Source organism: Rattus norvegicus, chromosome 16 (assembly GCF_036323735.1).
Source record: "Rattus norvegicus strain BN/NHsdMcwi chromosome 16, GRCr8, whole genome shotgun sequence".
Classification (NCBI taxonomy): Eukaryota; Metazoa; Chordata; class Mammalia; order Rodentia; family Muridae; genus Rattus; species Rattus norvegicus.
The window spans coordinates 23,135,077-23,205,939 of NC_086034.1; the positions used below are offsets into that span (position 1 = coordinate 23,135,077).

The 70,863-nt window shown below is 41.2% G+C and overlaps 1 protein-coding gene across 1 annotated transcript; it reads right to left on the reverse strand.

The window, feature by feature from the left end:
- Nucleotides 1-13,210: 13,210 nt before the first annotated feature.
- LOC134482348 (uncharacterized) lies at nt 13,211-37,535 on the reverse strand. Its single transcript, XM_063275840.1, has 2 exons — nt 34,449-37,535; nt 13,211-23,566 (listed from the first exon to the last, which is right to left on the reverse strand). Exon 2 carries the CDS (start codon nt 23,276-23,278, stop codon nt 13,910-13,912), a length of 9,369 nt encoding a protein of 3,122 aa, XP_063131910.1. The 5' UTR covers nt 23,279-23,566; nt 34,449-37,535; the 3' UTR covers nt 13,211-13,909.
- Nucleotides 37,536-70,863: the final 33,328 nt, after the last annotated feature.

The window sequence follows — 70,863 nt, forward strand, 5'->3', positions numbered from 1 at the left end:
CAAAGAATGTATTATTACAAGTATAGAAGAATATTACGAATAATCAGACTCATTATTAATATCAATGTCTATAAGAGCAATCTAGAGAGTATTCTAGAGTAAATATTCATTTGTAGCCAATTACTTCACTTAGAACCAATCCATTCCCTATATATTTCAAATCAAGGATGACAGCAATTTATCAAACATTAATGTCTAGAAATAAATAGCCGTAAACAATTGCGATGATCCTAACTGAACTCTCTCAGAATGACAGGAAGCCCAATCCTTACCAGTATGAATATAATCAACTGTGATTCTTTTTACTCTGGGCTAATGATTCTGGAAAGAATAACAGATTGGGTCTGGTGGTGCATAACATGAATACCAACACTGAGGAAGCAAAAACACATTGATCACTGTGATTCCTTAGACAAACAGAACTACAATTTAGTGAGACAATGTCTCAACTTCACCCGTAAAAAGAGAAAAACCCAGAGCCCACCTCAGGACACTGCACCTGAAAAACACCCAGGGATAAACAGTTGGCTGAGGGCCAGCATGAGAATACATTCAACAAGAGCCAAATCAACATGACACATCCTGAGCCCAGATATCCTACTACAGCAAGACCTGGATATCCTAACACAATCAAAGCACAATGAAATTACTTTGAAACCAATCTTATTGATATGATAGAGGAATTTAAAGGAGAAATTAATAAATCCCTTAAAATGTACAGGAAAATATAATCAAACAGGTGAAAAATGAATAAAACATGTCAATACCTGCAAATGATAAAAAAAGAAATAAAGGAAACAAACTGATGGAACCTTGGAGATGGAAAATCTACAAAAGAGAACAAGAACAGAAGCACAGCCAACACAATAAAAGAATTGGAAGAGATGATCTCAGGCATAGAATATATACTTTAAGAAATTAATACATCATCCAAAGAAAAGGTTACCTAAAAAAATGACTGACCCAAAATGTTCAGGTAGTCTGAGACACTGTGAAATTTCCTACTAAGAATAATAGCCATGAGCAAAAGTGGAGAGTACGAGCTCCAAGGATGAGAACATATGTTCAGCAAAATCATAGAAGATAATTTATACAACGTAAAGAAAGAATGCTTATGAACATAAAAGAACCTCACAGAACACCAAATTGATTAGTGTTCCCAACACATAATAATCTCTTCACAAAACGAGAATGGTAGGAATTAACACTCATTGGCTATTAATATCTCTCAATATAAGTGAACTCATCTTCCCCACTAAAAAGACACAGCCTGACAAGCAGGATGTGAAATTAGGACCAAATCTATGAAAAATAGGAATGGAAGAAGTTTCCCAGATTAAAGGCACAGAAAATATCCTCAACAACATCATAGAAGAAAACATCCCAAACTTCAAGAAAAAGATGCCTATCTACACACAAGAAGCTTAAAGTACAAATAGTACTTTATTGTGCCAGAAAAGAAAATCCTCCAGCTACATAATAACCAAAACAGTAAATCCACCAAAAAAGAGAGAAAATTAAAAAGCGGCAAGGAGAAAGAGGCAAGTAACATATTACATATAAAGGCAAACCAATCAGAAATATACCGAACTTCTCAACAGAGAATTAAAAGCCAGAAGTGCCAATGAGATGTCTTCTAGAACCTAAGAGACTACAACTGTCAGCCCAGACTACAACACTTAACAAAATTTTCAAACAACATACATGGAGTAAAAAGATATTTTGTGACAAAACCAAATACAAACTATATCTTTCTACTAATCCATACCTACCAGGGATGCTACAAGCAAAACTCCAAGACAAGTAGAGTAACTGAACTCAACAAAACAGAAGAAATTAATAATCACACAGCAAAACCAATAGAAGAGAAAGACATGCAAACCAACATCAAAATAATAAGTAAAAGCAATCGTTAGTCATTAATACCTCTGAACAGGAACAGATTCACTTGCCAAACAAAAAGACAGGGTCTAAGAGAGCAGATGTATAAACAGAATCTATCGTTCTGTTGCATATCGAAACGGAACTCAGCCACAAAGATAAAAACTACCACAAAATAAAGGGCTGAACCAAAGGACTGAAAAGCAAATGGACCCAAGACACAAGCTGAAGCAGTCAATCTAATAACTGGTAAAATAGACCTTCGATCAGAAATAATCAAAAGAGATGGGAAAGGACACTGCATACAAATCAAAGGAAAATACACCAACATGATGTCTCAATTCTGAACAATGCCTGAGATGCAAGGGCATCCTGCTTCATAAAAGAAACATTTACTAATTTGGCTAAAGCTTAAACCACACCTCAAACCTCACAAATTAAGAGTAGGGGGCATCAACTACATATTATCACTATTATGACCAAAGGACATGTCACCAAAAGAGAAACTAAACTGAAAAATTATGCAACTCATAGATGGCATGTACCAAATGGACCTAACAGATATCTACAGAACCTTTCACACAAATAAAAAATATGTACCGTCTCAGCATCTCATGGAATGTTCTCCAAAATTGAACATATATAGATACAGATCTACATCAACAGATAAAAGAAAAGGGAAAAAAAGAACCAACAACAATCCCCCCAAAAAACTCTTGCATCTAATAAGGTCACCATGGACTAAAGCTGGACTACATCAACAAGAAAACAACAGAAAGCATACAATCTGATAGAAACTGAACAATGCTATGCTCAGTGACCACTGGTGCAAGAAGAAATCGAAGACTTTCTAGAATTCAATGAAAATGAAGGCACAAAACATCCCAACTTAGGGAACACAATAAAAGCAGTGCAAAAGGAAAGTTCATAGCACTATGTCCCTTCATAAAATGGAGCAATTTCATAAAAGCAGCTAAACATCAAATCTGAAATATTGAAAAAAAGAAGCAAACAGGCTCAAGAGAAGATGGTATGAAAATTAAACATAGAAACATGGCAAACAATACAGAGAACAAAACCAAGGGCTGCTTACTCAAACCCACTGACATGTGATTTGACACCCATCACAAAACAAGGTGACAAACTCAAGTGAGAGTAAATGCTGGCAGGATGTGGAGCAAAGGGAAGTCTACTCCATCACTGGTGGGTGTCAACAATAACTGGATATCAATTGGGTGGTTTCTCAGAAAACTGAGAATAGTTCTACCTCCAGGGCCAGCTATAACTCTCCTGGGTGTAGTCAGAAAGATGTCACACGATACCAAAGAACCACATCTTAAACTATGTTCTAGTAGCTTTGCTATGAATTTCATAAAGGCATTGTTTTTGATAGGTAAGTAATATTCCATTGTGTAGATGTACCACATTTTCTGTATCCATTCCTCTGTTGAAGGGCATCTGGGTTCTTTCCAGCTTCTGGCTATTATAAATAAGGCTGCTATGGGCTGGAGAGTTGGCTCAGCAGTTAAGAGCACTGTCTGCTCTTCCAGAGGTCCTGAGTTTGATTCCCAGCAACCACATTGTGGCTCATAACCATCTGAAATGGGATCCGATGCCCTCTTCTGTGTGTCTGAAGACAGCTACAGTGTACTCATATAAATAAAATAAATCTTAAAAAAATAAATTTTTAAAATGAAAAAAGACAATGTGGGATACCATTCACCTACTAAGGACAAAGATAATGAATTTTGCTGGTGAATGAATAGAACTTGAGAGTATCTTCCTGAGTGACATAACCCAGACCCAAAAGACATGGATGGTGTATACTCACTTCTAAGTGGATATTAGCAATAAAGTACAGGATATCACTACTATACTCAGGACCGAAAGAAGATGAGCAAGAAAGAACCAAGAGAGGATTTTGAATCTAACTTAGAACATACTGTAAAATAGTCAGAGGAGGCAGAGGAAGGAAGGAACTAGGTGGGAGTGGGTAAATTTGGGACAATTGAGTGTTTCAGGATCGGGTCTGGGGAGATACAGAGGAGATGGCTTGACAGCCATGAAAATGAATGGATAGCTGCAGCTGGTAGGGGTGGGGTTATGGAAAAATTTTACTTGATCATCACATTAGATGCTGATAAAGCCATATAAAAACAAACACCCCTTCATGTTAAAAGTCTTAGAGACCTCAGTGATCAAATTTGCATACCTAAACCAGCCAATAGACAATAACAACTTAAATGCAGAGAAACTTAAAACCAGAGAGTAAGCAAAGCTGCCCACATACAAAGGAGACCTCGCAAAATCTACCAAAGTACACCTACACCAAAGGTGATAAACCCTTACAGAAAAGTGTCTGGATACAAGATTAACTCTGAAAACCAGCAGCCCTCCCTCATACAATAGTTAAAAGAGATAAGAAAAAATTTAGCCAAGCAAAACCCTTCACAGTAACCACAGGGAACATTAAATAGCCCAGTACAACTCTAATCAAGCTACTTAAAGTCCTGTCTGTCAAAAACATTATGTCTCTGAAAAAGGAATTAACAGGACATCTGAAGATGGAAAGGTCTCCTATGCTACAGATGGATAGGATTAACAAGGGGAAAATGGCCATCTTATAAAAAGCATCATCACATTCACTGCACTTCCCATCAAAATTGCAAGACAGTTATTTACAGACCTTGAAAGAGCAATTCTTTCAAAAAAAAAAACCCAAGATCGCTAAGACATAGATAGATAGATAGATAGATAGATAGATAGAGTTAGATATCGATATAGATATAGATCTTGAATAATAAAATAATTCTTGGAGGTATCACCATCCCTGATCTCAAGACATATCACAAAGCAATCATAACAAAAGTTGTATAGAATTAGTACAGAAACAAAAAGTTGATAGGTGGAATCAAATCAAAGAAAAGACACACATATCTACCAACACATGATTATGACAAAGAAGGCAAAACCATACAATGGGGGAAAAATGAAAGTATCTTCAACAAATGATGCAGGTGTAACTGGATGTCTGCATGAAGAAGAATGCAAATAGATGAGTATTTATCACCCTGCACAAAACTCAAGTTCACATGGATGAAAGACCTCAGCATTGAAGCAGAAACATTAATATCCTTGGAACATTAGTACAGTAGACAATTTCCTAAACAGAACACCAATGTCCCAGCCTCTAAGACCAACAACTGATAAATGGGGACTCATGAAACTGAAAACCTTCTGTAAAGCAAAGGAAACCATTAAAGGACAAAACAGAAGCCTACGCATTGGGAAAAGATCTTCACCAGTCCTGCACTTGAAAGAGAAATAATGGTCAAATTATATATAAAAACCCAAGGAGTTAGACACCAATAAACCAATTGGAAAGTGAGGTAAAGTGGTAGATGGAGAATTCTCAACAGAGGAATCTCAGGAGGCAGAGAAATAGTAAATGTTCAGTCTTCAGTCATCACTGAATGCAAATAAAAAGAACTCTTAGATTCCATCCTACCCCAGTCAGAATGGCTAAAATAGAAAACACAAGTGACAGCACATGCTGGCAAGGATATTGAGCAAAGGAAACACTCCTCCATTGTTGGTGGGAGGACACATTTACAACCCCCTTTGAAAAGGAACTTGACAGTTTTTTTTTTCTAAAAATTAAGAATGGATGGGATTGGCAAACATCATAATGGATGAGGTAACTGAAACCGAGAAGGACAGGCATGGTATGTACTCACTTAAAGGTGAGGACCTTAGCAGCCATAAATTACAGAATAACCAGGCCACAGTGCACAGACCTAAAGAAGCTAAGTAATGAGGGCCCAAGGGAAGATGCGTGAATCTCACTCAGGAGAGAAAATGAAATAGATATCAGGATTCAATTGAGGGAGGGAAATTTGTGGGAGATGGGGAGGGGAACTAAGGTGCAGAGCAGGTGTGGTGTGGGAGCTGGGACAGAAGATACCAGTGGAGAGGCATCTCTATCGTGAAACAAAGACCAGGAACCATGGGGGCTCTTAGCAGTCTATCTATGGAGCTGAGACTCGCGGAGCCTACTAGCAGCAGGTGATATGCAGCTTTCAGTGGTCATCTTCTGTACACAGGGGAGACTTCCAGGAGAAGGAGGAGAACACCAAAGCACTTAGAAAAACATCAACCCAAAATTTATCCTACCAGCAAGATAGGCAGGTTAAAATGGAACGGACATTAAGGAGATACCAAACCAATAACTGGACCAACTTGAGACCCACCCTGTGGAAGAGAGCCAATCTTTGACTCCATTAATGATATTTTGCTATGCTTGCAGACAGAAACCTTGGCTAATTGTTCTGAGAGTCTTCATCAAGCCCTGGATAGAAACAGATGTGCACACCCACAGCCAAATAAATATCAGGTGGAGGTTGGGGCATCTTGTGAAAGAGTTGGGTGAAGGATATTGAATTCAAAGGAGGACAGTGCCATTGAAGGTTCAGAAACACAACAAGAAAACCTACAGATTAACCAACAGGGGACCATGAGGGCTCACAGGGACTGAACCACCAATCAAAGAGCACGCAAGGCTGCACATAGACCCCATATTCACAGGTAGCAGATGTGCAGCTTCATGTGCTCTTCATGTGGACTCCTGGTTTACTGAACTGAGGGCAGGTTCACATTCTGTTCACATTTGGATTCCTTTCTGCTAGCTGGGCTGCCTTGTGTGGTCACAGTAGGAGAGGAGCTAAAATGTCTGCACTATTTTATCTAGGGTGAATAAGACCAGCTACAATATAGTAAATTTATATATGATATAAAAATCTTACCTTTGTTAAATCTGACATGCTTCACTTTTTTTTTTATGTGCTGGTCTTCTTGCACTGTGGCATAGATTTTAAAGTTATGGTTATCGTACTATTCATAAGAAAAACATTTAGCGAGCATTTGAAGCCCTTTATATTTGAGTCCCCTGTGTCTTAGTTTAGATGTTTACAAACATTCTTTTTTGAAACCGGATCTCACTATGTAGCCATGCTGGTCTGAAACCCACCCCATAGACCATGTTGGACTTAACTCACAAAGGTCTGTGTGTCTCCTACCTCCCACAGTCTGGGATGTAATTCATGGAACTACAGGTCTAGGCAAATAATCTTTAATTCATTTTTCAGCAAATGATTATGATTATTGACTGGTATCCTCCCGAATTTCACAAGAGAAAACATGAGGCATGGTTAAGTTTTAAATAGAGCACAAACTAAAAGGCTCGAGAAAGCATACACACAATCTTTCCCTCTTTCCCTCCCTTCCTCCCTCCCTCCCTCCCTCCCTCCCTCCCTCCCTCCCTCCCTCCCTCCCTCCCTTCCTCCCACTTAAAAACTCTAATGACAAGATTTGCCTTGCTCAGGGATGTATGGCATTAGACTCTTAGGGAACACTAGGAGGAAAGATTCCAGGTCTGCAAGGAGATAAGAACTCCAGAGGACAAACAACAGAGTGAAATAACCTGGACACCTGGGGCTCTCAGAGACTGAACCACCAACCACAGAAAATACACGGGCTGGACTCACACCTTCCCACTCATATGTAGCAGAAGAGTAGCTGGATTTTCTTATAGGTCCCAGTCAACTGGGATGGGGCCTATCAAAAACTGTTCCTTATACATGGGATACCTCCTTCTAGCTGAGCTGCCTTGTCTGACCTTGGAGAGAGAGGAAGTGTCTACCCTTGCAGAGACTTGAAGTGCCTGGGTGTGGGGATATATAGGGGATCCATGACTGCTCAGAGGTGAAGGGGAAGGGGAACCGGAAAGGACTGTAGAATAGGGAGACTGAGACAGGGTCAGTGAGTTTGATGTAAAGTGAATAAGAAAAAATAAAATTAAATATTTCAAAGAGCATTAAAGTTTTGAAATGAGAGTGAGCTCTCTCTAGAAAGGCTCACCTTAAAGCACAGATCTGTTGTCTGGAAATAATGGCTCAACATAAACAATAGGTAAACATGTGTACTAAACAGGGAATTTCAGCATAAACAATTTTATTTCATATGGAAAGGAATATAGCTTTGTAAGATCATTTTGTAGAGCTAAACATTAACAAAGTCTAGGACAAGATTTATAATTCTACAATACCAGAATATGTGGAAGGAAATGAACTATTTATATATCCACATTGAAAGCTCCATCTGAAATATGACAAAAAAATGTCTTGGACTGCAGTATCAAGAACATTGCTGGTTCATTACAGGATGAAAGTTTACAGAAAAACCTCCTAGCAAAAGATAGTTTTCTGCTGCATTGGACATTTCAAAACTCAAACAGATCATTAGGAAACACTATTTATTACCTGTGATTATGTATGTATAATTCTAAACATGTGGCTTATGCTGTCATTTTTAGAGTCAGAAATTATAAAATTTCAGACTCAGGGACTGGGGGTGTTTATTCATGGTAGAACATTTGCCAATGACACACATGACCTTTAATTCAGTGGCAAACTGTGTCAAAATAAAAAATACTGAAGTGGACCAACAGCTGATCTAGCTTATTCTTTGTCTTGGTTCATGACTCACGAACTGAACTACTGAACTATGTAGTAATCCTGGTACTGCTGTTCTTTTGTTGTGTTGGAACAGTCTCCGTATTTCCTGTGTCATAAGCTTTCTAAATATTTGTCTCTGAGTTTTTCAAATCATTTAATATCATTTTAATATTCATACTTAAGTAATTGTCACCATCAAGAACAACACTAAGATTGTAGGGAAGGGAGAGGTAGCAATGAATATCCTAGTAAGAGCACCAGTGGAAGGGGAAGCCCTGGGTCCTGCTAAGACTGAACCCCCAGTGAACTAGACTGGTGGGGGGAGGGCGGCAATGGGGGGAAGGTTGGGAGGGGAACACCCATAAGGAAGGGGAATGGGGAGGGGGATGCTTGCCCGGATACCAGGAAAGGGAATAACACTCGAAATGTATATAAGAAATACTCAAGTTAATAAAAAAAAAAAAAAAAAAAAAAAAAAAAGAACCTATTCTGCATACAGGCAACATCCTTTAGGATAACCCATGCTGTAATTGTTTGGGACTCACACAAAGATCAAGCTGCACATCTCCTACCTATGTGTGTTGAGGCTTAGGACCAGCCTCTGTATGTTCTTTGGTTGGTGGTTCAGTCTCTAAGAGCCCTAAGAGTCCAGGTCAGTTGATTTCGTTAGTCTTCCTGTGGCGTTCTTATCGTCTGAGGGACTGCAATCCTTCCACTTATTTTTCCATGACAGTCTTCAAGATCCATCCAATTTTAGCTGGGAGTGTTCATCTAAGTCAGCTTCTGGGTGAACCCTCTCATGGGACAGCCTATGCTAGACTCTGTCTGCAAGCATAACAGGATATCATTAATAGTGTCAGGGACTGTTGCTTGACAATGTGATGGGTTTCAAGTTGGGTAGGCTAGTGGTTGGCTTTTCCCTCAGTCTCTCCTCCAGTGTCCCGCGCGAGCTCGCCAGCAAGAATACATGGGAACACACGAATTCTTACTGCAGCTAAACATTTTTTGAATCTTAAGGAGAGGCCCGGGACGCCGGCAGGGCGCGGCTTATATACACCCTAGCGCGGCACATCCACACCTGATTGGTCGCTTACCCAAGATCTCATTAGGCACACCCCGGAGTGGGCAAAGACCTGGCACGAAGGCACTCTTGCACATGCACACACAGTTAACTTCCTGAAAGGAAGTCGGCTGGCGCGGCGGAGGCCCGCGCCATCTTGTGGTGGCGAATGTTATTGCGGCCCTCTACACTCCAGCCCTGTTCCTTCATTGACTGTAGACAGGAAAAAAATTGGATGTAAAGTTTTGTGGTTGGGTCGATGTTCGAATTGCTCCAGTGGGCTTGCTGTGTAGCTAGAAGAGCCAGTCACCCCAGGTTCTGTATCCCCAAGGCTATGATTCATAACCTCCACTGATTCTTGTGTGCCTCCCCTATCCCATTCTCTGTCTCTCTCTCTGAGGTTGTACCCTCACTCAACACTCTTACAAGTTACAGATCTCCATGTAAGGTTTGTATGTAAGCTTGTGGACATGACCTGTGGATGATTAACAGACTATGGCTATTTTTTATGCGTGATTGACAGGCTGTGAAAATTTCTTCTGGATGACAGAGAGTTGAGAGTTGCTTGTAGATGACTGACAGGACAAGGAGGTTTCCAGTGGATGATTGACAGGACTTAGGCAATTCTTATTGATGATTGCCAGGCTGTGGGATTTCCCTATGGATAATTGACAGACTATGGAGGGTTTGCGGACAGATTTTTTGATAAGCTGTGTGTCTTGTGGATGAGTGACAGGCTGTGGGTCTTAGGCTGGATGATTGACACAATGTAGACATGACCCACTGATGCAGTTTTCAGACCACGTGTATCTATGTAAATTCTTACCAACAAATGAACAAGGAAACCCCCAGTCACTAGTACTTTGATTTTTTTTTCATTTCCAAATTTCATTTTTTATGCCCAGGAGTAATGTTTCTGTATTTGCTTCCATCAGGATCACAACATGCTTCTTAGGTAATAGATACAGTATCAATGGTAACACAGGGACTAAAAGGTAGCAAAGCAGGACTTCACGCTTTATGGTAAAATGGTCAGTGTGTGCCTGGACTTACACCAAAATTGGTAAATATCACTATGAGGTGAGAAACAATGGCACCCCAGCTCCTGGATTTTAGATTCAAAATGGTTTAAGCAAAATGAAATGAGGGTCCCAAAGACCAGGGTTCATTTCATAATATTTAAATTTATGAAGTGTAAGGATCTTGACTGGCTAAAGAAACAAAAAGGTGTAAGAATGGGACAATCTTGAGAAATAGTAGAATGGGGATTCTACACAGTACATGTGGGAAGTTACATGTGGGGAGTAAATGGACTGACAGAATGAAAAATTCCAGTTCATCAAGTCGGAGTATTTAAAGAATATGTTCAATAAACAGAGGAATATTTTGGAATTAGAATGCATAATTTATTATTTATATGAAACTGCAGCTTAAAGACTAATTAATTAAGCCTTTAGAACTACAAGATGATCAAGAAGCATGTGGACAATGGAATGTCTACTACTGTGCTACTGGTTCTCCTTCCTAAGCTAGTACAGCCTAAAAATAGGAAATAAGGGATAGAGACTGGGGTGCTTGGTAAAACTCAATTGGCAAAACACTTGTCCTGAAAACCTCATTGCAGATGTGGGTATAATGGGATCCCCAAAGCTTACTTTCCTGCAAGTATGAAGATAATTTTGCTCCAAGACAGAAAATCAAACACACTAGGGATTTGAGTGAGTGAACAGTCTCCAAAATGGAGGGACCAGGGGTGGAACGAAAATGAGGGTTGATGGTCTGTATTCAGTCCCTAGAACCCACAGTATAGCAGAACAGAACTGTCAAGTGGCATTGTCCTTTGGCCCAAACACAGTAATCCACGTGTGGGGGGTAAAGTGAGAGAAAGACAATATCAGTCTCTATCTTTCATATGTGGATCAATGCACAAACAAGATGTACACATGTACACAATGTGAGTACTGGGGTTCAGGGTCATAGATCCAATTCAAAATGTCTTTGACCCATCTGCAAACACAGGTCATATTAGAGTAAAATGTTCTTAGTGAATTTTTTTTTACATAAACTAGACAATGTATTGAAATTTCATAAGATTTTATGATAAAATTTACCATGTTGAGATATATATATATATATATACCTTTAGAGATGGATGGGCTGTTAAGAGTTCTAGTTTTGACTGTAGAGCTCTCAGTTTTAATTGCTAGCACATTGCTGGTCACTCACAACTATCTGTAACTCCAATTCCAGGGGAACCAGTACTGAATTCTATCACACATACTGCATAGAAAATGCACAGCAGCAAAATCTTCTACATATAAATCTAATCAATTTAATGATATAAAAAAATGTAATTTCTTTAACTTAAACATGTTAAAGTGCTGAATAGATGGGCTCTAAAAGAAACATTGGAAAAGTATTTATGACTTAATTCAATGATTATGTTTTCTTATAGAAGGCCTAGGATTGGCTCTCTTTAGTTATACAGGCCTCTTATGCCTAGGAGCCCTAAATAGGAATGCAATCCAGTGGGGCTCAGTGAAAAGGAAGGTAAGCATGACCCCTCCCTCTCAGGAGGCAGCCCATAAAATACAGGATGCCCATGATAGACTCTACAGACCCAAGAAGGTAGAAAAAGAAGGGCACAAGAAAGGATATTTGAGAATATAGAATGGTCATGGAAGGCATATGGATGGATGAAAGGAGCTGATTAAGAAAGGAGATAGAAAGGGATAGGGTCAGGCAGGGTTCAGTGTGGGAAGGAGGAGGGAACCATGATAATGAATGGAGATCTGTAACTTGTAAGGGTGTTGAGTGAGGGTACAACCTCAGAGAGAGAGACAGAGAATGGGATAGGGGAGGCACACAAGAATCAGTGGAGGTTGTGAATCATAGCCTTGGGGATACAGAGCCTGGGGTGACTGGCTCTTCTAGCTATGCAGCAAGCCCACTGGAGCAATTCGAACATCAACCCAACCACAAAACTTTAAATCCAATTTTTTTCCTGTCTACAGTCAATGAAGGAACAGGGCTGGAGGAGAGACTGAGGGAAAAGCCAACCACCAGCCTACCCAACTTGAAACCCATCACATTGTCAAGCAACAGTCCCTGACACTATTGATATCCTGTTATGCTTGCAGACAGAGTCTAGCATAGGCTGTCCCATGAGAGGGTTCACCCAGAAGCTGACTTAGATGAACACTCCCAGCTAAAATTGGATGGATCTTGAAGACTGTCATGGAAAAATAAGTGGAAGGATTGCAGTCCCTCAGACGATAAGAACGCCACAGGAAGACTAACCAAATCACCTGACCTGGACTCTTAGGGCTCTTAGAGACTGAACCACCAACCAAAGAACATACAGAGGCTGGTCCTAAGCCTCCACACACATAGGTAGGAGATGTGCAGCTTGATCTTTGTGTGAGTCCCAAACAATTACAGCATGGGTTATCCTAAAGGATGTTGCCTGTATGCAGAATAGGTTCTTCTAGCTAGATTGTGTCCTAGATTAGTCTCACAGAGACTTCATGTTCCAGGGTGGGAAGATAACCAAATGGCCCCTACCCACTGAGAGGAGAAGGAGAGTGGGGCACAAGGGAACAATTATGGGAGAGGCTGACAGGGAGGGGGCAGTGAGCAGGATGTAAAGTAAATAAGTAAATATTAAAATTGAAAATATTAAAATTGAAAATAATTGAAAAAAGTTTCCAGGAAGCATCACATGGCACAACTGAGACTCCAATGAAACAATCAATTTTTACTTCAGTCTACAATCAGACTGAACATTTTATTTTAAAATTTATATATATGATCAATTCTCCCACACAGACTGTGTTTTGATATTCCAATCGATCCTGGAGGAGCATCAAGGGTCTAGGGATCAGGAGCCGCAGCCACTAGAAGAAAAAGAAGAATTATTAACAGTATCATCAGGCACATCTCTGGTGATATTGTCATGCCCAGCATCAACAACATCAGTGTCATTATCATGTAGATATCAATGTAGACATATCAATGTAGAGAGAAACAGTGAGAAGGTGGATGCTTCTCTTGTTATTTTTAATCTCAGAAGTTGCTTCTTTTGGAATGTTGCGGTCAAAGGCTATGCTAACTTCAGAAGTCAGAGTTCAGAATGACAGCGATAAATAGACAATAACATTTAACAGGAAGTTTTCCCGGCTTAGTCATTCAGGAAACACATGTTTTCACTGGAAGTGACAATAATCTCCTCATTCTAGAATAGGAAACATCCAAGTAGGAAAAAATATTACCTGGTCAGTTGTATTTCTCTAAACTGGATTTGTTACATTATGAAAATTATTTTCTATAAATTGAGAAAAATAAAGTTTTCAGGTTCTAGGTTATGCGTAAATAGCCCTATAGAAGTATGAAATTTATTAACAAAAGAGACCTAGGTTTCTAGTAAAACAATCTTAATCTATTTTAAGCTACTATTTTAGTTTAACTTACCTGGTCCGACTCTCTTCTTAGTGGGAGCTCCTTGGCCATTTTCTTCATGCCATGCTTGTTGAATTTGGATTTTCATCCATGTTATGATGGATAAGAGTGAGGATATAAGCCATATGAAGAGCAAAAAAGGTATGCGTGGTATCTCTGTTGCCCGAAGATATCCACTCTCCCTGAGAAGGATCAAGCTGTGGTTTATTGGTTCAGCTCGTGCGGAAGCATGAAAAATATCCTCAGCACCCTGAGTAGCAGGCAGACCTTCTTCTACGTCAGGAGTAAAAGAAGATTCCTCATCTGAAGTAGCAGAATCAAATATTTCTTCTTCACTAAGGGATATCAAAAGAGTCAGGTTAGTCATTTGAATGGAGTCAAGGGAATAACAAGTGCAGGAACCAGGAGTGGGCTCTGGGTCAGCATGGGGTTTGTACCTTGTACTCTCCTTGTAAAGAGGTAAATCAACTACATAATCCAATCCAATGTGACTAGCTGGTCCTGAGTCATGACTCTCAACTAACACACTACTGTCAGCAGCACATGTAACAGACAGCCGAGGTTCAAGAGCAGCCAGACAGTCAGCAACAATGGCAGGATCTGTAGGCTCAGCATCAATAGCAGCCATACTGTCAGCAGGGTGGGTGGACATACTGGACTCAGGCTGAACAGCAGGCAGACAGTCAGCAGTACTGGAGCAATTAGTATGTTCAGGCTCAACAGCAGTCAGAATGTCAGCATGGTGGGTGGCCATAGTTGGCTCTGGCTCAGCAGAGTCCAGACAGTCAGCAGCTTTGGTGGAATTAGTCAGTTCAGGCTCAATAGCTACCAAACTGTCAGCAGGGTGTGGGGACATAGATGACTCAGGCTGAACGGAATCCAGACAGTCAGCAGGGTGGTTTGACCTAGTTAGCTCAGGCTGAACAGTAGCCAGACAATCAGCAGCTTTGGTGGAAAAAGTAGGCTCAGGCTCAACAGATGCCAAAGTGTCAGCAGGCTGGGTGGACATGGTTGGCTCAGCCTTGAGAGAAGCCAGACAGTCAGCAGCTTTATTGGCATGAGACAGCTCATGCTCAAGAGCAGCCAGACTGTCGGAACGGGGGGTGGGCATAGCTGGCTCTTGTTCAATAGAGTCCAGACCGTCAGCAGCATTGGTAGAATTATTATGTTCAGGCTCAACAGCTGCCAAACTGTCAGCAGGCTGGGTGGACATGGTTGTCTCAGTCCCAACAGAAGCCAGACAATCAGTAGCATTGGTGGAATTAATCAGCTCAGCCTTGAGAGAAGCCAGACAGCCAGCATCTTTGTTGGCATGAGACAGCTCATGCTCAAGAGCAGCCAGACTGTCGGCACGGTGGGTGGACATAGCTGGCTCTGGCTCAACATAGGCCAGGCAGTCAGCAGCACTGGAGGATTTAGTCGACTCAGGCTCAAGAGCCCCCAGACAGTAAGCAGCATTGGTGGAATGTGTAGGCTCAAGCTCATCAGTAGCCATATTGTCAGCAGGGTGGGTGGACATAGTTGTCTCAGTCCCAACAGAAGCCAAACAATCAGAAGCATTGGTAGAATCAATTGACTCAGCCTTCTGAGAAGCCAGACAGTCAGCAGTGTTGTTGGAATTAGTCAGCTCATGCTCAAGAGCAGCCAGACTGTCGGCACGGTGGGTGGGCTTAGCTGGCTCTTGTTCAACAGAGTCCAGACCGTCAGCAGCATTGGTGGAATTATGTTCAGGCTCAACAGCTGCCAAACTGTCAATAGGCTGGGTGGACATGGTTGTCTCAGTCCCAACAGAAGCCAGACAATCAGTAGCATTGATGGAATTAATCAGCTCAGCCTTGAGAGAAGCCAGACAGTCAGCATCTTTGTTGACATGAGACAGCTCATGCTCAAGAGCAGCCAGACTGTCGGCACGGTGGGTGGACATACCTGGCTCTGGCTCAACATAGGCCAGACAGTCAGCAGAATTGGAGGATTTAGTCGACTTAGGCTCAAGAGCAGCCAGACAGTAAGCAGCGTTGGTCGAATTTGTAGGCTCAAGCTCATCAGTAGCCATATTATCAGCAGGGTGTGTGGACATAGATGACTCAGGCTGAACAGAGTCCAGACAGTCAGCAGGGTGGTTTGACCTAGTTAGCTCTGGCAGAACAGTAGCCAGAAAATCAGCAGCTCTGGTGGAAATTGTAGGCTCAGGCTCAACAGCTGCCGAACTGTCAGCAGGCTGGGTGGACATGGTTGGCTCAGCCTTGAGAGAAGCCAGACAGTCAGCAGCTTTGTTGGCATGAGACAGCTCATGCTCAAGAGCAGCCAGACTGTCGGCATGGTGGGTGGACATAGCTGGCTCTGGCTCAACGGAGTCCAGACTGTCAGCAGCATTGGTAGAATCATTATAGTCAGGCTCATGAGCAATAGGAATATCAGCAAGGTGGGTAGACATGGTTGTCTCAGACCCAACAGAAGCCAGAATATCAGCAGTATTGGAGGAATTAGTCGACTGGGGCTCAAGAGCGGCCAGAAAGTAAGCAGCATTGGTGGAATGTGTAGGCTCAAGCTCATCCATAGCCATATTGTCAGCAGGGTGGGTGGACATAGTTGTCTCAGTCCCAACAGAAGCCAAACAATCAGTAGCATTGGTAGAATCAATTGACTCAGCCTTCTGAGAAGCCAGACAGTCAGCAGTGTTGTTGGAATTAGTCAGCTCATGCTCAAGAGCAGCCAGACTGTTGGAACGGTGGGTGGGATTAGCTGGCTCTTGTTCAACAGAGCCCAGACCATCAGCAGCATTGGTGGAACTATTATGTTCAGGCTCAACAGCTGCCACACTGTCAGTAGGCTGGGTGGACATGGTTGTCTCAGTCCCAACAGAAGCCAGACAATCAGTAGCATTGATGGAATTAATCAGCTCAGCCTTGAGAGAAGCCAGACAGTCAGCATCTTTGTTGACATGAGACAGCTCATGCTCAAGAGCAGCCAGACTGTCGGCACGGTGGGTGGACATACCTGGCTCTGGCTCAACATAGGCCAGACAGTCAGCAGAATTGGAGGATTTAGTCGACTTAGGCTCAAGAGCAGCCAGACAGTAAGCAGCGTTGGTCGAATTTGTAGGCTCAAGCTCATCAGTAGCCATATTATCAGCAGGGTGTGTGGACATAGATGACTCAGGCTGAACAGAGTCCAGACAGTCAGCAGGGTGGTTTGACCTAGTTAGCTCTGGCAGAACAGTAGCCAGAAAATCAGCAGCTCTGGTGGAAATTGTAGGCTCAGGCTCAACAGCTGCCGAACTGTCAGCAGGCTGGGTGGACATGGTTGGCTCAGCCTTGAGAGAAGCCAGACAGTCAGCAGCTTTGTTGGCATGAGACAGCTCATGCTCAAGAGCAGCCAGACTGTCGGCATGGTGGGTGGACATAGCTGGCTCTGGCTCAACGGAGTCCAGACTGTCAGCAGCATTGGTAGAATCATTATAGTCAGGCTCATGAGCAATAGGAATATCAGCAAGGTGGGTAGACATGGTTGTCTCAGACCCAACAGAAGCCAGAATATCAGCAGTATTGGAGGAATTAGTCGACTGGGGCTCAAGAGCGGCCAGAAAGTAAGCAGCATTGGTGGAATGTGTAGGCTCAAGCTCATCCATAGCCATATTGTCAGCAGGGTGGGTGGACATAGTTGTCTCAGTCCCAACAGAAGCCAAACAATCAGTAGCATTGGTAGAATCAATTGACTCAGCCTTCTGAGAAGCCAGACAGTCAGCAGTGTTGTTGGAATTAGTCAGCTCATGCTCAAGAGCAGCCAGACTGTTGGAACGGTGGGTGGGATTAGCTGGCTCTTGTTCAACAGAGCCCAGACCATCAGCAGCATTGGTGGAACTATTATGTTCAGGCTCAACAGCTGCCACACTGTCAGTAGGCTGGGTGGACATGGTTGTCTCAGTCCCAAAAGAAGCCAGACAATCAGTAGCATTGATGGAATTAATCAGCTCAGTCTTGAGAGAAGGCAGGCAGTCAGCATCTTTGTTGGCATGAGACAGCTCATGCTCAAGAGCAGCCAGACTGTCGGCACGGTGGGTGGACATACCTGGCTCTGGCTCAACATAGGCCAGACAGTCAGCAGCATTGGAGGATTTAGTCGACTCAGGCTCAAGAGCAGCCAGACAGTAAGCAGCGTTGGTCGAATTTGTAGGCTCAAGCTCATCAGTAGCCATATTATCAGCAGGGTGTGTGGACATAGATGACTCAGGCTGAACAGAGTCCAGACAGTCAGCAGGGTGGTTTGACCTAGTTAGCTCTGGCAGAACAGTAGCCAGAAAATCAGCAGCTCTGGTGGAAATTGTAGGCTCAGGCTCAACAGCTGCCGAACTGTCAGCAGGCTGGGTGGACATGGTTGGCTCAGCCTTGAGAGAAGCCAGACAGTCAGCAGCTTTGTTGGCATGAGACAGCTCATGCTCAAGAGCAGCCAGACTGTCGGCACGGTGGGTGGACATAGCTGGCTCTGGCTCAACGGAGTCCAGACTGTCAGCAGCATTGGTAGAATCATTATAGTCAGGCTCATGAGCAATAGGAATATCAGCAAGGTGGGTAGACATGGTTGTCTCAGACCCAACAGAAGCCAGAATATCAGCAGCATTGGAGGAATTAGTCGACTGGGGCTCAAGAGCCGCCAGAAAGTAAGCAGCATTGGTGGAATGTGTAGCCTCATGCTCATCAGTAGCCATATTGTCAGCCGGGTGGGTGGACATAGTTGTCTCAGTCCCAACAGAAGCCAAACAATCAGTAGCATTGGTAGAATCAATTGACTCAGCCTTCTGAGAAGCCAGACAGTCAGCAGTGTTGTTGGAATTAGTCAGCTCATGCTCAAGAGCAGCCAGGCTGTCGGCACGGTAGGTGGGCTTAGATGGCTCTTGTTCAACAGAGTCCTTACCTTCAGCAGTATTGGTGGAATTATGTTCAGGCTCAACAGCTGCCAAATTGTCAGTAGGCTGGGTGGACATGGTTGTCTCAGTCCCAACAGAAGCCAGACAATCAGTAGCATTGGTGGAATTAATCAGCTCAGCCTTGAGAGAAGCCAGACAGTCAGCATCTTTGTTGGCATGAGACAGCTCATGCTCAAGAGCAGCCAGACTGTCGGCATGGTGGGTGGACATAGCTGGCTCTGGCTCAACATAGGCCAGACAGTCAGCAGCATTGGAGGATTTAGTCGACTCAGGCTCAAGAGCAGCCAGTGTGTCAGCAGGGTGATTGGACATAGTTGGCTCTGGTTCCACATCAGGCAGACTGTCAGCAGGGTGGGTGGACATGTTTGGCTCAGGCTCAAGGTCAGCCAGACAGTCAGCACCTTTGGTAGAAGTATTATGTGCAGGCTCGTCAGCAGTCAGAATGTCAGCAGGGTGGGTGGACATAGTCGGCTCAGGCTCAACAGCTGCCATACTGTCAGCAGGGTTGGTGGACATAGCGGGCTCTGGTGCAACAGCAGCCCGACAGTCAGCGGCATTGGTAGAAATAGTCGGATCAGGCTCAAGGTCAGCCAGACAGTCAGCAGTGTTGTTGAAATTAGTCAGCTCAGGCTCAAGAGCAGCCAGAGTGTCAGCAGGGTGGGTGGACATAGTTGGCTCTGGTTCCACATCTGGCAGACAGTCAGCAGGGTAGGTGGACATAGTTGGCTCTGGTGCAACAGCAGCCTGAAAGTCAGCGGCATTGGTAGAAATAGTCGGATCAGGCTCAAGGTCAGCCAGACAGTCAGCAGTGTTGTTGAAATTGGTCAGCTCAGGCTCAAGAGCAGCCAGAGTGTCAGCAGGGTGGGTGGACATAGTTGGCTCTGGTTCCACGTCAGGCAGACTGTCAGCAGGGTGGGTGGACATGTTTGGCTCAGGCTCAAGGTCAGCCCGACAGTCAGCAGCTTTGGTAGAAGTATTATGTTCAGGCTCGTCAGCAGTCAGAATGTCAGCAGGGTGGGTGGACATAGTCGGCTCAGGCTCAACAGCTGCCATACTGTCAGCAGGGTTGGTGGACATAGCGGGCTCTGGTGCAACAGCAGCCCGACAGTCAGCGGCATTGGTAGAAATCGTCGGATCAGGCTCAAGGTCAGCCAGACAGTCAGCAGTGTTGTTGGAATTAGTCAGCTCAGGCTCAAGAGCAGCCAGAGTGTCAGCAGGGTGGGTGGACATAGTTGGCTCTGGTTCCACATCTGGCAGACAGTCAGCAGGGTAGGTGGACATAGCAGGCTCTGGTGCAACAGCAGCCTGAAAGTCAGCGGCATTGGTAGAAATCGTCGGATCAGGCTCAAGGTCAGCCAGACAGTCAGCAGTGTTGTTGGAATTAGTCAGCTCAGGCTCAAGAGCAGCCAGAGTGTCAGCAGGGTGGGTGGACATAGTTGGCTCTGGTTCCACATCAGGCAGACAGTCAGCAGGGTGGGTGGACATAGTTGGCTCTGGTGCAACAGCAGCCTGAAAGTCAGCGGCATTGGTAGAAATAGTCGGATCAGGCTCAAGGTCAGCCAGACAGTCAGCAGTGTTGTTGAAATTGGTCAGCTCAGGCTCAAGAGCAGCCAGAGTGTCAGCAGGGTGAGTGGACATAGTTGGCTCTGGTTCCACATCAGGCAGACTGTCAGCAGGGTGGGTGGACATGTTTGGCTCAGGCTCAAGGTCAGCCAGACAGTCAGCAGCTTTGGTAGAATTATTATGTTCAGGCTCATCAGCAGTCAGAATGTCAGCAGGGTGGGTGGACATAGTCGGCTCAGGCTCAACAGCTGCCATACTGTCAGCAGGGTTGGTGGACATAGCAGGCTCTGGTGCAACAGCAGCCTGAAAGTCAGCGGCATTGGTAGAAATCGTCGGATCAGGCTCAAAGTCAGCCAGACAGTCAGCAGTGTTGTTGGAATTAGTCAGCTCAGGCTCAAGAGCAGCCAGAGTGTCAGCAGGGTGGGTGGACATAGTTGGCTCTGGTTCCACATCTGGCAGACAGTCAGCAGGGTAGGTGGACATAGCAGGCTCTGGTGCAACAGCAGCCTGAAAGTCAGCGGCATTGGTAGAAATCGTCGGATCAGGCTCAAGGTCAGCCAGACAGTCAGCAGTGTTGTTGGAATTAGTCAGCTCAGGCTCAAGAGCAGCCAGAGTGTCAGCAGGGTGGGTGGACATAGTTGGCTCTGGTTCCACATCTGGCAGACAGTCAGCAGGGTAGGTGGACATAGTTGGCTCTGGTGCAACAGCAGCCTGAAAGTCAGCGGCATTGGTAGAAATAGTCGGATCAGGCTCAACGTCAGCCAGACAGTCAGCAGTGTTGTTGAAATTGGTCAGCTCAGGCTCAAGAGCAGCCAGAGTGTCAGCATGGTGGGTGGACATAGTTGGCTCTGGTTCCACATCAGGCAGACTGTCAGCAGGGTGGGTGGACATGTTTGGCTCAGGCTCAAGGTCAGCCCGACAGTCAGCAGCTTTGGTAGAAGTATTATGTTCAGGCTCGTCAGCAGTCAGAATGTCAGCAGGGTGGGTGGACATAGTCGGCTCAGGCTCAACAGCTGCCATACTGTCAGCAGGGTTGGTGGACATAGCGGGCTCTGGTGCAACAGCAGCCCGACAGTCAGCGGCATTGGTAGAAATAGTCGGATCAGGCTCAAGGTCAGCCAGACAGTCAGCAGTGTTGTTGGAATTAGTCAGCTCAGGCTCAAGAGCAGCCAGAGTGTCAGCAGGGTGGGTGGACATAGTTGGCTCTGGTTCCACATCAGGCAGACAGTCAGCAGGGTGGGTGGACATAGTTGGCTCTGGTGCAACAGCAGCCTGAAAGTCAGCGGCATTGGTAGAAATAGTCGGATCAGGCTCAAGGTCAGCCAGACAGTCAGCAGTGTTGTTGAAATTGGTCAGCTCAGGCTCAAGAGCAGCCAGAGTGTCAGCAGGGTGGGTGGACATAGTTGGCTCTGGTTCCACATCAGGCAGACTGTCAGCAGGGTGGGTGGACATGTTTGGCTCAGGCTCAAGGTCAGCCAGACAGTCAGCAGTGTTGTTGAAAGTAGTCAGCTCAGGCTCAAGAGCAGCCAGAGTGTCAGCAGGGTGGGTGGACATAGTTGGCTCTGGTTCCACATCAGGCAGACAGTCAGCAGGGTGGGTGGACATAGTTGGCTCTGGTGCAACAGCAGCCTGAAAGTCAGCGGCATTGGTAGAAATCGTCGGATCAGGCTCAAGGTCAGCCAGACAGTCAGCAGTGTTGTTGGAATTAGTCAGTTCAGGCTCAAGAGCAGCCAGAGTGTCTGCAGGGTGATTGGACATAGTTGGCTCTGGTTCCACATCAGGCAGACTGTCAGCAGGGTGGGTGGACATGTTTGGCTCAGGCTCAAGGTCAGCCAGACAGTCAGCAGTGTTGTTGAAAGTAGTCAGCTCAGGCTCAAGAGCAGCCAGAGTGTCAGCAGGGTGGGTGGACATAGTTGGCTCTGGTTCCACATCAGGCAGACAGTCAGCAGGGTGGGTGGACATAGTTGGCTCTGGTGCAACAGCAGCCTGAAAGTCAGCGGCATTGGTAGAAATCGTCGGATCAGGCTCAAGGTCAGCCAGACAGTCAGCAGTGTTGTTGGAATTAGTCAGCTCAGGCTCAAGAGCAGCCAGAGTGTCAGCAGGGTGGGTGGACATAGTTGGCTCTGGTTCCACATCAGGCAGACAGTCAGCAGGGTGGGTGGACATAGTTGGCTCTGGTGCAACAGCAGCCTGAAAGTCAGCGGCATTGGTAGAAATAGTCGGATCAGGCTCAAGGTCAGCCAGACAGTCAGCAGTGTTGTTGAAATTGGTCAGCTCAGGCTCAAGAGCAGCCAGAGTGTCAGCAGGGTGGGTGGACATAGTTGGCTCTGGTTCCACATCAGGCAGACTGTCAGCAGGGTGGGTGGACATGTTTGGCTCAGGCTCAAGGTCAGCCAGACAGTCAGCAGTGTTGTTGAAAGTAGTCAGCTCAGGCTCAAGAGCAGCCAGAGTGTCAGCAGGGTGGGTGGACATAGTTGGCTCTGGTTCCACATCAGGCAGACAGTCAGCAGGGTGGGTGGACATAGTTGGCTCTGGTGCAACAGCAGCCTGAAAGTCAGCGGCATTGGTAGAAATCGTCGGATCAGGCTCAAGGTCAGCCAGACAGTCAGCAGTGTTGTTGGAATTAGTCAGTTCAGGCTCAAGAGCAGCCAGAGTGTCTGCAGGGTGATTGGACATAGTTGGCTCTGGTTCCACATCAGGCAGACTGTCAGCAGGGTGGGTGGACATGTTTGGCTCAGGCTCAAGGTCAGCCAGACAGTCAGCAGTGTTGTTGAAAGTAGTCAGCTCAGGCTCAAGAGCAGCCAGAGTGTCAGCAGGGTGGGTGGACATAGTTGGCTCTGGTTCCACATCAGGCAGACAGTCAGCAGGGTGGGTGGACATAGTTGGCTCTGGTGCAACAGCAGCCTGAAAGTCAGCGGCATTGGTAGAAATCGTCGGATCAGGCTCAAGGTCAGCCAGACAGTCAGCAGTGTTGTTGGAATTAGTCAGCTCACGCTCAAGAGCAGCCAGACAGTCAGTAGCATTTGTAGAATTTGTTGGGTCAGGCTCGGCAGCATCCAGGCTGTCAGCAGTAGAGGTGGAAGCTTCACGATCAGCAGTAGCCTTAGGAATAGAATTTCTATGCTCAGAAGACACCGCATAGAAATTATCTGTTTTATATTTTTCATCCTAAAACGAAAATTAGCAGTGATACTTTTGATTGAAAATTTACTGATTTTATTCATTCTATCACCCTTCTGATAATGTCAGAACCTGGATTCATAGTCCCCAAACTATTTGTGTATTCTGTCGAAAGTTAGCACGACATTCAGTGACATTCAGTGAAGTCTGCTTCCTGTCTGCTTGAGTAATTGGCCCAGAGTTTTTCAAAGTCTTTACTGTGGATCTCTTTAGGTTTATACTTAGATTTCTTCTGCTCTTTGCTACCTGAAGTCATTTTTCCTTGTAAGATGGAAATATATAAATAGAAAGGACAAAATGTGACTCTTGGCCTCTGATGTTTTGCTCTACTCTTCCTCTAAATAGTGATTTTGTAATATTCTCTTTCCTTCATATTCTATGTTTCATTCTGCACTGTTTCTCTCTAAAACTCTCCAAGTAAAAAGGCCACCTCCCTCCCTCCGCCCCTCCCTCCCTCCTCCCTCTCTCTCTCTCTCTCTCTCCCCCCGTCTTTTTGTACTTTCTGCTGCACTACCCCTCAAGTAGCCACTTTTCTTATTCCTTCGTGAGAGAGATGGGAATATTCTTTATACCAAATCTTTCTCTGGATAATCACCTTCTCTTTCATGCAATTAAGCATCACTTTTAAACGAGGTGCTTCATTCTATAAACTAAGGTTACATTGATTACTTAGCATTAAGGGTGGGTACTAAGGAAATGTCTACATTCCAGTTTGAGAGATTAAAGGTCTGTGCAAAGGCTGAACCACAGCAATTAGTAGAAATTTGTTTATAAGTAAACAACGCAATCTGGGAGGAGGGCACAGTATCGTCAACTATTCTGTAACATCATGACTATTGCTACACTTACAGGATGTATATTAAGACCTCATCCAGCACCTCTGTGGTGGCTTGAATGTCAACAGCCCCATAGGCTCACATTATGCTTGCTGTGCAGAGCGCTGAATTATTTTCAAAAGGAGTAGGTGGTGGGGCTGTTTTGTAGTAAAACTGTTGCCAGGATGAGGTTTAAGATTTCAATAGAGAGACAGAGCTGGAAACAGAGTAGAACAACAGTGCTTTCTTTTGGCATCTGAGACACCGCCAGAACCTGAAGGGACTGACCATATAAACAGTTCTCTACACCCAAATCCTGTGGGAGGGAGAGCTAAACCTTCAGAGAGGCAGACATGCCTGGGAAACCAGAAGAGACTGCACTCTGCACACATTACTGACTCCAGAGGAAAACACCAAACGCCATCTGGAACCCTGGTGCACAGAAGCTCCCGGAAAGGGCGGTCAGAACTTCCTGGTGGCTGCCGCCGCGGAGAGCTCATAAGCAACACCCCATGAGCAACCTTGAGCCTCCGGATCACAGGTAAGACCAACTTTTCTGCTCCAAGTGACCTGCCTGGTGAATTCAGGGCACAGGCCCACAGGAACAGCTGAAGACCTGTAGATAGGAAAAACTACACGCCCCAAAGCAGAACACTCTGTTCCCATAACTGGCTGAAAGAAAACAGGAAAACAGGTCTACAGCACTCCTGAAAAACAGGCATATAGGACAGTCTAGCCACTGTCAGAAATAGCAGAACAAAGTAACACTAGAGATAATCTGATGGCGAGAGGCAAGCACAGGAACCCAAGCAACAGAAACCAAGACTACATGGCATCATCGGAGCCCAATTCTCCCACCAAAGCAAACACAAAATATCCAAACACACAAGAAAAGCAAGATCTAGTTTCAAAATCATATTTGATCATGATGCTGGAGAACTTCCAGAAAGACGTGAATAACTCCCTTAGAGAACAAGTAGAAGCTGACAGAGAGGAATCGCAAAAATCCCTGAAAGAATTCCAGGAAAACATAAATAAACAAGTAGAAGCCCATAGAGAGGAGTCACAAAAATCCCTGAAAGAATTCCAGGAAAACACAATCAAACAGTTGAAGGAATTGAAAATGGAAATAGAAGCAATCAAGAAAGAACACATGGAAACAACCCTGGAAATACAAAACCTAAAGAAGAGACAAGGAGCTGTAGATACGAGCTTCACCAACAGAATACAAGATATGGAAGAGAGAATCTCAGGAGCAGAAGATTCCATAGAAATCATCAACTCAACAGTCAAAGATAATGTAAAGCGGAAAAAGCTACTGGTCCAAAACATACAGGAAATCCAGGACTCAATGAGAAGATCAAACCTAAGGATAATAGGTATAGAAGAGAGTGAAGACTCCCAGCTCAAAGGACCAGTAAATATCTTCAACAAAATCATAGAAGAAATCTTCCCTAACCTAAAGAAAGAGATACCCATAAGCATACAAGAAGCCTACAGAACTCCAAATAGATTGGACCAGAAAAGAAACAGCTCCCGTCACATAATAGTCAAAACACCAAACGCACAAAATAAAGAAAGAATATTAAAAGCAGTAAGGGAAAAAGATCAAGTAACATAAAGGCAGACCTATCAGAATCATACAGACTTTTCGCCAGAAACTATAAAATCCAGAAGATCCTGGACAGATGTCATACAGACCCTAAGAGAACACAAATGCCAGCCCAGGTTACTGCATCCTGCAAAACTCTCAATTAACATAGATGAAGAAACCAAGATATTCCAGGACAAAACAAATTTACACAGTATCTTTCTACAAATCCAGCACTACAAAGGATAATAAATGGTAAAGCCCAACATAAGGAGGCAAGAGATACCCTAGACGAAGCAAGAAACTAATCGTCTTGGCAACAAAACAAAGAGAAGAAAAGCGCACAAACATAACCTCATATCCAAATATGAATATAACAGGAAGCAATAATCACTATTCCTTAATATCTCTCAACATCAATGGCCTCAACTCCCCAATGAAAAGACATAGATTAACAAACTGGATACGCAACGAGGACCCTGCATTCTGCTGCCTACAGGAAACACACCTCAGAGACAAAGACAGACACTACCTCAGAGTGAAATGCTGGAAAACAACTTTCCAAGCAAATGGTCAGAAGAAGCAAGCTGGAGTAGCCATTCTAATGTCAAATAAAATCAATTTTCAACCAAAAGTCATCAAAAAAGATAAGGAAGGACACTTTATATTCATCAAAGGAAAAATCCACCAAGATGAACTCTCAATCCTAAATATCTATGCCCCAAATACAAGGGCACCTACATACATAAAAGAAACCTTACTAAAGCTCAAAACACACATTGCACCTCACACAATGATGGTAGGAGATTTCAACACCCCACTCTCATCAATGGACAGATCATGGAAATAGAAATTAAACAGAGACCTAGACAGATTAAGAGAATTCATGAGCCAAATGGACTTAACGGATATTTATAGAACATTCTATCCTAAAGCAAAAGGATATACCTTCTTCTCAGCTCCTCATGGTACTTTCTCCAAAATTGACCATATAATTGGTCAAAAAACGGGCCTCAACAGGTACAGAAAGATAGAAATAATCCCATGCATCTTATCAGACCACCATGGCCTAAAGTTGGTCTTCAATAACAATAATGGAAGAACGTCCACATATACGTGGAAATAAAACAATGCTCTATTCAATGATAACCAGGTCAAGGAAGAAATAAAGAAAGAAATTAAAGATTGCTTAGAATTTAATGAAAACGAAGGTACAACATACCCAAACTTATGGGACACAATGAAAGCTGTGCTATGAGGAAACTCATAACGCTGAGTGCCTGCAGAAAGAAAGAGGAAAGAGCATATGTCAGCAGCTTGACAACACCCCTAAACGCTCTAGAACAAAAAGAAGCAAACACACCCAGGAGGAGTAGAATGCAGGAAATAATCAAACTCAGAGCTGAAATCAGCCAAGTAGAAACAAATGGACCATAGAAAGAATCAACAGAACCAAGAGATGGTTCTTTGAGACAATCATTAAGATAGATAAACCCTTAGCCAGACTAACTAGAGGACACAGAGAGTGTGTCCAAATTAACAAAATCAGAAATGAAAAGGGAGACATAACTACAGATTCAGACGAAATTCAAAAAATCATCAGATCTTAGTATAAAAGCCTGTATTCAACAAAACTTGAAAATCTGCAGGAAATGGACAATTTCCTAGACAGATACCAGGTACCAAAGTTAAATCAGGAACATATAAACCAGATAAACAACCCCATAACTCCTAAGGAAATGGAAGCAGTCATTAAAGGTCTCCCAACCAAAAAGGGCCCAGGTCCAGACGGATTCAGTGCAGAATTCTATCAGACCTTCATAGAAGACCTCATACCAATATTTTCCAAACTATTCCACAAAAATGAAACAAACGGAGCACTACCGAATTCCTTCTATGAAGCCACAATTACTCTTATACCTAAACCACACAAAGACCCAACAAAGAAAGAGAACCTCAGAACAATTTCCCTTATGAATATCGACACAAGAATACTCAATAAATATCTGGCAAACCAAATCCAAGAACACATCAAAACAATCATCCACCATGATCAAGTAGGCTTCATCCCAGGCATGCAGGGATAGTTTAATATACGGAAAACCATCAATGTGATCCATTATATAAACAAACTGAAAGAACAGAACCACATGATCATTTCATTAGATGCTGAGAAAGCATTTGACAAAATTCAACACCACTTCATGATAAAAGTCCTGGAAAGAATAGGAATTCAAGGCCCACACCTAAACATAGTAAAAGCCATATAGAGCAAACCAGTTGCTAACATTAAACAATATGGAGAGAAACTTGAAGCAATCCCACTAAAATCAGGGACTAGACAAGGCTGCCCACTCTCTCCCTACTTATTCAATATAGTTCTTGAAGTTCTAGCCAGAGCAATCAGACAACAAATGGAGGTCAAGGGGATACAGATGGGAAAAGAAGAAGTCAAAATATCACTATTTGCAGATGATATGATAGTACATTTAAGTGATCCCAAAAGTTCCACCAGAGAACTACAAAAGCTGATAAACAACTTCAGCAAAGTGGTTGGGTATAAAATTAACTCAAATAAATCAGTAGCCTTCCTCTACACAAAAGAGAAAAAGCTGAGAAAGAAATTAGGGAAATAACACCCTTCATAATAGATCCAAATAATATAAAGTACCTCGGTGTGACTTTATCCAAGCAAGTAAAAGATCTGTACAATAAGAACTTCAAGACTCTGAAGAAAGAAATTGAAGAAGACCTCAGAAGATGGAAAGATCTTCCATGCTCATGGATTGGCAGGATTAATATAGTAAAAATGGCCATCTTACCGAAAGCAATCTACAGATTCAATGCAATCCCCATCAAAATACCAATCCATTTCTTCAAAGAGTTAGAAAGAACAATTTGCAAATTCATCAACAAAAAGCCCAAGATAGCTAAAACTATCCTCAACAATAAAAGGACTTCAGGAGGAATCACTATCCCTGAACTCAAGCACTATTACAGAGCAATAATGATAAAAACTGCATGGTATTGGAACAGAGACAGACAGATAGACCAATGAAACAGAATTGAAGACCCAGAAATGAACCCACACACCTATGGGCACTTGATTTTTGACAAAGGAGCCAAAACCATCCAATGGAAAAAAGATAGCATTTTCAGCAAATGGTGCTGGTTCAACTGGAGGTCAACATGTAGAAGAATGCAGATCGATCCATGCTTATCACCCTGTACAAAGCTTAAGTCCAAGTGGATCAAGGACCTCCACATCAAACCAGATACACTCAAACTAATAGAAGAAAAACTAGGGAAGCATCTGGAACAAATGGGCACTGGAAAAAATTTCCTGAACAAAACACCAATGGCTTATGCTCTAAGATCAAGAATCGACAAATGGGATCTCATAAAACTGCAAAGCTTCTGTAAGGCAAAGGACACTGTGGGTAGGACAAAACGGCCACCAACAGATTGGGAAAAGATCTTTACCAATCCTACAACAGATAGAGGCCTTATATCCAAAATATACAAAGAACTCAAGAAGTTAGCCCGCAGCGAGACAAATAACCCTATTAAAAAATGGGGTTCAGAGCTAAACAAAGAATTCACAGCTGAGGAAGGCGAAATGGCTGAGAAACATCTAAAGTAATGTTCAACATCTTTAGTCATAATGGAAATGCAAATCAAAACAACCCTGAGATTTCACCTCACACCAGTGAGAATGGGTAAGATCAAAAACTCAGGTGACAGCAAATGCTGGCGAGGATGTGGAGAAAGGGGAACACTCCTCCATTGTTGGTGGGAAAGCAGACTGGTGCAACCATTCTGGAAATCAGTCTGGAGGTTCCTCAGAAAATTGGACATTGAACTGCCTGAGGATCCAGCTATACCTCTCTTGGGCACATACCCAAAGTTGCCCCGACATATAAAAAAGACACGTGCTCCACTATGTTCATAGCAGCCTTATTTATAATAGCCAGAAGCTGGAAAGAACCCAGATGCCCTTCAACAGAGGAATGGATACAGAAAATGTGGTACATCTACATAATGGAATATTACTCAGCTATCAAAAACAATGACTTTATGAAATTAATAGGCAAATGGTTGGAACTGGAAAATATCATCCTGAGTGAGGCAACCCAATCACAGAAAAACACACATGGTATGCACTCATTGATAAATGGCTATTAGCCCAAATGCTTGAATTACCCTAGATGCATAGAACAAATGAAACTCAAGACGGATGATCAAAATGTGAATGCTTCACTCCTTCTTTAAATGGGGAACAAGAATACCCTTGGCAGGGAATAGAGAGGCAAAGATTAAAACAGACACAGAAGGAACACCCATTCAGAGCCTGCCCCACATGTGGCCCATACATATACAGCCACCCAATTAGACAATATGGATAAAGCGATGAAGTGCATGCCGTCAGGATACGGATGTAGATCTCTCCTGAGAGACACAGCCAGAATACAGCAAATACATAGCCGAATGCCAGCAGCAAACCACTGAACTGAGAACGGGACCCCCGTTGAAGGAATCAGAGAAAGAACTCGAAGAGCTCGAAGGAGCTCGAGACCCCATATGAACAACAATGCCAAGCAACCAGAGCTTCCAGGGACTAAGCCACTACCTAAAGACTATACATGGACTGACCCTGGACTCTGGACTCTGACCTCATAGGTAGCAATAAATATTCTAGTAAGATCACCAGTGGAAGGGGAAGCCCTTGGTCCTGCTAAGACTGAACCCCCAGTGAACGTGATTGTTGGGGGGAGGGCAGCAATGGGGGGAGGATGGGGAGGGGAACACCCATAAAGAAGGGGAGGGGGAGGGATTAGGGTGATGTTGGCCTAGAAACCAGGAAAGGGAATAACACTCGAAATGTAAATAAGAAATACTCAAGTTAATAAAAAAAAAGATTTCAATAGACTGGTGTCATTTCCACTAAGTTCTCTCTTTCCTGTGTAGGTCAAGATGTGATCTCTCAGCTGCTGCTTCATCGTCATGCTTGTCTGCCTGAATCATGATGGTGATTTCTGTATCCAATTTAACCAAGAGACCCACTTCACACCATCTCTTTCTTCTAAACATTTTCTTTCCCATGATATTTTTTACAACTATAGAAAGTGACTAACATAAGCATCAGCTAGTTACAATAAGAGTGTATTTAACAGAGTCTGAAGGATTCATTCAAAGCTGTGAAGTGGTGTTACCCAGGGGATTTGGTCACAAAATGTGTTATCAAATTCCATAAAGCTAGCTTAGATAGGATGCCCGGAACACTCGTTGATTTAAATAGATAAATTCAGGAAGTTGGGCTTGTGAATGGGTTTGATGCTGCATTGTAAATGGGAAGCCTCATTGACTCATACTGCATAAGAAATAAGATCTTCACATGTTTGTTCTTCCTTACACCTCAGGGAAACCCATAACATGGCAGTCTACTTTTGACTTTCAGTGCCAGGTTTGAGGATGATTTACGTTTCTTACTTGCAAAACTGACACGTCAAACATTCTCTGCATCAACAAGCAATATATCACAGAGAAGATTCAACAGAACAGGTGAAGGAGGACTGTTGATCAAAGAATAATGTTGAAGAAGCATGCATTTCCTCTTAGTGTTCACACTATTAAAATGGATCATGAGAGAATTTAAGTTCCTTGGATTTCCTGAGAAAGACAGACTTGAATATAGCAAACCATGGGGTATGTTACACACATAGTCATGTTTTCATATGCAATGTGTTACCAGACTACTTATCACTACCCCATTGAACCATCTGGCTGGCAAATATGCATATACACATGTGTGTGCACTTATACGCATGTATGTATTTGTAACTACATATGTGTACGTGAGAAGATGTGTATACATGCATATATATGCAAGTATATGTATATATGTATATATGTATATATATCTACTGCTTTTAAAATAAAAGGAGAAAGATTGGTGTATAGCCGTTTAGAATAAAAATGAAATGTAGTAAGTGTGAATTTCTCATTCATGTGATCTTTTTCTTTCAGCCAAACTAGGCATCACCTTTGAAATGTGCCTGTGTCATTGTAAATCCTGCTGGCTGTACTTGTTTATAATGACTTATACCTGGTATTCCGCTAGCATGGGGTAGAGAACTGGTATTAACTAGCTAAGGTCTTTCATTTTTTTATTTTATACTCATTACACTGCATTTCCCATGTAGTCTTGTGGGAAGTCTTGTGTTCGTTTGGTTTTATTCAAATTTAACATCAGAAATGATGTTTAGTTTTACTTCAGTGACATTTATTCCTTGGAAGAATGGAAACTACCTTTGTCTTAGTTGTCTCTGTAAGATCCCACTGCTGTAATGATATTGTGGATTGTATTCTAATCATGGGCATATAAAATTTAGTTACTATATTCATCACCATTATTTGTACATTCCATAGCATCATAAAATTCTAGTTAGGATAAAATGTGTTTGCATTAGAAATTTTAGTTTAGAAAATTCTAATGACTTTTCACTGCAATAGAAGGTGATTGCCGAGTGAATTTCTGTTTATTAAAGTACCTGAGTTCTATGTCTTTGCTAAGTTCTTCCTAGAATAAAAATTACTCAGGTTCATCACCTGTAGTAGTTAATTGGAAACCAAATTTATCTAGGCATAAACGAAGAGCATTTGAGTTTGGTTTCTGTAAATTACAGTTTCTAATGATTCCATTATGTGTAATAATTATATCTGAACTTCCTCTTTCCTAATGATGAAATTAGAGGTCTAGAGGAAGGTAGTTAGCTACGTGTTGACAGTATGCAGTGGAGTAAGGAGTAAGTAGTGTGTGTAAGATTAGCAGACACACCCTTCTGCTTGCTTTGTAACTTCTGAAAGGGGATTTAAACAGGAAAGATGGCTGTTACTTTTGAATTTGTTTCTGTACTTTCTGTGACAAAATATCTGATGGGGAAAACCAGTCACTTATTTCAAGGAAGGAACAGGGAGGCCTGACTTTTGGCAGTACATTGTTGGTTCTCACATGCTGGTAGACCGGGAAGCAGATAACACAGTACTGGTACCACAAGTAGTCATAGCCATTAAAATCTACCACTGAAAACCTTCTGCTAGCAAGGCCAGACCCCGAAAGTTAAACAATCTCCCATCAGTGGCCAAGTGTTCAATCACATGAACTCCCATCTCTTTGTCTGATCCTCCCATGCACTGCTTAGCATTTGTGTTAATGTTAAATAACCCCCCACACACACACATGCAGAGTTTATCTACTGTTTGTCTGTTAATGCTAACCAAAGTGTAAATCATACTACCAATGTGATAAACCTACTTGGCAGCCTGACTGACAACTTGAATTTGATACCTGAGACTGGAAACAGAGGAAGGGAAAGATTGATTCCTACAAGTTATCTTTTGATACCTACAATTCAACTTACATTCTCCTACTCCCCAAATAAATTAAGTACAGAATGTCCTTGAACTGACAGAGACCATCCTGCCTGATTTATGAGTTCATGAATTAACTGTGTACACCAACATACCCAGCCTCCTGTTGTGGGCACCCCGCCTATAAGTACTTTGGACTTCAATGGGTAAAACCAGAATGCTGAGGTCCTGTCCAGGAAGTTAAGAAATATCAGAAGACTGACTTCTTATTTCCCCTGATGATAATTTTAATCTTTTTGCCTATCAAACATATTAAATCTGTGTGGTGGAAAAGGGGCTGAGGAGTTTAAAACATTCATTGCTCCTCCAGGACACCTGGCTTTGCTTTGTAAAACACATAATATTGGTTGACAAAATTCTGGAACAACAAGAACAAAGGATGAAATGACCTCTTCTGATTTCTGTGGGAAGCACACACACATGGTATACAGACAGAATACACGCAAAACATTCACACACATAAAGTCAGTCAATCCAAAGTAAATGAAGCACAACTATGGTGGTCGCTTTCATGTTGACTGTACCTATTTCCAGGAGCATGTACTATTTGGTTTCTGTATTTTTATGACTTCTCCTCAGTGAGTTAAAAACATGCTCATTTTCTGTTTTTTCTTCTGTTTCCATAGTCTAATTTACTATTATTACATTTTATGACAGTGATTCTCAACCTGTCTGTCATACCCTATTGGAGGAAGGCATAGAACAGTCTCACACAGGTTGGCAAAGACCTTCTGAAAATACCAATACGACATTACAGTTGATGATATTATCAATCTGACACTGATGCAGTAGCAACATAACAGTTGTATGGTTGGGAATCACCACAGCATGAGGAACTGTATTAAAGGTCACAGCGTTAGGAAGGTTGAGAAGCAATGCCTAATGCAGTGACTGGCAAGGAGTGAGGATATGGAGAGTGTGAAGGGAATGCTCAAGGCTCATCTTTCTCTACTCGTTCACTACTTGCACTAGGAAGGCATAGGCACAAACACCCATCACTCCCCTTCACAAAAGGAAATAGGTTACTTCTCACATCAGTGGGGATTACTGTTGCAGATGTATTTTCTTCCCATACTTCAAGAATTGGGTCTACCCGAGAAGACACATAAACTCCAGATTTTCTAAAAATATTTTGGATCTTCTTAGGTATTATATGGAATTTTCTTCCCGATTCTCCCTGCAATGCAGAGAAGAGAGTTTACTTTTTATTTGGTCTTGAAATTAACTCTATTCTTTTAGGATGCATGCTTTCACATCAACAATGTTCTTTAGGAATTACAGGATATTGACACATGAAAATCAAAATTATTAAATATAAAATATCTTCTTATATGCCTATTTACAACTTAATAGGATACCATCAAGAAGTTAAAATATTTATGCTAGCCTAGATTAAGAGAAAATCATTAACTGACAAACTTGACCTTGTTCTTGTTGAGACTAAGCTTAATTCATTATCAGTCAATTATTCTGCTTCTAGTTTAAGATGATTATTAATATTAATGAGGCCCCTTCTAACAGTCTTCCTCTTCCATTGTGGGGAATCACAAAATGCACAGTTTTCATTTACAAATAAATGGCAATTTAATTGCTAGCACTGTCCATACCATAGAACCGGTGAAACTGCTTTATAGAAACACAATTGTCCACTGAGTCACATTCAAAAATCATTAAATTGCCACTCTTCATTCACACAGCCCCTCACTATAGGGCTATAGGTTATATAGAAACAGGTTTCTTAACCTTGAGCAGCTCACAGTGATAAAGCAGCCTCAGACTGGATATGGAAATATCTAAGTAAAGCACTACAATATTTTAACTGTTTGAATGTGGCACAAAGAATATAAGTTTATATTATTTTAAAATCCATAAAGAAGAACTTAAATGGAAATATACAGTAATTGACTCCCTGCATCTAAAAATGCTGGATAATTGGGAAAAACACTTGTTGTTTTTCTAGATGAAGAGCTTTCAACATACCCTCATAGAATCAAATAGAAAATGCTCTATTCTCATAAGACAAACTTGATGAACATATTACAAACTGCTACATAGCCACAATTTCTCCTTAGTGTAAATACACATGAAATAGAGAAACCAAGGAGATGCTCTCATACAGGATCCTAAAATAGCAGTGTCCAAAGGTAGATAAAAATTGCATGCATTTTCCTGAGGGTAAAGTCACTTAGGAGATTCATGGATTATAGAAATGTCTGGACTTACTAAGAAGTACTTATTATATATAAGTATACAGTAGCTATCATCAGACACACCAGGAGAGATCATCATATCTCATTATAGATGGTCGTCAGTCAACATGTGGTTGCTGTGAATTGGATTCATCAAGACCTCTGGAAGAGCAATCAGTGCTCCTTTTTTTTTGGTTTTTTTTTTTTTTTTTTGGTTCTTTCAGTCAGTGCTCTTAACCACTGAGCCATCTCTCCAGCCCAGGAAAACCGATATGGGAGAGGGTGAGGGGGAAGGGATGGGGGCTCATGGACCGGAAACCAGGAAGGGGAAAAACATTGGAAAAGTAAGTAAAGAAATATATCTAATAAAAATTTTTTAAAAAAGAAATATTATGGTCTAGTAACAGTCACATTTTAAAATCAGTCGAACATGTACTCATTTCTGCAAACAATACTTGTCAAACATCAGACATCTTCTATTGTACGAGGACTGCGCTCAGTCTTCCACTCACTATGTCTTTTGAGTCCATTCTCTTATTGGCCACCACTACCCACAAGGACTTACTGCTCACTTGCAGTTTGTAGAAATCTCCACATCTACAATGTGGACTCCCTTGAGCAATCTTTCCATATAAAACTGGGATAGTTACACTATTGCTGAATTGTAACAAAATTCATAAGAAAATTAAATTCACAAAGAAGAATTTTACCTTCACAGAGGAGGTAGAGCTGACATTATCCACATTCACACACCTAGGAACAAGAAAGGAGGGCTTGTCAGGGAGCCTTTAGAATAACAGCATGCAACATTCTTCCAACCTTGGTTTTGTGGCTCAATCCCTTCTTCATGAATAAGAAACCCAGGCAAACTAGCCAGTAAACTTCAGGGGATTCTCTCTCACCACCTCCTGCCTCACCATAAGTGCCCCAGGATTCAGATGCACATGAGATCCTCAAGACCTCATGTGGATTCTGAGAATCCAAACTTCCATTCTCACAGACTCATGGCAAGCACTTTATCCACTGAATCATCTCCCTTCCTAAGGATGTTTGTCCATAACTCATGCTGTGTGGGAGATAATTGTTCAGCTTGTGATTATAGAAGAAATAAAGAAGCTGAAATCGGAGTACACAGAGGCAAAGAGAATGTCAGGTTCTGAACATTATACTTTTTACCTATTAATTGTAAAATGCACACATTCTTACCATGGTGATGTTCCTGTAAGTCTCTTACCAGCTTCTAAAGAGGGAAGCAAAATTTGTCACAAAACAACTATAGGAAACATGACAATAAGTACAAAGGCTAATATTTGTGACCCTATATCCTTTGGCACCATTTATGAAAAGCCTTTAAAGTGAATAATTATTGGTAAATAATAAATATATGCAAAAACCTTTCTTCCCATTTCCTAGTATATTTTAAAGACAAAGAGAAAATTTCATCAAAAGTTACTACTTATAAAAATTGTTGTGCAAATTACCTATGATCCTGATCACTATCAGACACAGAAATTATCATCTTAGCCTGAACTGTTGTCCCATAGTGAAGGGTTAAAAGGACAGCGTCATGTTGCCACTGCTGCTTTCTGCCTCTGGACTAGGGATGTTTGCAGCGCTCTAGGTGAGCATGCTCATCTCGTACAGCAGTGAAAGGGGCTGCTACAAAGGTCGACTTGAACTTCCTTCACTGTAGGGGAACATTCATTGCTACCACCGGGAAGCACAGTCTCTGGTGACTGTCGTTGCAGCATAGTCAAATATAGGAGACCCAAAGACCTTTACAAAGTGTTTCCAGCTGCAAGTGTGACAAAGCTCTTGAGAGATCAGTGTGTTACTGTAGTCGAGATCTTCTGAAGAAGATGTTAAGGGCCCTCAGATCTAGCATTGACCCCTAGCTCATTTCCAGCAAAAAGAAGTTCAACATCAACTTCCATTGCTGGCCATGGCAAGAGCAACTGGAAAGACTTCCTTAGTAGTTATGCAACATGAATTATTACTCCAGAGAGAGAAGCATGAAAGAAACTTGCAGATAGAGCAGCAATCTTACATAAAACATTTTAAAAATATATTTCCACATATAAACCATAGTGTGTCTCATGTTTCACTCTCTGGATAAAGCCTGCCCTCGAAACATGCTTCAGAGAATGAACAACCCTAGTTCATTTCCTTTACAGTATGTAAAACTCCACTGCACACCCCTTGGCATTGCCCATGACCAGAGCAAGTTTTTGTCCTATCAACAAATGGGCTGAGAAAATGTCTCTATGGTGGACCGTATGCTCAGCATGTGTGGGGCCTCTTTCAGTCCTCGACAACAGAAACAAAACTCCAGTGCTGAAATACATTTTAAAAAAAGACACCCACATTATGATAATTCTGTTTCTCTCAGGGTTATGTGAAGAGGGTCATTTAGGTTCCTCTACACTATTCTCTGGCTGGCTCTCTCCAAAGGCACAGTAGGTATGAGAGATGCTGTGGTGTAGGTTGCTGAAAGGATAAATTCTGTGGTGCTTCTCCCCCTGTTGGAATCTAATCTTATTCAGACTCAATCAAGGGATCATTCAGTGCTGTGTACTGGAGAATGATGTGGTTTTTCAACCTTCCATCTACTGTGTCAATGTTGTTTTTACTGGAAATTATGTCTTGCAGCATATAAATCAAGTATCACTATATCTTTTGCTAATTAATAGGACTACAGGGAAAAGGTGCTGTCAGAGTAGCCCATATGGAGGCTGCTTTCATTGAATGCTAAGAATATCAGTTTTCATTCCCCAGCACTACCTACAAATCTCACACACCATTCACTTCTCCAAAGGTTCCTGAGTGAGCCAGATATTTATAATATCAAGATATTCACATTAAATGGAAGACAACTAAAAATAACTATAAGATAATCTGTGAATTATAAAATAAGTATGATTGAAATATTATGGAGGGAAAAATTCCAGATTATGCTAATGATATTTAGTCTCCAAAACATAATGAAATTAATTGAATACTGTTTTTGGTTTGCTTTTTAATATGATCATATTTTCACACACTGACACCTATGACATGTAGCAATAATCATATATATAGTATATATGCTAAAACCTGAAATAAAAATGTATTTTATATCAAAGTCAACTTGCTGCTATGTGTCTAGAGAGGACACAAATCATGGAATAGTTTTTTTTTTTATCAAAGGTCACTACATGCATCAGTAGTTCGATTTGAATATAGTAGCATTGCAGATGATATAATTTGAATTTGAAATTTCTTAGAAGCTCTGGTTGGTTGGCATTGTTGTTCATATGGGGTCTCAAGCCCCTTCAAGCTCCTTCAGTCCTTTCTCTGATTCCTTCAACGGGGGTCCCGTCCTCAGTTCAGTGGTTTAATGATGGCATTTGCCTATGTATTTGCTGTAGTCTGGCTTTGCCTCTCAGGAGAGATCTACATCCGGTTCCTGTCGGCCTGCACTTCTTTGCTTCATCCATCTTATCTAGTTTGGTGGTTGTATAAATTTTTAAAAATCCCATAAAAGAAAAAAGGAAAAAAAAGAAAAAAAAAAAGAAATACAGGGTAAAAAATGGAGCAGAGAGGAAAGGAAAGGCTGTCCAGTGACCGGCCCAACTTGGGATCTATCCCATGCATAGGCACCAAACCCTGATACTATTACTGATGCCATGTTGTGCTGGCAAACAGGAGCCTAGCATGGCTGTCCGCTAAGAGGCTCTACCAGAAGCTGACTAAGACAGACGCAGAGACAGCCAACCACTGGATTGATGTCTAGAATGCCTATGGAAAAGTTGTGTAAAGAAATAAAATGTAATTCAATAAAAAGAATGCAAATACATAAAACAACTTTAAAAGAAAAAAAGAAATTTCTTAGAAACAATATCTTAAGTAAATCTGAATTCTAAAAATGGTTGCCAGGAAGTGAAGAATGGATATAAATATATTCATATTTGATTTCCTTACTTTCCTAGCACAAACAAAGTTCTTTCTATAGTTAGGGTAGAATCAGTAGAGGACTTACACTTAATCTTACCTGAATTATGCCGGTTAGAGTTTTTCAAAATGGATTTTAGCTGTCCTGGTGGTCTTACTCCACTGTGGTGTATTTTAAGAATGTTATGTTAATATTCATACTAAACATTAATCCAATGCATTGGATTACTTCTTGCTTGATTTTCTAACTTATATTACATTATAAATTGTTTTAAAAAGCTATTCATTTGTTCTTTAACCAGTTGAGTATGTCTGGGAATACTTTACTTCCAACTTTTCCCCATGTAGAAGAAAGGGAAGGAAATTAGGCCCAAAAATTAGCCCAATGAAACCATTATACAGATACATATATACACACAACCACCTCTCTAGCTTTTGCTCTCATAGCTATACCGAGTGATATTTTTAATCTATAGATGCAATGGAATTAGTCCCCTGACTACATTAATCATAACAGTCTTTGCCCCTGATGCAGTAAGGCACCTATTCCCATGATACTTTGTGAATATTTCACTATCTATGATGGTACCACCCAAGTGGTTTGCTTGTCGAACATCAAATAGATTTCTGTTGCTGCTAGAGCTCTTCAAAACCCACCACTGCATTTGTAATGTTCAAGCTGCTCCTTCTTAACACACGCATGAATGAATCCCGAAGTCACAATCTGCCTGTTTCTGTGCCATTTATCCATTTTTATGAACATAATAAGGTAATAACAGAAACAAAGAACAATAAGACTAATTGCATTGAGACTGTGAAACTGTTTGCACTTCCAAGTATAAGTTAACATGCGTATTTTGCAAGGAGTCTTTGAACAGTTTTAGTATGGAAAAGTTTGAATCTTGATTTTGACATTAGCTTGTATGATTTAGGGAATCTTAAACATGGAGGGAATAAGTCATGTGATAGTATTTATAAAATGATTTCCTGATGCAGAGCCCAAATAAAGAGAACAACATAATTGTCCTCTCTTGTGGAGGTAAGTAATCCTAATGAGCACAGAATGAGCTTGAAATACACCTTTTAATTTTCTACCAAACCAGTGTCTAACCTAGCATCCTGGACAGGAATGGATGGGCCTTCACCTGTATGTTCATGTCCAACTGATATGGAAGGCAAAAACCTCCTTTATAGAGAGATAAATAATAGTCACATGGTCACTTAGTTCTATACATTCAGCTAATCTATTGAGATTCAAAGGATCCATTCCTGTGGAAAACTGATCATATGAATGGATATTTGATGGGTGGAGCTTTCAGGAAGACATGGGTCTTGTGGAATAATTAAAAGGTGAATGACTGGTTCCCATGAGTTCCCATGCCAGGTGCAATCACATGCTCTAGATGTTTCTCTGTCATCCATTTTCACACACTGTCTCCATAGCAGGTTGTTCTGTGGGCCATGCTAGTGTGGCCACATGCCAAGCTAGCCCCAAGCATTCCATAGCCTAGCACCGCTTCCTGTCACAGACTCTTCTCACACTCCCAACAATCCAGTGAAGTCATGACTCAACAAACTGTAACCCAGCAACTGTAACCCAGAGTCATATGTTAATTACTTAATGAACAATACATTTGCACAATCAACTTACAACCAATTGATAAGGACATAAACCACCCACTTAGGTAAGATATAGTTAGTTCATCTAGACACACACAAACCAGTATATATCCATCCCTTAAGAATAGCCATAACAACCTATAAATGTAAAGTGAGAAATGTTAATATCCACCTTCATGGAATCTCAGCCTTTCATTGGATGGACTGCAACTCATGGGTTTCTTCTAAGATATATGATATATGCTACACCTGACAAAAAGTTCCTTTGCCTTCATAGCTGGTGTCAAAGGAGGAAAGAAATGGTTGCCATCTTGTAGTAATGACTGACAACTGAGAATCATCCCACATTATGTACCGTGTCAGAGAGATGAATGCCTGAAATGATAACTATGAGTGTGGGTCTTAGTCCACAAATACAATTTAGTAAGGCTTTGAAAAGCTGAAGAATCTTAAGTGGACATTAACTTGCAGAGTTAATCCTAGCAGGCTCTTTTTAAAAACTGCATAGTTTTTTCTTGGAAATGGCATACTTGTGAGCATACTTTTCACATTCATATAAAGTACACTGAACAAATTTTAGGCTAAAATTATATTCAGAATACTGTGGGACCTGTAAGACACAAGTCTCAAAGTATACCCAAAAAGAATTTGCTTTTTATCTTTGCACTCCTCTAGTACTAATGTACTGTTAAGCCTTACCAGGACAAAGGCCTTTCATCTTTAAAAAACAAGACTTCTGAAAATAAAAACAAAATGTGTATTATTACAAGTATAGAAGAATATTACAAATAAAATTATGAAACTCATTTTTAGTATCAATGTCTATGAGAACAATCTATTGAGTACTCTAGAGTAAATATTCATTTGTAGCCAATTACGTCACTTAGAACCAATCCATTCCCTGTATATTTCAAATCAAAGATGGCAGTAATTTATCAAACATCAATGTCTAGAAATAAATACCCGTGAACAATTGTGATGATCCTAACTGAACTCTCTCAGAATGACAGAAAACCCAATCCTTACCAGTATAAAAACAATCAACTGTGATTCCTTTTACTCTGGGCTAATGATTCTTGAAAGAATAACAGATTGGGTCTGGTGGCGCACAACATGAATCCCAACACTGAGGAAGCAAAAGCATATGGATCACTGTGATTCCTTAGACAAAGAAAGCTACAATTTAGTGAGACCATATCTTAACCTAACCCCTAAAAAGAGAAAAACCCAGAGCCCACTTCATGACTCTTGCACCAGTAAACACCCATGGATAAAGAGTTGGCTAAAGGCCAGCATGAGAATACACTCAACAAGAACAAAACAATATAACACACCTGGAGCCCAGCTATCCTACTACATCAAGACCTGGATATGCGAATAAAATCAAAACACAATAAAATGACATTGAATCCAATCTTATGAATATGATAGAGGAATTTAAAGGAGAAATTATCAAATCCCTTAAAATATACAGGAAAATACAATCAAACAGGTGAGCAAAATGAATAAAATATGTCAACACCTGCAAATGATTAAAGAAGCAATAAAGGCAACCCAAAATGATGGAACCTTGGAGACAGAAATACTCCAAAAGAGAACAAGAACAGAAGCACAGCCAACACAATAAAAGAATTGGAAGAGATGATCTCAGGCATACATGATATACTCAAAGAAATTAATACGTCAACCAAAGAAAATATCACCTAAAAAGTTACTGACTCAAAATATTCAGGTAGTCTGAGACACTGTGAAATTTTGTACTAAGGATAATAGGAATTGTTCAAAAGTGAAGAGAGTACCAGCTCCAAAGATGAGAACACATGTTCAACAAAATCATAGAAGGAAATTTATACAACATAAAGGAAGAATGCCTATGAACTTAGAGGAACCTTACAGAACACCAAATTGATTGGTGTTAACAAAAATAAATAATAATCACTCATTCACAAAATGAGAATGGCAGGAATTAACACTCATTTGTTGTTAATATCTCTCAATATCAGTGAACTCATCTTCCCCATTAAAAAGGCACAGCCTGATAGGCTGGATGTGGAATCAGGGCCAAACTTAAGAAAAATAGGAACAGGAGAAGAAGATTCCCAGATGAAAGGCCCAGAAAATATCTTCAACAACATCATAGAAGAAAACATCCCAAACCTCAAGAAAAAGATGCCTACATACACACAAGAAGCTTACAGTACAAATAAGAGTTTACTGTGTCAGAAAATAAATCCTCCAGCTACATAATAACCAAAACATTAAATCCCCAAAACAAAGAGAGAAAATTAAAAAGCCACAAGGAGAAAGAGGCAAGTAACATATTACATATAAAGACAGAACAATCAGAATTATACCAAACTTCTCAACAGAGAATTAAAAGCCAGAAGAGCCAGAGAGATGTCTTACAGACCCTAAGAGACTATAGCTGTCAGCCCAGACTACAATACTTAGCAAAATTTTCAATCAATTTTACTCAAGATGGAGTAAAAAGCTATTCTGTGACAAAACCAAACGCAAACTATATCTTTCTACTAACCCATCACTAATCAGGATGCTACAAGCAAAACTCCAAGACAAGGAGAGTAACTGAACTCAATGAAACACGAGAAACTAATAATCGCATAGTAAAACCAACCAAGAGAAACACATGCAAACCAAAATCAAAATACCAAGTAAAAGCAATCATTAATTATTAATATCTCTGAACAGGAACAGATTCACTTACCAAATAAAAAGACATAGTCTAAGAGAGTAGATGCATAAACAGAATCTATGCTTCTGTTGCATATAGAAATGCAACTCAGCCACAAAGATAATCACTGCCACAGAATAAAGGACTGGACAAAAGGTCTGTAAAGCAAATGGACCCAAGAGTCAAGCTGCAGCAGCCAATCTAATATCTGGTAAAATAGACTTTCAATGAGAAATAATTAAAAGAGATGGGAAAGGACACTGCATATAAATCAAAGGAAAATCCAACAAGATGGTGCTTCAATTCTAAACATCAATGCTTGCGATACAAGTGCATCCTCCTTTACAAAAGAAACATTTACTAATTTTGTTAAAGCTTAAACCACACCTCCAATTCCACACATTAATAGTAGGGGACATCACCTACATATTATCACGTTAATGACCAACAGGCATGTCACCAAAAGAGAAACTAAACTGAAATGTAATGCAACTAGTAGATGACATGAATCAAATGGACCTAACAGATATCTGTGGTGGTTTGCCCTGAAGTTTCTGTATTTTGATGCTAATTCCACTGCCCCAAGGACAGCTGCCTAGTCACATACTCAGAACTCAGATGACTTCACCAGAACCACCTCCCCATTGAATTTGTAAAATACAGGTGAGGGGCAGGTACAGGATAGTAGGAGACCTGATACTGGAGGAGAAGCAAGGATGGGCAGGAGAGAAGCTTGAAGGAAGAGAAGGGGATTAACACAGAGAAGAGGAGAGAGAGGGGGGAGGAGCCATGGCAGGTGATGTTAAGATTCTGCTCTGTGTATTTACAGGTTGTTATCAATCTTCCTAAGGGATGGATGGTACCAGGCCTTGTATGTTTAAGTGGCAACTATACCTTACCAATTGGATCAAAGATTATTGTGTTGTGTGTTCTTTTATGTGAGGGTTTGAGTGTAGGAAAATGTGCGGCTGGGCTGTGTTTCCGCCAAGATATCTAGCAGATATCTTGGGGCACCGAGGTGCGGACCTAGCGGGGTAAAAGACAACTTTTACTTTTTTATTTTAATATTTTTACAACAACATATATCTATAGAAGCTGTCACTCAAATAAAAAAATATGTATCTTCTCAGCACCTCATGGAACCTTCTCCAAAATTGAACATGTACAGATACAGATCTACAACAGATACAAGAAAATACAAAAACAACAACAACAAAAGAACACCAAAATGCTTTTGTGTCTGATAAGGTCACCATGGACTAAAGTTGGACTATGTCAACAACAAAAACAATGGAAAGCCTACAATCTCATGGAAACTGAACAACTCTATGCTAAGTGACCACTGTTGAAAGAAGAAAAGTCTTTCTAGAATTCAATGAAAGTGAAGGCACAAATCATACAAACTTAGGGAACACAATAAAAGCAGTGCAAAAGGAAAGTTCATAACACTATGTCCCTTCAAAAGAAATGGAGAGATTTCATAATAGCAGCTAATCAGCACATATGCAATATTAAAAATAAAAACAGAAGCATACACGCTCAAGAGAAGATGGTATGAAAATTAAACATAGAAACATGGGAAACAATACAAAGAATGAACAAAACCAAGAGCTGCTTACTCAAAACCACTCTGACATGTCATTTGACACCCATCACAAAAGCAAAGATGAAAAACTCAAGTGAGAGTGAATGCTGGCAGGTTGTGGAGCAAAGGGAACACTAATCCATCACTGATGGACGTGAAACTTTGAACAACAACTTTGGAAATCAATTGGGTGGTTTCTCACAAAACTGAGAGAAAAAAACTGTTCTACCTCAAGGGCCAGCTATAACGCTCCTGGGTGTGTAGTCATAAAGATGTCACACTGTACCAAAGAACCACTTGTCAAACTATGTTCATAGTAGCTTTGTTCATACTAACCAGAATCTGGAAACAACCTGGATGTGCCTCTACTGAACAATGAATAAAGAAAGTGATGTATGGCTCCCAAACCCCGTGGGAGGACCGGACACTTCCAGTTTTTAGCGGGAGTCCGAATCTCGTGCTCCCTGCCTCCAGCTCACTGCTCCCAAACCCCGTGGGAGACAGAGCTCACCGCCCGGACAGGTGGGCACTCCTGAGACTGCAGAGCAGAAGAGACCACCAACAGTGCCCACCCCTGCCCATATCCCTGGCCCAAGAGGAAACGGTCTCTGGGTTCCCGTAGATAAGGGCACAGGAGCAGCAGGTCCACTGCGTCTGAGACACCACAGGAACCTGAAGGGACCAGCCAGATAAACGGTTCTCTGCACCCAAATCCTGGGAGAGGGAGAGCTAAACCGTCAGAGAGGCAGACACGACTGGTAAACCAGAAGAGACTGCACTCTGCCCACATCTCTGACTCCAGAGGAAAACACCAAACGCCATCTGGGACTCTGGTGCACGGAGGGCTCCCGGAAAGGGCAGCGCAGGTCCGCCTGGTTGCTGCCCCTGAGGAGAGATCATTAGCAACACCCCACGAGCAATCTTGAGCCTTGGGACCACAGGTAAGACCAACTTTTCTGCTCCAGGTGACCTGCCTGGTGAATTCAGGGCACAGGCCCACAGGAACAGCTGAAGACCTGTAGATAGGAAAAACTACACGCCCCAAAGCAGAACACTCTGTTCCCATAACTGGCTGAAAGAAAACAGGAAAACAGGTCTACAGCACTCCTGACACACAGGCTTATAGGACAGTCTAGCCACTGTCAGAAATAGCAGAACAAAGAAACACTAGAGATAATCTGATGGCGAGAGGCAAGCACAGGAACCCTAGCAACAGAAACCAAGACTACATGACATCATCGGATCCCAATTCTCCAACCAAAGCAAACACGGAATATCCAAACACACCAGAAAAGCAAGATCTAGTTTCAAAATCATATTTGATCGATGCTGGAGGACTTCAAGAAAGACATGAAGAACTCCCTTAGAGAAACGCAGGAAAACATAAACAAGTAGAAGCCTACAGAGAGGAATCACAAAAATCCCTGAAAGGATTCCAGGAAAACACAAACACTTGAAGGAATTAAAAATGGAAATAGAATCAATCAAGAAAGAACACATGGAAACAACCCTGAATATAGAAAACCAAAAGAAGAGACAAGGAGCTGTAGATACGAGCTTCACCAACAGAATACAAGAGATAGAAGAGAGAATCTCAGGAGCAGAAGATTCTATAGAAAACTATCGACTCAACTGTGAAAGATAATGTAAAGCAGAAAAAGCTACTGGTCCAAAACATACAGGAAATCCAGGATTCAATGAGAAGATCAAACCTAAGGATATAGGTATAGAAGAGAGTGAAGACTCCCAGCTCAAAGGACCAGTAAATATCTTCAACAAAATCATAGAAGAAAACTTCCCTAACCTAAAGGAAGAGATACCCATAAGCATACACGAAGCCTAGAGAACTCCAAATAGATTGGACCAGAAAAGAAACAGCTCCCGTCACATAATAGTCAAAACACCAAACACACAAAATAAAGAATATTAAAAGCAGTAAGGGAAAAAGGTCAAGTAACATAAAGGCAGACCTATCAGAATCACACCAGAAACTGTGAAAGCCAAAAGGTCCTGGACAGATGGCCTACAGACCTTAAGAGAACACAAATGCCAGCCCAGGTTACTTTATCCTGCAAAACTCTCAATTAACATAGATGGAGAAACCAAGATATTCCAGGACAAAACCAAATTTACACAATATCTTTCTACAAATCCAGCACTACAAAGGATAATAAATGGTAAAGGCCAACATAAGAAGGCAAGCTACACCCTAGAAAAAGCAAGAAACAAATCGTCTTGGAAACAAAACAAAAAGAAGAAAAGCACACAAACATAACCTCACATCCAAATATGAACATAACAGGAAGCAATAATCACTATTCCTGAATATCTCTCAACATCAATGGCCTCAACTCCCCAATAAAAATACACAGATTAACACACTGGATATGCAATGAGGACCCTGCATTCCCTACAGGAAACACACCTCAGAGACAAAGACAGACTCTACCTCAGAGTGAAAGGCTGGAAATCAACTTTCCAAGCAAATGGTCTGAAGAAGCAAGCTGGAGTAGCCATTCTAATATCAAATAAAATCAATTTCCAACTAAACGTCATCAAAAAAGATAAGGAAGGACACTTCATATTCATCAAAGGAAAAATCCACCAAGATGAACTCTCAATCCTAAATATCTATGCCCCAAATACAAGGGCACCTACATACGTAAAGGAAACCTTACTAAAGCTCAAAACACACATTGCACCTCACACAATAATAGTAGGAGATTTCCACACCCCACTCTCATCAATGGACAGATCATGGAAACACTAATTAAACAGAGACGTAGACAGACTAAGAGAAATCATGAACCAAATAGACTTAACAGATATTTATAGAACATTCTATCCTAAAGCAAAAGGATATACATTCTTCTCAGGTCCTCATGGTACTTTCTCCAAAATTGACCATATATTTGGTCAAAAAACAGGCCTCAACAGGTACAGAAAGATAGAAATAATCCCATGGGTGCTATCAGACGACCACGGCCTAAATCTGGTCTTCAATAACAATAATGGAAGAATGCCCACATATACGTGGAAGTTGAACAATGCTCTACTCAATGATAACCTAGTTAAGGAAGAAATAAAGAAAGAAAATAGAGACTTCTTAGATTTAATGAAATCGAAGGTACAACATACCCAAACTTATGGGACACAATGAAAGCTGTGCTAAGAGGAAAACCCATAGCTCTGAGTGCCTGCAGAAAGAAACAGGAAACAGCATATGTCACCAGCTTGACAGCACACCTAAAAGCTCTAGAACAAAAAGAAGCAAATACACCCAGGAGGAGTAGAAGGCAGGAAATAATCAAACTCAGAGCTGAAATCAGCCAAGTAGAAACAAATGGACCATAGAAAGAATCAACAGAACCAAAAGATGGTTCTTTGAGACAATCATTAAGATAGATAAACCCTTAGCCAGACCAACTAGAGGACACAGAGAGTGTTTCCAAATTAACAAAATCAGAAATGAAAAGGGAGACATAACTACAGATTCAGACGAAATTCAAAAAATCATCAGATCTTACTATAAAAGCCTACGTTCAACAAAACTTGAAAATCTGCAGGAAATGGACAATTTGCTAGACAGATACCAGGTACCGAAGTTAAATCAGGAACAGATAAACCAGTTAAACAACCCCATAACTCCTAAGGAAATAGTAGCAGTCATTAAAGGTCTCCCAACAAAAAAGAGCCCAGGTCCAGACGGGTTCAGTGCAGAATTCTATCAGACCTTCATAGAAGGCCTCATACCAATACTATCCAAACTATTCCACAAAATTAAAACAGATGGAGCACTACCAAATTCCTTCTATGAAGCCACAATTACTCTTATACCCAAACCACACACAGACCCAACACAGAAAGAGAACTTAGACCAATTTCCCTTATGAATATAGACGCAAAAATACTCAATAAAATTCTGGCAAACCAAATCCAAGAGCACATCAAAACAATCATCCACCATGATCAAGTAGGCTTCATCCCAGGCATGCAGGGATGGTTTAATATACGGAAAACCATCAACGTGATCCATCATATAAACAAACTGAAAGAACAGAACCACATGATCATTTCATTAGATGCTGAGAAAGCATTTGACAAAATTCAACACCCCTTCATGATAAAAGTCCTGGAAAGAAAGGTATTCAAGGCCCATACCTAAACATAGTAAAAGCCATATACAGCAAACCAATTGCTAACATTAAAATAAGTGGAGAGAAACTTGAAGCAATCCCACTAAAATCAGGGACTAGACAAGGCTGCCCACTCTCTCCCTACTTATTCAATACAGTTCTTGAAGTTCTAGCCAGAGCAATCAGACAACAAAAGGAGGTCAAGGGGATACAGATTGGAATAGAAGAAGTCAAAATATCACTATTTGCAGATGATATGATAGTACATTTAAGTGATCCCAAAAGTTCCACCAGAGAACTACTAAAGCTAATAAACAACTTCAGTAAAGTGGCTGGACATAAAATTAACTCAAATAAATCAGTAGCCTTCCTCTACACAAAAGAGAAACAACTGAGAAAGAAATTAGGGAAACAACACCCTTCATAATAGACCCAAATAATATAAAGTACCTCGGCGTGACTTTAACCAAGCAAGTAAAAGATCTGTACAATAAGAACTTCAAGACTCTGAAGAAAGAAATTGAAGAAGACCTCAGAAGATGGAAAGATCTCCCATGCTCATGGATTGGCAGGATTAATATAGTAAAAATGGTCATCTTACCAAAAGCGATCTACAGATTCAATGCAATCCCCATCAAAATAACAATCCAATTCTTCAAAGAGTTAGACAGAACAATTTGCAAATTCATCTGGAATAACCAAAAACCCAGGATAGCTAAAGCTATCCTCAACAATAAAAGGACTTCAGGGGGAATCACTATCCCTGAACTCAAGCAGTATTACAGAGCAATACTGATAAAAACTGCATGGTATTGGTACACAGACAGACAGATAGACCAAAGGAATAGAATTGAAGACCCAGAAATGAACCCACACACCTATGGTCACTTGATTTTTGACAAAGGAGCCAAAACCATCCAATGGAAAAAAGATAGCATTTTCAGCAAATGGTGCTGGTTGAACTGGAGGTCAACATGTAGAAGAATGCAGATTGATCCATGCTTATCACCCTGTACAAAGTTTAAGTCCAAGTGGATCAAGGACCTCCACATCAAACCAGACACACTCAAACTAATAGAAGAAAAACTAGGGAAGCATCTGGAACACATGGGCACTGGAAAAAATTTCCTGAACAAAACACCAATGGCTTATGCTCTAAGATCAAGAATCGACAAATGGGATCTCATAAAACTGCAAAGCTTCTGTAAGGCAAAGGACACTGTGGTTCGACAAATCGGCAACCAACAGATTGGGAAAAGATCTTTACCAATCCTACAACAGATAGAGGCCTTATATCCAAAATAAACAAAGAACTCAAGAAGTTAGACCGAAGGGAGACAAATAACCCTATTAAAAAATGGGGTTCAGAGCTAAACAAAGAATTCACAGCTGAGGAATGCCGAATGGCTGAGAAACACCTAAAGAAATGCTCAACATCTTTAGTCATAATGGAAATGCAAATCAAAACAACCCTGAGATTTCACCTCACACCAGTGAGAATGGCTAAGATCAAAAAGTCAGGTGACAGCAGATGCTGGCAAGGATGCAGAGAAAGAGGAACACTCCTCCATTGTTGGTGGGATTGCCGACTGGTACAACCAATCTGGAAATCAGTCTGGAGGATCCTCAGAAAATTGGACATTGAACTGCCTGAGGATCCAGCTATACCTCTCTTGGGCATATACCCAAAAGATGCCCCAACATATAAAAAAGACACGTGCTCCACTACGTTCATAGCAGCCTTATTTATAATAGCCAGAAGCTGGAAAGAACCCAGATGCCCTTCAACAGAGGAATGGATACAGAAAATGTGGTACATCTACACAATGGAATATTACTCAGCTATCAAAAACAATGCCTTTGTGAAATTCATAGGGAAATGGTTGGAACTGGAAAATATCATCCTGAGTGAGCTAACCCATCACAGAAAAACACATATGGTATCCACTCATTGATAAGTGGATATTAGCCCAAATGCTTGAATTACCCTAGATGCATAGAACACATGAAACTCAAGATGGATGATCAAAATGTGAATACTTCACTCCTTCTTTGAAAGGGGAACAAGAATGCCCATGGCAGGGAATAGAGAGGCAAAGATTAAAACAGAGACTGAAGTAACACCCATTCAGAGCCTGCCCCACATGTGGCCCATACATATACAGCCACCCAATTAGACAATATGGATGAAGCAAAGAAGTGTAGGCAGACTGGAGCCGGATGTAGATCTCTCCTGAGAGACACAGCCAGAATACAACAAATACAGAGGTGAATGCCAGCAGCAAACCACTGAACTGAGAACAGGACCCCCGTTGAAGGAATCAGAGAAAGGACTGAAAGAGATTGAAGGGGATGAGATGCCATATGAACAACAATGCCAAGCAACCAGAGCTTCCAGGGACTAAGCCACTACCTAAAGACTATACATGGACTGACCCTGGACTCCGACCTCATAGGTAGCAATGAATGCCCTAGTAAGAGCACCAGTGGAAGGGGAAGCCCTGGGTCCTGCGAAGACTGAACCCCCAGTGAACGTGATTGTTGGGGGGAGGGCGGCAATAGGGGAGGAATGGGAGTGGAACACCCATAAAGAAGGGGAGTGGGAGGGGCTACGGAGATTTTGGCCTGGAAACTGGGAAAGGAATAACACTTGAAATGTAAATAAGAAATACATAAGTTAATAAAAAAAAGAAAGTGATGTATACTTTCAAAATGGCATATTATCCCACTATTACAAACAAAGGCAGAATGAATTTTGCAGGTAAATCAATGGAACTTGAGAATATCCTCCGGAGTTCAAACAGGACATGTGTGTTATGTACTCACTTATAGATGGTTATTGGCCAAAAATACAGACACCATGCTATTATCCACAGACTCAGAAAAGCTACACAAGAAGGAATGCACAAGTGAGGATGCCTGAATCTCACTTAAAGGAGTGCATAAAGCAGTCCTAAGAGGAAGACGGAGGGAGTGAACTGAATAGAGAAGAGATACGGAGGGCTATGGGATGGGTTTGGAATCAGGTGTGGGTAAGGAAGAGGAGAGATGGATGGATGGTCCTGAAAGTGAATGGAAATCTGCTACTGACAAGGGTGAAGTTTTTTTTTTTTTAATGAAAAAAGACAATGTGGGATACTATTCACCTACTAAAGACAAAGACATAATGACCTTTGCAGGTGAATGAATAGAACTTGAGAATATCTTCCTGAGTGACATAACCCAGACCCAAAAGACATGGATGGCGTATACTCACTTCTAAGTGGATATTAGCAATAAAGTACAGGATATCAATACTATACTCAGGACCAAAAGAAGATGAAGAAGAAAGGACCAAGAGAGGATTTTGAATCTAACTTAGAACATACCGGAAAATACTCAGAGGAGGCAGAGGAAGGAAGGAACTAGGTGGGAGTGGGTAAATTTGAGACAACTGAGTGTTTCAGGATCGGGTCTGGGGAGATACAGGGGAGATGGCTTGACAGCCATGAAAATGAATGGATAGCTGCAGCTGGCAAGGGTGGAGATGTCAAAAAAATTCACTTGGTCATCACATTAGATGCTGATAAAGCCGTTGATAAAATCAAGCACCCCTTCATGTTAAAAGTCTTAGAGACCTCAGTGATCAAATTTGCATACCTGAACCAGCCAATAAACACTAACAACTTATATGCAGAGAAACTTAAAACCAGAGAGTAAGCAAAGCTGCCCACATACAAAAGAGACCTCACAAAATCTACCAAAGAACTCCTACACCAAAGGTGATAAACCCTTACAGAAAAGTGTCTGAATGCAAGATTAACTCAAATAACCAGCAGCCCTTCCTCATGCAACAGTTAAAATGGATAAGAAAAATTTAGTCAAGCAAAACCCTTTACAGTAACCACAGATAACATTAAATAGCCCAGTACAACTCTAATCAAGCTACTTAAAGACCTGCCTGTCAAAAACTTTATGTCTCTGAAAAAGGAATTAACAGGACATCTGAAGATGGAAAGGTCTCCTATACTACAGATGGATAGGATTAACAAGGTGAAAATGGCCATCTTACAAAAAGCATCTTCACAGTCAATGCATTTCTCTTCAAAATTGCAAGACCATTATTTACAGACCTTGAAAGAGCAATTTTTTAAAAAACAAAAAACCCATGATAGCTGATAGATACATAGATGATAGATAGATAGATGATAGATACATAGATGATAGATACATAGATAGATAGATAGATAGATAGATATCTTGAATAATTAAATAATTTTTGGAGGTATCATCATCCCTGATATCAAGACATATCACAGAGCAATCATAACAAAAGCTGTATAGAATTAGTATAGAAACAAAAAGTTGACCGATGGAATCAAATCAAAGAAAAAACACACATACCTACCAACACATGATTTTGACAAAGGCAAAACCACACAATGGGGAAAATAGGAAAGTTTCTTCAACAAATGGTGCAGGTGTAACTGTATGTCTGCATGAAGAAGAATGCAAATAGATCTGTATTTCTCAACCTGCACAAAACTCAAGTTCATGTGGATGAAAGACCTTGACATTGAAGCAGAAACTTCAATATACTGAGGACATCGGTACAGTAGACAATTTCCTGAACAGCACACCACTGTCCCAGCCTCTGAGATCAATGATTGATAAATGGGGACTCACAAAACTTAAAAACCTCTGTAAAGCAAAGGACACCATCAAAAGGACAAAAGAGAAGCCTACATTTTGGGAAAAGATCGTCATCAGTCTTACACTTCACAGAGAAATAATGGTTAAAATATATAAAAAGCCCAAAAAGTTAGACAGCAATAAACCAATCTGAATATGGTGTACAGTGGTAAACGAAGCATTCCCAGCCGAGGATGCTCAGGAGGCCGAGAGACATCAAATGCTCATCTACAGTCATCACTGAATGCAGATCAGAAGGACCCTGAGTCCATCCTACACCAGTCAGAGCAGCCAGAATCAAAACCTCAAGGGACAGCCATGCTGACAAGGATATTGAGCAAAGGGAATATTCCTCCATTGTTGGTGGGAGAGACATTAAAATCCCTTTTCTTTTTTTTTTTCTTTTTTTCAGAGCTGGGGACCGAACCCAGGGCCTTGCGCTTGCTAGGCAAATGCTCTACCACTGAGCTAAATTCCCAACCCCTAAAATCCCTTTTGAAAAGCAATTTGGCGGGTTTTTTTTCCAAAAAATTTGAAATAGTTTTTACCTTAAGACACAACTATGTCAATCATGGGCATATACCCCAAACTTGCTCCACCATACCACCCAAGCACACTTGCTTAACTATGTTCATAAAACCTCTCCTTGTAATAACCATGGACAGGAGACAACTGAAAAACTGATTAAGGAAATGTGGTATATTTGCACAATGAAATAATACTCGGCTATGAAAAACATGGAATTTGAGAAAACTGCAGGCAAATGGATGGGATTGGCAAACATCATACTGGATGAGGTAACTGAAACCGAGAAGGACAGGCATGGAATGTACTCACTTAAAGGTGAGGACCTTAGCAGCCATAAATTACAGAATAACCAGGCCACAGTGCACAGACCTAAAGAAGCTAAGTAATGAGGGCCCAAGGGAAGATGCGTGAATCTCACTCAGGAGGGAAAATGAAATAGATATCAGGATTCGATTGAGGGAGGGAAATTTGTAGGATGGGGAGGGGAACTAAGGTGCAGAGCAGGTGTGGTGTGGGAGCTAGGACAGAAGATACCAGTGGAGAGGCATCTCTGTGGTGAAACAAAGACCAGGAACCATGGGGGCTCTTAGCAGTCTATCTATGGAGCTGAGACTTGCAGAGCCTACTAGCAGCAGGTGATATGCAGTTTTCAGTGGTCATCTTCTGTACCAGGGGAGACTTCCAGGAGAAGGAGGAGAACACCAAAGCACTCAGAAAAACATCAACCCAAAATTTATCCTACCACCAAGATATGCAGGTTAAAATGGAACGGACATTAAGGAGATACCAAACCAATAACTGGACCAACTTGAGACCCACCCTGTGGGAGAGAGCCAGTCTTTGACTCCATTAATGATATTTTGCTATGCTTGCAGACAGAAGCCTTGGATAATTCTTCTGAGAGTCTTCATCAAGCCCTGGATAGAAACAGATGTACACACCCACAGCCAAATAAATATCAGGTGGAGGTTGGGGCGTCTTGTGAAAGAATTGGGGGAAGGATATTGAATTCAAAGGAGGACAGTGCCATTGAAGGTTCAGAAACACAACAAGAAAACCTACAGATTAACCAACAGGGGCCCATGAGGGCTCACAGGGACTGAACCACCTATCAAAGAGCACGTCAGGGCTGCACATAGACCCCATATTCAGAGGTAGCAGACGTGCAGCTTCACGTGCTCTTCATGTGGACTCCTGGTTTACTGAAGTGAGGGCAGGTTCTCATTCTGTTGCCTGCATTTGGATTCCTTTCTGCTAGCTGGGCTGCCTTGTGTGGTCACAGTAGGAGAGGAGCTAAAATGTCCGCACTATTTTATCTAGGGTGAATAAGACCAGCTACAATATAGTAAATTTATATATGATATAAAAATCTTACCTTCCAAAAATCTTACATGCTTCACTTCTTTTTTATGTGCTGGTGTTCTTGCACTGTGGCATAGATTTATAAGTTATGGTTATTGCACTATTCATAAGAAAAACATTTAGCGAGCATTTGAAGCCCTTTATATTTCAGTCCCCTGTATCTTAGTTTAGATGTTCACAAACAATGTTTTTTGAAACCGGATCTCACTATGTAGCCATGCTGGTCTGAAACCCACCCCATAGACCATGTTGGACTTAACTCACAAAGGTCTGTGTGTCTCCTACCTCCCACAGTCTGGGATGTAATTCATGGAACTACAGGTCTAGTCAAACAATTTTGAATTTATTTTTCAGCAATTCACTATGACTGTTGACTGGTATCCTTGTGACTTTCTCAAGAGAAAACATGAGGCAAGGTTAGCTTTTAAATAGAACACAAACTAAAAGGCTCAAGCATGCATACACACAATCAGTCAATCAATCTCTCTCTCTCTCTCTCTCTCTCTCTCTGTCTGTCTCTCTCTCTCTCTCTCTCTGACTCTCTGTCTCTCTCTGTCTCTCTCTCTGTCTCTCTCTGTCTCTCTCTGTCTCTCTCTGTCTCTCTCTGTCTCTCTCTGTCTCTCTCTCTCTCTCTCTCTCTCTCTCTCTCTCTCTCTCTCTCTCTCTCTCTCTCTCTCCTCCCTCCCTCCCTCTTAAAAACTCTAAAGAGAATATTTGCCTTGCTCAGGGATGTATGGCAGTAGACTCTTAGGGAACACTAGGAGGAAAGATTCCAGGTCTGCAAGGAGATAAGAACTCCAGAGGACAAACAACAAAGTGAAATAACCTGGACGCCTGGGGCTCTCAGAGACTGAACCACCAACCACAGAACATACACGGGCTGGACTCACACCTTCCCACTCATATGTAGCAGAAGAGCAGCTAGGTTTTCATATGGGTCCCAGTCAACTGGGATGGGGCCTATCAAAAAGCTGTTGCTTATACATGGGATACCTCCTTCTAGCTGAGTTGCCTTGTCTGACCTTGGAGAGAGAGGAAGTGTCTACCCTTGCAGAGACTTGAAGTGCCAGGGTGTGGGGATACATAGGGGATCCATGACTGCTCGGAGGTGAAGGGGAAGGGGAACCGGAAAGGACTGTGGAATAGGGAGACTGAGACAGGGTCAGTGAGTTTGATGTAAAATGAATAAGAAAAAATAAAATTAAATATTTCAAAGAGCATTAAGTTTTGAAAGGAGAGTGAGCTCTCTCTAGAAAGGCTCACCTTAAAGCACAGATCTGTTGTCTGGAAATAATGGCTCAACATAAACATTAGGTAAACATGTGTACTAAACAGGGAATTTCAGCATAATAATTTTATTTCATATGGAAGGGAATATAGCTTTGTAAGATCAATTTTTTTAGAGCTAAACATTCACAAAATCTAGGAGAAGATTTATAATTCTACAATACCAGAATATGTGGAAGGAAATGAACTATTTATATATCCACATTAAAAGCTCCATCTGAAATGTGACACAAAAATGTCTTGGACTGCAATATCACCAACATTGCTAGTTAATTACGGGATGAAAGTTTACCGAACACCTCCTAGCAAAAGGTAGTTTTCTACTGCATTGGACATTTCAAACAGATCATTAGGAAACACTATTTATTACCTGTGATTATGTAACATATAATTCTAAAGATATGGCTTATACTGTCATTTTTAAGGTCAGAAATTATAAAAACTGTGTCAAAATAAAAAATACTGAAGTAGACCAACAGCTGATCTAGCTTATTCTTTGTCTTGGTTCATGACTCACGAACTGAACTACTGAGCTATGTAGCACTCCTGGTACTGCTGTTCTTTTGTTGTGTTGGAACAGTCTCTTTTCTAGCTCATATTTCGTGTGTAATAAGCTTTCTAAATATTTCTCTGAGTTTTTCAAATCATTTAATATCATATTAATATTCCTGACTTAAGCAATTCTCACCATCAAGAACAGCACTAAGATTGTAGAAGAGAAGAAACTGTACCTGTTTGACACTTGCACGGCCTGTGCATCTGCACTCATTGATTCTAAGAAGTTTATCATTTCAGTCTGATTTTCATATGTTGCAAGTTGCAGTGGTGTCAAGCCATACTGTAAAGAAAACAATATTACATTTTATGAAACAACTTGTTTCTCAACTGAAAGTTCATCACAGATTTTGTGAACATAAACACACACTGTACTGAGTCACAAGGCATCATTTTTCCTACAACACCTGCTGTGCTTTCCACACACAGCTCTCTTCTTCCCTTTGACACATCTTTTGTCTACACAACACTGCATATGAACACCAATCCCTTCCAGAATTTTCCCCAAACACTCAATGGTTCCAATCTTCTTAGCTCCAAAGACTAGGACCTCCATGGACACAACCCCAAAATATAAAGTTTGGTATGCCCCTGTTGAAGGAGTGTGCTCAAGAGGTATCTGGAGCAGAGTTTCTCAATCTGCACTCCAAATATATTTCTTTTCTAAACTAAAAATTATCTCCCAAGGGCAATAGCATCTTCTATGAATACCAAAACTTTTGAAAATCATAAAAATGTTTTGTATATTTTCTCAATGATCAGATTTTCTAATTTGCCTGACACCTCTCTCCTTTCCCAGTCTGCCCTCATCCCTGAGCCAAACACACATCAATACCTTCTTAGCAGCAACCCAGTTCTATATATTCTATAATCATTAAACTTGAAATGTATTTCTTTTTCTTGTTGGTGTAGATGTGATGTGATGTGTGTGTGTATGTGTGTGTGTGTCTGTGTGTGTCTGTGTGTGTCTGTGTGTGTCTGTGTGTAATCCTAAAGCCTATAATCTTGAATTTCAAACTTAAAGTCAACGCTGAGACAAAATATGCTATTCTGTGGGTTTTTTGGCACTAATTATAAATACACACACACACACACACACACACATATTTAAAGAGAAAAAGCGTTCCTCTGAACACATTCAGTGAGAATGCTTGAGGTTCTGCATGTAGAAAATAGGTCTGAGTGTCCCAGCTAGAAGTAGCTAGAAGTGCATTGGGAATGAAGTTGAATGACCTTTACCTCTGTTTTGGCTTCAATATCTACGTTGTACTCCAGGAGCATCTTTACAATTGCTATGCTGCCCCTGGAAATGGCATGGTGAAAGGCTGTATTCCCACTGTAATCCATCAAATTTGGATTAGCATTGTGCCTGAGCAATACACAAACACAATGTGTGTTGTCCCGCTGCGCAGCCTGTGGAAATTGTACAAAGAAATACATCTTCACTTCAAGGAAGCCAAGGGAGACATTTCTACAATGGCACTGAATAGTTTCTCTGAAATCAGACAGAGTTTTAGTTATTCATATTTTCCCTCCATTTTGACACAAGGTCTTCTTAAATACTCCAGGCTTGACTCATTTAATGATCTCCCCACCACATCTTTTTCCAAGTGGTAGAATTAAGGGGTTCTACCAACCCACCTAGATGTCCTAAGCACTCAGGTCTGTGCTGGTTGGCTGTCACAATGCAGAGATTGCTTGTTTGCTTAGATTTTGTTCTTTTTGCCAATGTGATACATGCTTAATACACCTGGAAAGATCCTCACTTGAGGAATTGGACTGGCCTCTGGGGCACTGTGTGGAACTATTTTTTTTATTTAGACAGAAGTAGGAAAGCCCAAGGTCTTGTGGTAGGGGCATGCCTGAGTTCAAAGTTGTATAAAAAAAAGCTGACCAAACCTGTGTAAAAGCCATGGAAAGCTGCATTCTCCCCTGATCTCTAGTTTAGTTCTTCCCCCCAGTTCCTTATTTGAGTTCCTGACCAGGTTTCCCATGAGGATCAACTGGGATGAATAAATGTAAGCTAAATAACTTTTTCCTCTCCTGAGTAAGTTTTGGTCTGTGTTTTCTCACAACAACAGAAACCAAACAAGGACACCTCTAATCCATTTCATACCAAAACAGATGGCCAATAGCTACCTTAATCAACGGTGTGCAGCCTTCATCATCCTGGATGTTAATGTTGGACTTATTTTCTAATAACAGTGTCACTACATCTGGATGGTTGTGGGCACTCGCATAATGCAGCGATGTCCTGCAAATTGAAAACACATTTAGCAACATCTCTGAATTCCCAGTAAGACTATCATCACCTGTAAGTACTACATAATATGAAGGTGATTTCTATCTGATGGAAGAAAGTAACTACAATGTTCTTATTTATTGAGGTCTACTCGAATGTTCATTTACTGTGCTAGGGATATGGTACATGACTCTTCCTATTTAAGGCAGGTGTTCTATCCTGACCTTCTTCGCTGCTCAAAGCAGCCTGTCTGAATCCTAGAAAAGTTCCCAAATTGATCTCAGCTTGAATTTAAATCATACTCTAATATCTGGAACTTACTAGTTACTCCTCGGTATTTTCAGGAGCTCCATGACTCCATGTCCCCATCCAAGGGATGAACATTAAACATATCTTAATAGGGGCTACTCTGATGTTTCAGTTCGAATGGGGAAGAAATCTGCTACAACACTACAAGCATTTCCAGCTCCTGAGAGCTCAGCATTTCCTGATCATGGTAATGATTTCTCTTCCTAGTGATAACAAACAGAACTATTCTGTGAGAGAAAAACAGGATTTTATCAGCAGTACACATAAAAAAATTCATATAAAAGAAGTTTACATTTCTTAATCCTCCTATCTTATCTATTGTGGTTACCTTCATTTTCATTCACATTTTACCCTCTCTAAGAATGGAAGGTCATTTATCCTTTTTATTATTTTACAACTATAATTAGCAATACTTTTAGCACTTTACAAAATTAAAGGTAATTATCATGCAACCCATTGTGGCCTACATTAAACAAAATATGTCACAATCAACAGGTAAGTGGCAATTTTACCGGTCACTTGCATCTATGTACATTTTTAACAGTGAACAAAATATAAGCCCTCAGTCCTCAATACTTTCTTTTATTTTTATTTTCACATTTCATTTTTTATGCCCATATGTAACACTTCTATACTCGGTATAGAAACCAGGACCTCATGCTTTGCCGTATATTGATCAATGTGCCCATGGACTCACACCAAAATCAGGTAAATATTGCTACAAGGTAATAACCTATGGTGGCATAGCTGCCTTGCTTGAGATTCATAGAGGTTCAGTAAAATGAAAGAAGGGTTCCAAAGAGTAATGTTCATTTCATGTTATATTTAAATTTATAGAATGTAAGGAAGCTTGACTGGGCAGAGAAATGAAGTTTTACAAATGGGAAGATCTTGAGAGATATTAGAACGTGTATTCTACACAGGGGATATCTAAGTTACATGTGGGGAATAAATGGACTGACAGAATGAAAAATTACCATTGGACAATTCAGTGTTTTTAAAGAAAATATTCAATGAACAGAAGAATATTTTAAAACTAAACTTCATTCTTGTATTCTTTATATGAAGCTCCACCTTAAAGACTAATTAACATCTTAGAATAACAAAATGATCAAGAAGCATGTGAACTAGGGAAAATATGCTGGTGTGTCATCGATTCCCCTTCAACCATAAAGACAGGATATAAGAATGAGGTGCTAACCTTTAAAAGTCTTGGAAAAATCAGGAATTCAAAGCTTACTATAAACATAGGAAAAGCAATATACAGCAAACCAATAGCCTACATCAAACTAAATTGAGAGAAAGTTGAAGGAATACCACTAAAATCAGGGAGTAGTCAAGGATGCCCCCTTAAACAAATTCAGCAAAGTGGCTGGATACAAAATTAACTCAAACAAATCAGTAGCCTTTCTCTATTCAAAGGATGAATAGGCTAAGAAAGGAATTAGGGAAACAACACCTTCAGAATAATCACAAATAAAATAAAATAACCCAGTGTGACTCTAACCAAGCAAGTGAAAATCCTGTTCGGTAAGAACTTCAAGTCTCTGAAGAAAGAATAGAAGATCTCATAAGATGGAAAGATCTCCCATTCTCACAGATTGGCAGGATTAACATTATAAAATTGGCCATCTGTCCAAAAGCAATCTACTGATTCGACGCAATCTCCATCAAAATTCTAACTCCATTCCCCATGGAGGTAGAAAGAGCGATTTGGAAATTCACTTGCATTAACAAAAAAACAGGATCCTGAGAACTATACTCAACAAGAAAAAAAAATTCTGGGGGAATCACCCTCCCTAACCTTAAGCTGTATTACAGAGCAATAGTGATAAAAATGTTATGATACTGGTACAGCGATAGGCAAGTAGATCAATGGAATAGAATAGGAGACCCAGAAATGAACCCATACACCTACCTATGGTCACTTGATTTTTAACAAAAGAACTAAAACCATCTAGTGGGAAAAAGATAGCTTTTTCAACAACTGGTGCTGAATCAACTGGCACTCAGCATGTAGACTGCAAATCAAACCTTTCTTATCACCCTGTACACAGTTAAAATCCAAGCAAATCAAGGATCTCCACATAAAACCAGATATACTCAACTTAAAAGAAGAAAACATGGGGAAGAGCCTAGAATACATGAGCCTGGAATACTTGGGAAAATTTCCTGAACAGAACAGCAATAGTTTATTCTCCAAGATCAAGAATCAACAAATGGGACCTCATCAAATTGCAAAGCTTCTGTAAGGCAAAGAGTACTGTCATTAGAAAAAAATGGCTACTAACAGATTGGAAAAGATTTTTATGAATCCTACATCTGATAGAAGGCTTACAACCAATATACACATAGAATTCAAATAGTTGGACTCCAGAGAATCAAATTACTCTATTACAAAATGGGGAGCAGAGCTAAACAAAGAATTCTCAATTGAGGAATATCAAATGGCCAAAAAGAACCTAAAGGACTGGTCAACATCTTTAGTCATCAGAGAAAATGCAAATCAGTACCACCCTGTGATTCAACGCCACACCAGTCAGAATGGCTAAGATCAAAACTCAGGCAACAGAGGTAGGCGAGGATTTGGAGAAGGAGGAACACTCCTCCTTTGTAGGTGGGAGAGCAAGCTGGGACAACTCTGGAAATCTGTTTGGAGGACCCAGCTTTACACACTCCTGTGCATATACACAAAAAGGGCTCCAACATAAAACAAAGAAACATATTCCATTACATTCACAACAGCCTTATTTACAATAGCCAGGAGCTGGAGAGAACCCAGATATCCGTTCATCTAAAGAGTTCACATGGAAAGACCCCTGGCTTCAACTGCATATGTAGCAGAGGATGGCCTTGTTGGGCACCAATAAGAGGAGAAGCTCGTGGTCCTGCCAAGGCTCTAGCCCCAGTGGAACGGAATGCTAAGGCAGGGAATCCGGAAGGAGTGGGCAAACGGGTGGGGGTGAACCCTCATATAAGAGGAGGAGGGACGATGAGCAAGGGGGTTCATGGTAAGAACCCACACACACACAGAGAAAAAGGAATGAGGGGCTGGGGTAGTTGTTAAAACTCAACTGGTAAAGCATTTGTCCTGAAAACCTGACTGCTGATCTTGGGATAAGGGGATCCGCAAAGCTCACTTGCCTACAAGTGTGAGGATCAGTGTGCTCCAAGACAGTAAATAAAGCACACCATGGACTTGCTTGAGTGGAGTCTCCAGAACAGAGGGACGATGGGCTGGAACCCACAGGGAGGCCTGCTTGCCTGAGCTCAGGCCTTAGAACCCCATGGTGGTACAACATAACTAGCAGTCGACATTGTCTCTGACCACCACACCCTAAGCTCCACACGTGTGGGGCACAGGAAGTGAGATGAGGACAATCTCTGTCCTTCACATGTGTATCGATGTAAAAACAACAGTACAGAAGGTGATTACATGGGAGCATGGTCACAGTTCCAGTTCTAAATGTCTTTGATCCATTATTATTTTATACTATATTATTATATTGTATCATATACATTATATTATATTATACATTATTATATTGCATCATATTATGTATTAAGAAAGTCGTCATAGAATCAGGGGGAGTGGGAAGTGGGATGGAAGAGGCAGGACAGGATATAACATTGAAATGTAAATGTATGAACTATCTAATAAAAATGAAAAAACAGAAAACAACAACAACAAAGAAGAAAGAAAATCTAGATAGGGGTCTTGGCAATAACAGCTCTAGTTTTGTTTAGTAGAGAACTCAGTTTGATTGCTAAGACACACAGGGCAGCTCACAACTGTCTATAGCTGCAGTTCCAGGGGATCCTGCACCAGGTTCTATCACAATGGTACACAGAAAATACACAGAGGCAAAACAACGGTATTTATGTGTGTGAATGTGTGTGTCTTTTTGTATGTTTACAAAATGTAAGGGTTAACATAAGAATAAAATTATGTAGTTTCATTAAGGCCTAGGAGCTGCTGTTCCACAGTGTGGAGGTCTCATACGACTAAGAGCATTTAGCAGGTATAAAACCCAGGGGTCCCCAGTGAAAATGAGCCTATGTATGACCACTCTCTACCCTCAGATTGTAGCCCTGGAAGTTGATTTGTCTTCCTCCTTAGCCCTGAGTGTCCCTAACAGTTCCTACCCTCCTCCTTTTACTCCCCTCATCAATTTGAAGCCCCATTACCTGCCCCTCCAATCAGATTCATCCACATGATGATGACACTCATGGATCATACTTTCAATTTTCTCCACGTCCCCAACACAGGCCGCTGTTTGTAATCGACCCACGGGATCATACCCGATCAGATAGAGGGGAAATTTCGTCGTTTTCTTTTGACGCAGGCATCCAAAACCAGGACAGGAGCGCCACAGACGGGTGTACCAGCGTCCCCTTCTGGGGAACTTCAATGCCAGAGCATCATATTCAAAATCTTCCTCCATTATGGAGCGCTAGGGCCGCCCAGGACCTTCTTACTCTCTCTTCCCTCCCATTTAGCTAATCTCCATCTCCCAAATTATACGATAAGAGTTTGCTAAAATCACCAATTCTTGCCAAAGAAGTGTAGGCAAGACCTGCTCGTTCAGGGTTAACTGAACTATACTTCATCACCTAGTAACACAGCTGCACTGGCACCACCATAGTGACATGCTCTGAGCTCACAATGGAGCTGGCTTACGGACTGTACCCTATGCTTATGCTCCATGTGTGCCCCCCTCAGACTCCACTGTTAGGAGCCCAGCCCCCTCAGTGCTTGTTCAAAGCTCTGTCAATGTTGACGCTGAAGTAGATCTATTTGCATGGCCTTCAAAGGGAGTACTGAGGGCAGTTAGGGCAGCCATTGCAATCTGTAACCCTAAGACTGGCCTGATGGACCTAAAAAAATCATCCTGATTTGGCAAACCCAGACCCAAAACAACAAACATTTCATGTGTCTGCTGTTAAGGATGTTAGGTTTTAAGTATCTGATATGAGAACTACAATCTGGATAACCACACAGGATTCCTGACTATCTACTAGGGAACTAGGGAGCAGAAGAATATCGCCCCAGGAAGAGGAAGGAGTGTATAGTGTTGGGAAGAGATAAAAGCTAGAATAGGAGGGGTTAATGAGAGGGAACCTGGAGAAATGGGTAGAGGCAAAGGGTACACACTTCTACCTCCCTCGCATTTTTCAAGCCCCATTACCCTCCTTTCATATTCATCAACATGATGTTGACTGGAGTTGATCACTCTCTCCAGTGTATCCTGGTCACCTGCTGGCTGCATGTTGGAATGGGCATACAGATTCATACTTGATAAGGAAGAGGGTCAGTTTCTTTTTCTTAACCAGGCACCCACAGCCCTGGTATGCAAGCCTAGGTAAAGTAGGAAATAAGGGGAGGGACAACAAACACTAAAGTCCCTTTGAAAAAATTAAATGGAAATCTGCTACTCTATTAGCTTCCTATATGTATGGAATACATATGGAGCCAAAAACTAACATGACACGAGGCTCCACCTAGACATCTTGTGCCACCAAGTTACAAATCCAGCAACAGGAATGGGTGACAACCTGTTGAGTCATTATCCAAAGGGTCCTATAGAAAACCTTGACCATCACAAGCCAGTGCCAAGACTATTGGTTGCTCTACACAATCTGATGTTCAGGACTGACTTCTGAAGATAACATTTCTGTCATCACAGGGGGGGGAGGGATAGGTTGAGCCGGGGTCTAACTAGACTCTTCACACTACTAACCAGAGTTCATAATACTGGAAGGTAACCTGTCTGCTACTGGAGGGCAAAGGTAATCCTCAACATCAGTCAGCTTCAAACCCTGAAACCTACAGTAACACCTACAAAGAAGCTCAAAGGCATCTTCAAATCTAATTATAGGCGATCTAGAACTCTCATATCTTCACAGGCCCAGACATACATATAGTGCACACACAGACACGTAGGCAAAACATTCATACATGTGAAAGAAGCATTATCTTTCAATAATAACATGTTTACAGGTATGTAATACACTTATGCAGCAAATTCATCTTTTTCAAGTATATAATCTAGGAGTGCATTCTTACTATGTCATTAAATTATGCATCCCTTATACTATTGGTTTTAAAAATATTTTAAGTTTGAGAAAACTCTGTGGCCATTAGAAGGTACTCTTTATTCCTCCAGATCCTACCCCCTATCAACTTGTTAGGCACCAGCTCAGCCTATCCCTCTTTAATGACAGAAGTGTTACTTTAAGTATAGGAACTTAAGATCAGGATGTGTAGAGCACACCATAGCCCATGATGTGCCTGGGTTTCATGGATGCTTTGAGTTAAGGAGTAAACTGGCTGCAATCCAATCTAACATTTGGTCTCATTCGGTTGGTTTTTGGTGTAGATGTTGTCGTCGTTGTTGTTGTCGTTGTTGTTGTTGCTGCTGCTGCTGCTGCTGCTGTTGCTTCTGACATTGTTTGATAGATTGATTGGTTTTTTGGTGTCTGGTTTTTTGAGGTTTTTGTTTGTTTAAGTGATTCCTTGTGTGAGTGATTGGTTGATTTTCAAGAAAGTTTGTCTCTGCCCACCCCCTTTCTCTCTCTCTCTCTCTCTCCCTCTCTCTCTCCCTCTCTCTCTCTCTCTCTCTGTCTGTGTGTGTGTGTGTGTGTGTGTGTGTGTGTGTGTGTGTGTGTGTGTGTTTGAGTGTGTGTAGCTCTGGCTCTCCTGAATCTACCTCTGTAGACTAGGCTGGCCCCAAACTCGTGAAAATCTACATGCCTCTGCTTCTTGAGTGCTGGGATAAATTTCTATGCCCCCACGAACCAGGTCATTTTGCGTATTTAACAAAAATGAAGTCATCTAATATAGAAATATCCCCTTTCTTGGTCATTAAATAATAGCTTCTTTTATCATAAGATACTGTCAATGCCTCTGTCCATCTCTAGAGACTAGTCCATTGTATCAATATGATAAACTCTGTTTACCCATTCATCATGCTGGACCATTTGGGGTTCTCTCTTTTGTCTTTTACACTTAGCAGGGCAATTATACATCAATCACAAAAAAAATGAGCTTCAGACTTGCCCTCAGGACAATGTGATGGAGAAGATACCTCTACTGTGATTCACTTTTCCCAGATTATATCCACATTTTGTAGAGTTGCTTAAAATCAACCAGCATCCTAGCCTCCAAGGCTCCAGTGCTGCTGTTGAGCAGAGTCAGAGAGGATGGAAGAGTGAATTTTGGGGGCATTCCTGTAAAACTAGGTCTTCCGGATGGAACAAATGCTAGCAGTCATGAGTCCAATACAGGGGCCTTTGCTGAAAACACCCCACACAGAATGGGGCATCCTAATTCCATCAGGTACTGGAAGGAGCTCCTGAAGTTTTAAAGGGTACCAGTTGAAGACTGGTTTTCACTTGAAAAATACACTAAAAAGCTACTGATGTAATAAAGAGTATAGAAACTTGTGGCTTTCACTTAGAACATTTTAATGGGAAACTTTTTTTTAATTAACTTGAGTATTTCTTATATACATTTCGAATGTTATTCCCTTTCCTGGTTTCCAGGAAAACATCCCCCTAATCCCTGCCCCTCCCCTTCTTTATGGGTGTTCCCCTCCCCATCCTCCCCCCATTGCCGCCCTCCCCCCAACAATCTAGTTCACTGGGGGTTCAGTCTTAGCAGGATCCAGGGCTTCCCCTTCCACTGGTGCTCTTACAAGGATATTCTTAATGGGAAACTCTTAATTAAAAGGCAAACAGTTTAGGTCAACACTCATAGGATGAGTCACTAGGACTAGCAGCAGAGTCCTTGACAAGAGGGAGTCCTACTTAGCAATGTCATGATAAACCCTCACAAATCAGAGGCCCACTGCTCTCCTTGGACTGTTTTACTAACAGTGCTGTGCTGGCTTTCTTTTACAACTTTACAGCGTACGCAGACCAGACTCCATAAATTGTCATGTCTGCAAACGTCATCTGCTGTTCGTGACGTCACTTTATCTCTGAAAAAAACTGAGCTTCACTAAGGATCACCTTGGACATGGATACATCTACTGTCATGGTATTGGCCTGCTGCCTGCCCGATGGCAAAGAAGGACAAATGAGTCACCTCCAGGACACTGCAGTCACAGAGACATGGATTCTCCTTGATCAAGGTTCCAATCTCCTGGATTGCATCATCTGGTAAATGCGTGAGAAGTATTTGTTCTTTTCACACATAAAATCCTGTTCACCAAAATCAGTGAGTGCACAGTGCACCCTTCAGGTGCAGACCTGACCTATTAGACTGAGAATAAATTTTAACAAACATCCATGCTCAGTGGAATCCAAACATCACATCTGTCTTCCCAAGTGGAGGATATTTATACTCATTAAATTGCAGAAATTACTAAAATACCTAAATACTGAAGGGAAACACAGGGTGGCTGGTGCCATTGTGCTGTCCTTAGGTGATGCTCCCACAGGTCCTCTGAATGCACGAAAGGGAAAGTACTGACCTCTACCTTCATCCACTCAGCAATTCCTTGTTTGAATCCTATTGACTTCTTAGTATTACTTCTCAGATTCCATGTTGTTTTTTCTTCTCTTTTACTAGGGACTTGGTATTATGTCTGTAAGTCACTCACTACAGTAATCTATCACCCCAATCTCTTAGAATCTCTACGTTTATTTGCTATAGAGATAATGAAGTCTTGAGGGAGAGATGTAAAGGAGTCATACCATTTAAAATGGAGTTACCACCTTCTCTGTACACTTTCCAGGTTGGGGTCTCTGTGTTAGTGTCTATAGCCTACAAGAAGATGATGCTTTTCTAATGAGGGTTCCAAACACAGATCTATAGCTATGACAGTCATTTCATTGATACGGATAAGAGTACTGAGTTTTCCTCTTGGCTCAGGACATATCTACTCTTAGGGTTTTGGCTGCTTTAGCAGTTTCAGGCCTGGCTTCCATCACATAGAGTGTGTCTGAAATAGAATCAGGAAATAGAATTATTTCCATAATATGTGTTCCACTACTGTACCAGAACATCTTACGAGCCAGTAACTGGTTTACTTTGCAGTATTTGTAGCTTTGGAATAACCATGCTTGCATTTCTGTTCTGAAATCATGCAGACTACTTTACGTATCATGAATGCTACTTGGTAGGTGTGAAGCTTAATAGATAAGGTTTTTCTTGTGTTTATAGAGTAAATATACTTATTTTTTATAGGAATCTATTAAGATTTTTACGAATGGTAGAGGCATCATTTTCAGCTAAATGATGATGATCATTGATTTATGCCATGTTTTAAATTTCAGGAGGTATGATTTATGAATGGATGTTTTTATTCTCTATGCTATAGGAGTAATGTTCAGGAAGTACCATTCTGCACAGCGAAGTCAAACATATTTCCTATTTTCTCATCTCCCACATCTGTGGTATGAAGTCTTATGTTTTGTTCCATGATGCATGTGGCATTGACTTTTGTGCTTGTTCTGTGTAATGGACCAAGTTTCTGTCTTCTCCATGAAGCTGTCTCTATTCATCAGTATAATTTGTTAACGTGCTGTCAATTCCCCATATACCATGGATTTATTTTTAATTTTTATTTTTTAATAAATTAGTTAATTAATATATACTTTCCTTCAATCTCTTCTCCAAATTTTGGCTTCATATTTCCTGCTATAAATATTTTTGTTCCCCCTTCTAAGAAATACTGACACAAACACATTTTGGTTGTCCTTCTTCTTGAGCTTTATGTGGTCTGTGGATTGCACCTTGGCTCATCTGAGCTTCAGGGCTACTATTCACTTATCAGTGAGTGCACACCATCTGTGTTATTTTCTGGGGTCACCTCACTCAAGATGATATTTTCTAGTTCCATCCTTTTGCCTATGAATTTCATGAAGTCATTGCTTTTTAATAGCTGAGTAGTACTGCGTTTGTGTAATTGTACCACATTCTCTGTATCCATTCTTTTGTTGATGGACTTCTGGGTTCTTTCCAGCTTCTAGCTATTAAAAATAAGGCTGCCATGGACTTACTGGAGCATGTTTGTCTGTTATATGTTGGAGCATCTATTGGCTCTATGCCCAGAAATGGGTATACCTGGGTCCTCAGGTAGTACTATGTCCAATTTTCTGAGGAAACCCCCAGCTGATTACCAGAGCAGTTGTACCAGCTCGCTATCCAAGTAACAGTGGAGGAGTGTTCTGCTTTCTCCACATTCTTGTCAGAATCTGTGGTCACCTGAGGTTTGTTCCTAGCCACTCTGAGGGGTGTGAAGTAGAATCTCAGCATTGTTTTGATTTGCATTCCCCTAATGACTAAGATTGTTGAAGAACATTTCTACAGGTACTTTTCAGTTGTTCGATATTC

Bases quoted from the DNA above. Each gene is read 5' to 3' on its own strand.
- LOC134482348 (XM_063275840.1), bottom strand. From the start codon at position 23,278: ATGTCCACCCACCCTGCTGACTGTCTGCCTGATGTGGAACCAGAGCCA.